This window comes from Miniopterus natalensis, chromosome 2 (genome assembly GCF_054644295.1).
Source record: "Miniopterus natalensis isolate mMinNat1 chromosome 2, mMinNat1.hap1, whole genome shotgun sequence".
NCBI lineage: Eukaryota > Metazoa > Chordata > Mammalia > Chiroptera > Miniopteridae > Miniopterus > Miniopterus natalensis.
The window spans coordinates 49,696,291-49,768,379 of record NC_142082.1 but is presented as its reverse complement, the minus strand read 5'-3'; the positions used below and the strand labels follow the sequence as shown (position 1 = coordinate 49,768,379).

The following is a 72,089-nucleotide window of genomic DNA, read 5'->3' as shown; positions in this document are numbered from 1 at the left end:
TTATTCCAGCTGATCTTGAGATACCAGGAGCCTCCATTACTCACAGCTAACAACAAATTTTACCAATTTACATGTTAGGGTCATTTGAGGATCTTTCTCAGGCCCAGTCCATTGTAGGCTCTTCATTCGGGGCTCAACCCAGCAATCAAATGGTTTCATTCAGGAAAGAAGAGACTCTGCTCAGGCTCACTTAGGGACAGTCTGTCAGTCAAAGAAACGAAGGCAGGGTCTGGGTAAAGATTTTATAGCAGGGCCACTCCATGGTATACACAGGGAATTTGTTTAAAATAAATTTCTTTGCACTTTCCCTCTTTGTGTCATCCTGTTTTAACATTTCTCTATTTTCCCACCATATTATATAGATCATGAAAAATTATCTTTGCCAAACTATGAACCAGCTTGAAAAGCACATTCTAGAGCATGTCATTGGAGGTACTCGTGGAAACATTAAACAGCACCAGGTGCAGAACTGACCCCTAGAGGACCACTACTCAATATGCCCCAAGGCTGACATTTAACCATTGATGACTTCTGAGTAGGGCCCTCTGACCAATAGCACATCAATCAATAGTGTTCTTCCAACCCTGCATTCCCAGAATCACTTCTCTTTGGAGCTGACCCCATTTATTCTCATTAGTTGTTTGACTCAGATAGTATAGCTAACATTTATAGGCAACTGCAAATGACTTATAAAGATCATAGACGCAGCTGTGTGGTAGACATCAGTTGGCTAGCAAACATAAAAATGCAATGATTTTTCAGTTTTCATTTTACCTTAACAGGTTACTAAAAGAATCTCTATCTTCCGTCTTTTGTGAATCTGCATTCCTAATTGTCTTCACTGAGCCTTAATTTGACCATATGGACTCTGTGTTTGTGTGCTTGTACCTGTGTGTATATGTGAGTGTGTGTGTGTGTGTGCTTGCAGAGTGGTTAATCTGTTCAATTAGCACTGGATTTTGCATGATATCCACTATTCAATTTTATAATTTTACTAAATAAATCCAACCAGTAACTTTTCACTTTATTCTTTATTTAATTGAAATTTATAAAAAATTTTAGGAATCATGATTTTATTAATAAACATTATTTATTAGAGCAGTTTTCGATTTACAGTAAAACTGAGCAAAAATGAGAGGGATCTCATTGCTTTAATTTGCAGTTTACAGAGAGCTGGTGTATACTCCCTTTTCCTTCCCACTCCACCAGCTTCCTCTGTTATTAACATCATGCATTGGCATGCGATATTTGTTATAACTGATGAGTCAGTGTGGATATATTATTATTAACTGAAGTCCATAGTTTACATTAGGGTTCACTCTTTGCGCTGTACAGTTAATGGGTGTTGTCAATGCATAATATTATGTATCCATCATTACAGTATTATACAGAATAATTTCTCTGCCTTAAAAATCCTCTATGTTCCACCCATACATCCCTCTCCCTTCCTCCCCACCCATTATGCCCTGGCAACCACTGACTTTTTTACTGTCTCTACAATTTTGCCTTTAGCAGATCGTCATATAGTGGAAATCATGTAGTATGTACCCTTTTCAGATTGATTTCTTTCACTTTGCAATACACATTTAAGTCTCTTTATTTTTTGCTTGATAGCTCATTTCTCTATTTTGCAATATAATATCCCATTATACAGCTGTACCACAATTTTTTTATCCATTCACCTATTGAAGAATATGTTGATTGCTTTCAATTTTTGCAATTATAAAGAAAGTTGCTACAACCATTCTTATGCAGATCTCGTGTGGATGTAAGTTTTTAACTCACTTGGGTAAATGCCTAGGAGTGCAATTGCTGGATCACAGGTAAGTATATATTTAGCTTTGTAAAATATTGCCCAGATATCTTTCAAAGTGTGTACCGTTTTCTATTCCCATCCAGAAATGAATAAGGATTCCTCATGCTCCACATACCCTACGGCATTTGGTGCTGTCAGTATTCTGGGTTTTAGCCATTCTAACAGGTGTATAGAGGTATCTCATTGCTTTAATTTGCAATTTCTTAATGACATCAGGATGTTGAGTATCTTTTTATATGCTTACTTGTTATCTCCTTACATTCTCTGGTGAGGTGTTTCTTCAGATCTTTTATACGCTTTTTAATTGGATTGTTTTCTTCTTAAGAATTCTTTGTTTACTTTAGATATGTATTTTATCAGATTTTTTTTTTTTTTACAAATGTTATTTCCCAGATGTGGCTTCTTTTCATTCCCTTCATAGCTTTAGCAGAGCAAGAGTTTTTAATTTTAGAAAGTAACTCATTACCAAACCGAGGATCAATTAGATTTTCTCCTATTCGGTTTTCTAGAAGTTTTATCATTTTGCATTTTGCATTTAGGTTAATGACCCATTTTGAATTAATATTTGTGAAAGGTGCAAGGAGAGTGTCTAAATTCCTTTTTTATTCATGTGGATACCCAGTTCTAGCATCCTTTCTCCACTGGTTTGCCTTTGCTTCTTTGTCAAAGATCAGTTAATTATTATTTTCGTGAATCTATTTCTGGGCTCTCTATATTCTGTTCCATTTACCTATATATTTTCTCTTTCACCAATACCACACTTTCTTGATTACTATAGATTTTTGGTAAATTTGAAGTAGGGTAGTGTCAGTTTTCTGATTTTGCTCTTCTACCTCAATATTGTGCTGGCTCTCTGGGTCATTTGCCTCTTCATATGAACTTTGGGGCTATTTTTTTTGCTTAGGTCCTTTACCCCCTTCACCCGGCCCCACAACCACCTTCCCCTTTGACAGCTGTCAAGCCATTCTCTATCTATGAGACTGCTTCTATTTTGCTTGTTAGTTTATTTTGCTCATTAGATTCCACATATGAGTGAAATCATGTGGTACTTGTCTTCCTCTGACTGGCTTATTTCACTTAGCATAATACTCTCCAGTCCATCCCTGCTGTGGCAAAGGAGAGATTTTGATTCTGATAACACTGAATCTATAGGTCAAGTTGGAAAGAAGTGACATCGTAACAATATTGAGTCTTCCTATCTTTGAACACTGAATATCTTTTCATCCATTTAGATCTTTGATTTTGTTCATCAGAGTTTTGTAGTTTTCCTAATATATATTATATATATTTTGTTAGGTTTACACTCAAGTATTTCATTTGATTGGTGCTAATGTGAATAGTGTTGTGTTTTTAATTTTGAAATTCAATTGTTCACTGCTGGTATATTAAAAAAATGATTTAATTTGTATACTAGCTTTGTTTCTTGCAACCAGGCTGTTTAATTGCTTATTAGTTTCCAAAGTATTTTTTTATTCTTTGGGATTTTCTACATAGGTAGTCATGTCATCTGTGAACAAAGACAATTTTATTTCCTCCTTACCAATATGTATACCTTTTATTTCCTTTTCTTGTTTTTCCAAGGAAAAATTTCCTTTTATTAATAACATTCACTAGTACCTCTAGTACAATATTGAAAATAGTGGTGAGAGGAGACATCCTTGCTTGTTTCTGATCTTAGCAAGAAAACATCTGGTTTCTCATCATTAAGTAAGGTATTGCCTGTAGGATTTTTAAAAATATCCTTTGTCAAATTGAGGAAGTCTTCCTCTATAACTTGTTGAGATTTTTTTTTAAATCATGAACAGGTTTTGGGTTTTGTCAAATTCTTTTTCCGCACCCATTGATACGATCATATGATTTTTCTTTTTTAGCCTGTTGTCATGATGGATTACATTAATTATTTTTGAATGTTGAGCCAGCCTTGCATGGCTGGAATAAATTCCAATAAATCATGGTGTATAATTTTTTCATACATTGTTGGATTTAATTTGCTAATATTTTCTTGAGGATTTTTGTGTCTATATTTATGACAAGTATTGGTCTATAGCTTTCTCTACTTGTAATGTCTTTGTGAAACAGTTTTCTATTTAAGTTCTGCCTAATATAGCATCCAAATGGATCACCAATGACCAATAGTTATTGATAGAATTATTTTTATTTCACAATTCATAAGTTATTCAAGTTGAATAGAGAAGTATTTTTCCCAGAGCATTATTAAGATTGAGAGCTTGATTTTGTTTTAGATATAGTCAACCAATTATATGGATATAACTTAACAAGTTTAAGGCCATGGTTCTTAAAAACCCCTGTAAATGCAAAATTATAATTTTAGCTCAATATCAAGATTAGAGGATTGGAGTGAATGATATTTTCACTTACTTCTTAGTTGGTATATTGAAAAATGATTCACACAGTGGAAAAGATAAGAGACCTGGTAAGTTTAAAGTTGTATCTCTATTAAGAAGAATCATGAATGCTCAATAGGACATGATTAAGGCCTAAATTATTTTATTTATATTTGATTTGTTTTGAGGGATAGAAAAAACTGTAACATTTGCAAATTACATACCAAGGCATTATCAAAACTAAACATAACTCAATCAAATAACTTAATTTTATGTTCATGATTTATTTTGTTTTTGCCCATGGTCTACCCAGTATTTCTGGAAGTCAATGTTAATATCATTTAACAGTTATATGATTAAGAGCCTGGTATAATGATCACCACCCCACAGAAATGCCCACACACAAGAACAAAAACCCCACAATCTGACTGCACTGTACCCTGGTAGCTCTTAATAATAATGGAATGCTATAGTGTGCTAGGTGCTAATGTGTTATAGGCATTAATTCATTCAATTATTACAACAACCCTATCAGGCAGGTACTAATAGTTTCCCTACTTTATACATGAGGTACCTGAGGCACAGAGCCACTGCATAATGTATACAAAGCCACCCAGCTAACAGTCAGTGCAACCAATACTTAAACCAGGGGATGCAAATCTCCCATCTACTTTGCTATACTGACTTCCCATTAAAGATGTGCAAATACTGTCAACTCCCTTTAAATAAGTTCTCTTTTTCGTCTGTTGGAATCTTGTAGACACTTTGGACAAAATACAGAGTGATTTTATTTATATCCTTTTGCTGAAACCTTTATATTTCATTATTAATTTATCTTAATTTAACCCAACTTAATTTAATTTAATGATTTACACCCTCAAAGGGTATTTACTAACTCTCCTAACTGGGAATTCAAGGAGTGCCTCTCAACTTCAGGCCCATGTGGATCCAGGAACTCAAACCCTATTCTTAGGTTGGCCTTTTTCTATATCTCTCAGGTACGTTTTATTCATGGGATGGGCCAAATGTCCTCCAGGAGTTACATCCCAGCAGCTTAACAACCCCAATGGAATAATTATGTTCCTATTTTTTTTTTTATCAGAGCTTATGATTTTGTTCAGACCTATTTAACTTGCAAGCCTTCTGGATGGCTTCTATGCTACTATAAGATGCAGAGGCTTTTAGAGTTTTGGCCTCTTTTTGATGTTTACTTTTAGCTAAGAGTTTAAATTATCTTATTAACATTACCCACACCTCACACTAATTCATTTTTTATATAGAATTAACTTAAAACATTTATATAGAGATGTCCATCCTGATTTAGCTTCCTTAATACACTGTCCCTAGTTCTGATTGGTCATATTCTGATTCTGACTCTGAGGTGGAAGATGAGTGAAAGCCTCCCCCCAAAGTGTTAAAATGGAGAACTAGATGTGTGTAAAGTCACTAGCCTGTGTAAAGGCTCAAGGGCAGATTGATAATATCCTCAGATGAGTTTCCTTCCTCATAACCCTGGCCTTCAGCACTACTTCCAATTGCTTACAATTGATAGTCATGGCCAGCTCTCCATTAATAAGATATTATTACTCTCTGAAGTTATAGGGTGCCCTATCCAGTTTCCATGAGTGTACATGGGAGCTTGGCTGTCCCCTGGGCATCCAGGTGTCCTAGGTCTTCCCTAGGGTTTTTGAGTGCTTCAGGGTAGAACAGAGAAGGTAAGAGAAATGATTGTGCAAAGATGCAAGGCATAGCCAGGCCCATGATCTTCCCTCACTACACAGTAACTTCTCACTCATGGGGATCTGGCAATGCAGCTGACCTTAGCAAGTTTTCTCCTACTGGTCCAGCACTTGTACACTGGAACAGCACTTTTTATAGTTGTCCCTTTTCTGGTCAACTTCCTGATATTTTCCTGAAACATGTGTACTGTGAGAGCTTACTCTGAGATGGTGCCTTACTTTGGCATTCTCCAACTTCAAAGGTAGGGAGAGCCTTCTTGCTTGGCCCTTTCTCCCTTCTCCCAATCTCTTTTGAGTCTCAACTCACTCCTCTGGTTCCTCTCATGTAAAAGCCCTGTAATGTTCCTTTTCTTCCACAGTGGGGCTTGGTGGCCACTAGTTCAGAGTTCTAAGCACAACTTCAGCAACATGAAAATGCATTGACTCTTTGAGAATAAAAGAAATCCTTTACCAACATAAGTATTCTTAGAAGAAAACTGGTTTTCTTTCTACTGCTGGGAGTTACTCTCATTGTAAAAGTAAGCCAAATGGCTTCAAAGTGGGTCGGAGCAAAAACTACTGCGTTTCTGTATTAAACACATGAGTTGAACTTTTTATATCTCACCTCTCTTCTGTTACATAGCTAGTCAATCTCTGTAGCTTGAGAATTTCACCAGTTCCTCATCTGCTCCCTTTTCAAGATCAAGCAGAAATGCAAATGGTGCCTTGGTTTTCCTTTCCTTCTGGAGGGTTTATTCTTGTCTTATCACCGTCCCGAAGAATTCTTTGCAATGATGGAGATGTTCCATATCTGTTATAGGCACTTCATAGGTAGGTAGTGTCACTGAGAAGCTGAATTCATAATTTTTTAAAAGTTTAAAAATAAATATAAATTCAAATAGCTACATGCAGCTAGTGGCTCTCATATTGGACAAAAAAGGTTAAGGTTTTCTGGAAAGCAACTTAATAGCATACATCGAGAACTCAAAAATGTTAAAACGTATATTTTATAGACTTTATTTAATTTTTAGAGCAGTTTTAAAGTTCACAGCAAAATTGATAGGAAGGTACAGAGATTTCTCATATATCCCCTGCCCCCATTTAATATATTTTAATTTAAGTACTATATTCCTAGGCAAAATAGTAAAAGCTCATATGTAAGAATATTTATGATAATGATTATATTCAAAATAAATTGGGAAGAGTCAAGTAAATTGTGGTACATGGCTTGGCTGTTAATATTTTGGTTTAAAAGAAAATTTAAATACATGGGTTTTTGATTATGTTATGATATTAAATAAATACACATGGATTCAAACTTTCTATATAGTGTTATTCTAAATTTAAATATACATATATAATATACATAATTGATATAATTTAAGGAGATAAACCAAAATATTAGTGGCTTTAATTTTGAATAATGAATATATGAGTGATTTTAATTTTATCTTTATATTCTACTTGTAATTTAAAACTTTTTCCAATGATTGGAGATTACTTCTTAATTAGGAAAATCCTAAGAAGACATTTAAAAATGTTTGTAAACATTACAGAAGTCATAGAAAATAATAAAGAAAAGAACATTGGATTTGACAACTAGAAGGTCAGTGATGGAATTTGAAAGAGCAGATTAAGGTAGGTGGTGTCAGAGAGGCCAAAGGGATCAGAGTGAGATGAGAGTAGAAATCCAAAGGCATCAGGTTCTGCCTCCTTTCAGAAAGTATGGCTCCGAAATGAAGGGGGAGGATATATCACAATCATATCATCTGTTGAGTGTATAACAGGTTTTTTACATTTAGCTGAAAACAAACAAACAACACACCAAATCCATTATAATTAGAAAACTGAAACGTGGAGACACTAACTTATCTTACAAAAACAAAACAATGATACTATAATCTGTTGACTTTCTACCACGCTCCACTGTCTCCTACAGAATGGTAAGGTCAGAGGAATGGTGCATTTTATTTTATTATTTTATTTTAATTTGTCTCAGCAAGTGAAGACCCTCTGAGCAAGGAGGCATGAATCACAGAGCACTGTGTTCTCCTTACTGTTTAGTTTGTTTGACAGTAGAACAGAGAAGCTAACTTATGAGTTTGGACTCAGGCCTGTCTAGATTCAAATCTCTGCTTCACCTATTACTCTCTGTACGACTCTGAGCACACACTTAGACCCTCCAGCCTCGGTTTTCTTATTTATCTAGTGGAGGTAATAGCATCAATCTCAGAGAGCTGTTATGAAGATTAGGAGGATAATACATGTCAGAGTATTTAGCACAATGTCCAGCACAAAATCACCTTCATATATGGTTGATTTGGTTGTTGATATTTTTATTATAATACGATTGAATTTTCTTTGGTTTCTTTGAGGTGGTAGAGGACAGATCTTGATCCTGTTATATATTCTATATCTTAATGTGAAAGGTGAATAAAATTTTAGCCACTGACTGGTTCCTTCCCCGAGCAAACTTCTAGTAACGCCAACCATGTGCTCAACACAGTACTAGGAAGTGAAGATGGAAGAATGGGGCAGACATCGGCTCTCTTCTAAGAAGCAAGTGGAGAGATGCTTATGGAAGGTGATTATTGTAAAGCAATTAATAACTCTGATAGAGATACGAGCTGAGTATTAGGGAAACCTGGGGAGGTAGCATGCTGCCTGGGGCAATTGCAAAAAGCATTGGCGAGGTGACTTTTTATAGTAATAATAACTAATATCTCCTTTTAGGGTCCAAAAACTATTCTAAGAGTTTTGCATATTTTATTGCATTTGCTCTTTAATACATTATCCTGCCTCCTACCTCATGACCCTCAAAGAGAAGTTGCAATATTAGCAAACTCCCTAGCATACCACCCAGAAAAAGTGAAAGTACAGGGTTTTCCAAGTGTTTTCTATGGGAAGCTACCCTCCACAGATGCTACCTGAAAAAGATTCCACAGTCAAATAAATTTGAGAAATAAGTGATGCTTTCATCTCTTGGAGTATTGCAATGTATGGTTATATTTTACAGGTTCTGAGATGTTGAGGTTTTTAAACTCAGACTTCCCCAAATAGCAAGTACTATTTACATATATAATAACTATAAATGCCTTAAGAAACTAAGTTTTGTGGAATTCTGTGGAAATGCTGATTTAGGCCCTTATTTTATCTTCTAAGCAAATGTCTATATATTTTAAGATATTTCTAAATTGGCACAGGCTTGAGTGGAATAGTAGAAGTTGCGAAATTGGGAAATGGCATAAAACTCAGAACCAGTAAATGGCAAAGCTGTGGAAGATTGTGTTGTTTAGAAGAGGGTAACTTCCAAAACATTTAGGTTAAGACCTTGTAAAATTTCAGGAAAATGATGTTATGACAAAGTATTTAGAAAGGAAATGATAATTATCATTGCACTAACATGAAACAATACACTGAGTTATTATTTTGCTTGGTTTTACTCTATCTTAAACCATTGTTAATGAAATTTTCACGTATTTTAAAAAGTCTCTCAATAGTCTAAAATTTGGTTTTGCAATATTACCTGTCAACGAATAAGCCTTCTGAAATCACTGAAAAATACTTTAAGCAGTTTACAGTATTTAATTGCATGATTGGTTTTCAGTGATCTTTCGATCATGACCTGAAATTTCTTATCAAGTGTAATGAATCTTCTCTTATGTCTGGTTAATTATGACAATTTGATGAATATTTGTTTAATGTAATAAAACTGAAGTGCATCTAACACTTGCGTTTCACATTAATATTTTTATGTAAGTGGTTCTAGGAGATAATTAAGTGATGCAAAGACATATTCCAAGGTTGTCCTGCTCTATCCTGATCCCGTCGCTTTTGCACTTAGGATTTTTAAGTTTTCTAATAGTCATCAAATCAGAATTTCCCAGAGGTAGCACATGCTCCATTCAGTTTTGATCCACACATCAAAACTTTCATCATGAGCTCAACTACACCGCCCCTCAAAGGAAAACATGAAGGGCCAGAACAGAGCGAGATGGGGTATGACCATGCAGTTGCAAAAAATTCAAATGTCTGATGTCCTTTTTGTTTGGGACAAGCATCGTGGGACACAGGGAGAGGATTCTGAGGCACTGATGAGTAATTTGTCCCTCCAGGGGCGGGGGTGGAGAAGGGTAGAAACAGCAGGGCCACAGTGTTCAGGAGGTCTGCTTTCCTTCCCTCTTCTTGGTAAACTCACAATGCACACCTCCTCTTTTCTTACACTACAGTAATGGGAAGAGAAAAAAAAAAAAGGAATTAACTAAGGTTTACTTTTTTAATTAAATGTAGCACCACTTAGGAAGATGCATGCTAATCTGCGGCCAGATCTGCCGGCCTCAGCTTCCCGGGCTGCGGGCCGGCCGAGGCTGGCGCGCTCTCGATAAGCGCGGCCGGGAGCAAGGTGCGGGGCCCGGCGATAACCTCCTGACTCCGCAGGCCGGGCTTTCGCCGGAATTGAGCCCTACATCTTCCTCGATGGCCTGCTGTCACGGATGAGTAATGAACGCGCCCTGCCGGAGTCCCCGGTGCGGAGGCCGCCGCTCCGGCCAGGGCCCGCTGGGCGGCGGGGGCCGCGGGGCAGCGGCGGGCTGCGGGCGCCGGGCGCCGAGGGGCGCGGTCCTCACAGGGCGCCCGCCGACGGGCGGCGCGGGGCGGCGGCCCTCGGAACAAAGGCGGGGCGGGACGCGTGAGGAGGCGCCTCCGCAGCTGCGAGTTTGCGGGGCAGACATGGGTGACAGTGACCGGCGCCGGCAAGCGGACGGCAGGAGGCAGGGGGCAGCGCGTTTAGGGGGGTCTCTTTTCTTTGCTCCCAGAGTTCCTCTGTGCGCCCGAATTTGTTTATCTGGATGTGTGATGTGCTTGCTGCTTCCTAAGGAGTTTATTTCAGCGGGGAGGGGACTCCTTTCTCAGGACCAGCCCTGCAGGCTTATATGGGCTCTGAATTGGTTTCTGGTTCTAATTTTAAAGATAAACGTTTGGGTAACTTCAGAGGTATGACATAGGACATCATTAACTATGCTTTAAAATTCTTGTGTGCAATGCATTTATATATAGTTCTTTAATTATCATGACATTGATTTATCAAATAGATCTACATTTTAACAAACCAACAACAACAACAAAAAACCACCACCAAAAAAACCTGACTTGACCAGTTATCTGCAGTGAATTCGGATGCTCCGCTTGGCCATGTCCTCTCTTGAAGTGTGTGTGAGAGAGAGAGAGAGAAGGGGGAATATTCACCTAGCCAAGGACAGCAAAACTTTAAGAGCCAAAATTGAAAATATGTGTCCTGACTATTTCTCTGAGCTTATAGTTCTAATGCTTTGTTTTTTTTAAGTGTTAAGTCAGAAATTCTTGGAGAAAAAGTAGAAGGGTGGAATGAATTAATAAGTACAATAAGTAGAACACTAGTTCAGGCTAGAAAAATAGGAGAGACAAAGTTTCTCTCCTTCAAACCAAGAATGCCTAAGGTGTCTGACCCGGGGGACACAGTGTGGGGGACCTTCTGACTAGTCAATCACCTGGAGTGGGAACAGTCCACTGCAATCTTTCTCCCTTGCAGTGATAAAATTATATTAGAGATACCTAGTGACCTGGGAAGACTATGTTTCCATTTTGTGATTCAGTTCCCCCTTTTAATTAAGTCACTTCTTTTCTCATTTTTAGTAGCTGTGGTATAGTAATCTCCCGCCTCTGCACCTTCAAATTCTATGCTAATCGGAGAGGCAACTTGCTAGAGACATCGAGGCAGTTGTCAGGCAACCTAGAATCTAGTTCTGCATTGTCAATTACTAATTGGCTTTGGGCAAGTGGTTTTATTTTGGGGAGTAGAGGGGTCTCCCCTTTTTCATCTGTAAAGTTTGGACTTGGCAATGGAGTTTCATTGATTCTTTGCTCATTCCCCTTAAATGCAACTAAACTACAAAATCTTCAAGTCTCTCTACTTGCCTTTGAACAAGGGATTTAGAAATGTAGATGAAAAATCTATAATGACCTAAGATATGCTACCTGTTCCAATAGTAACAGTTTTGCTAAACTCACACATATATAGGATAAAGTTTCCTAGTGCCTTAATTATGGGAAAATCTGATGTTTTTAGATAATGATGCAGAGCATTCCAGGAACTGCAATATTCACAAATCAATTACCGCAAGTTTTGTTTTTTGATTTGCAGGGCTGTCCTGTGATTTCTTCCCTTAGCCTATTTGGAGGGTTCTGGCTCACTTCTGTTAACAGTCCCTCACCTATCATTATGACATAGTGATCTGAGTACAGAGCAGGCCCACTTCCATAAGAACTGTGATGCATGCGTTAGTGTGTATTTGTGCAAATAACTACTCTGGCTTTTGTGGGGTTAGGGTAACTGCTGGCTCATCATCTGGAAAAATATATTTGGTTTTCATGGTCCTGGAACCAGACAACCCATAGTGGTTCTTATTTCAGAAAAAAACATTTGCCTATTCCATCATTTAGAGTACATCAGTGCCCTATTTTGAGCCAGGAAAGGAGATTGAATGAGTACATTATGATTTGGAAAATCAATTCTGTTAGTTAACCTTCAACCCACAGCAGTACTCCAGTAAGTTCAGGTCAAATGAGTATTAACAAATGTTTTTTGAATGTGTGATTCTAATGGATAGAGTCACCATCATATTTTTAACTTTTTATGCTAAATTCTTAAATTTTACAAATGAATGAATTAGCTTAAAAATATACAAAATGCATGCCTTCCAAAAGAGAGAGGAAAAAACACACTCATAAGTAGCAGTCACTGAGCATGACTTTGTACATAATCTTAAAAGTCTAATTCAGTTTAAGATAGTAATTGCAGATGAGAATCTGAAAATGTTATTTAGCTACTGACACATCATGCTAAAATTTGCTCAGGTGTTCCTTTCGAATCCCATAAATGTATCAAAAAACAAACTCATAATGTCCCGAAGACTGATAGAGCAGATCTAAGCATGGAAAGCAGGAGCAAGTGTTTATTCCTTGCTACATAAAGATTACATTGGTGAGAAAATATGTTTCTGAATGAAAAGAATTCCAACATTCTAAAATGGGATTCTCTTTTTAGAGTTTGCTGTGGCCTGTGCCATTCCACATTCTAATGCATCTGAATAGCTGCTAAAAAGAAACCAAGTTCTTGTGCGAATTTAAAACACGAGGATCCATTTCTGCCTAACAGTCTTGTAGCGGCGCGTTCCCTGAAGTGTATCCCATCTGCTTTGGGGAGCTCTCATTGCAATATGCGGTGATTGCAGGATAAGCACACCATTTTCCTGTCAATACTTTCCTATTAGCCTCCTGGATCCATACATCATCATCTTGCTGGCCTGCAGTTTGCTTATCTTTGTCTCCGAGGCTGCCTTTGATTTATCTAACACCCAGGCTAATGAGGCATGGAGCCCAGGGTGGCTCCAAGGATAATGCACTCCTGTATAAAAATGCTTAAGGAAGGATCAAGTGTTAATCCATTCTAGACTAAAAGGCCTAGCCCTTCAACAAATGTTGTATTTCTTAATCGCTAAACTAAGACTATAATAGCTGCCCCTTAAGCTACTACCATCAGTAAAACTGTACACACTAACTACATGCAATTTACAAAACAAAAACAAAAACAAACCCAACCCTGAAAATTGGATTTTAATTTGTGCTTCTAAAAAAAAAATGCCAAAAAATAGTTTTTTTCTTAGCAACTATTATCGCCATTATTTGACAGCATTCTTATGCAAAAATAAGTTAGCTTTAATATTTAATTTACAATAATAGTTTCATATTCCCTCCCTGGGACTTATGTCTTTCTAAAGACAAAATAACAGAAGCTACAATGTTACTGTGGCAAGGATAAATCAAGCCAGCTATTTCAATAATGGAGGTAATTATAAAGTTTACATATCTGAAGTGTACCCAGTGGTTAGGGGTTGTTTAGTTAACATAAAAATTTCAATATTATCAGCAAGTGAGTTGGTATCACAAAAGCATTGTTAAAAATGTATGTTAAAATAGTAATGATTTCACTATTTTAGTTATATACATTTTAGCCTTAAAAACATGTTTCTTACTGATACACAGTGGATTCTACATTATTACAACTATACAGCACAGCACAAAGAAGCTAGTGACTTAGTCAGTCAACATGCATAACCTAGAAACAAAGGCCCAAGATATTTCTCTTGGAAATAATGTCCAAATAGGAGATCTCCATTAATCTACATGCATAGATAATCCCCAAATATCTACTTCCACTTACTTTTTTAGTATAAATAACCTTAAATTCAGTGTACTTTTGTATTTTCTTTAAAATATTTTGTTTTTTCTATTAATCATATGCAATAAGAAATAAGATGCAGAAGGTTCCTTTCTAAATGTTTTGCCACTACTAATATCAAAACTATTCTATTTAAAAGCAAATATGGAAGGAAGAGAGAGAGAGACAGAAGGAAAGAAGAGAGAGAGACAGAGGGACAGAGAGACAGACAGAGACAGGCACACACAGAGAAGAAAAAGGCCAGTCTGCAAATATGCAACTAAATTGTGGCGAAAGTCCCAGGAGAGGAAAGGCTCACTCAGAATCATGGTTTAACAAGAAAATCCTTCACCCGTTGGTTCACTCTATGGCCCTGAGGACCTGACCCAGGTAATAAGTCCCTTTATTGGTCACTAACCAACATTATTGAGAACCAGGGTGGAATTTAATGATGTGACATTATTAGGAATTGTTATTGAGATGTAAATGATCTTCAGTTGGCTTATTTAAGTCACATAAAGAACCTAGTTTAGAATGAAAATTACTTATTGATTATTAGAGCAATTAACAGAATAAATTTTAGTGCTGGTATTAACATTTTCTTAAAGTCCAAAACTGTTGCTGCTTAAACTCAGCAGAACAGTTATTTTCTTTAGGAGATTTGTCCTTAAAGAATTAAAAAACAAAACAAAACAACAACCAAGAAACCAATTGCCAAAATTTATTCTAAAATATTTGAAGTTCTTCAATTTTGCCTTATGGGGGTGGGGGTGGGGCAGCATGCCAGGATAAGATAGAGCTGCATAAACTTAATTGCATGAGGAATGGAATGTCCCAGTTTGCTCTACTAAAAAAAAAAGAAGAAGAAGAAAGATAAAAACCCCAAACCTTTGAGGTCAATGAAAGTGTATTGTAGATTTCCTATTTTCTTTCCTTTTGCTAACATCTGTCAGTTAATCAGCATCATTCATCATTACGGGGTCAACTTCATTAGTCATAATTCTTCCTTTCTTACATTAGTTTTTATTTTAAAGATAGGATTAATTCTTAGAATATGGCCTTTTTAGCACTGACCATCATTTCTATGACTTCCAAGAAGTGAAGTGATAATGTTGTATACAGTTATATACACAAAGGTGTAAATTTAATTAGATACATAATTCAACACCCAATCTTTGAAATTAGTTTGAATTATTTTGATGCCATGTGCAAAAGTTTTTTGTTTTTAACCTATATTATTGCCATTAGCTTCAGCCCACAGTGCTGTGCTGGATTCTCTTCAAAAGGAATTTCTAATGGACCCCATCTCTTAACTGATACCACTATTATGTAGTCTTAAAAGGTATACAAACACTCAAGTGAGATCTGGGCTAAATTATTGTGTTAGTTTCTTGGTGCTGCTATAACAAAGTGGTTTAAAACAACAGAAATTTATTCTCTTACAGTTCTGGAAGCCAGAAGTCTAAAATCAAGGTGTCAACAAGGCCATTCTCCTTCTGAAGTTTCTAGGAAAGAATTTTTCTTCACCTCTACCTAGCTTCTATGGGCTTCTGGAAATCCTTGGCCTTCTTGGTTTATTGCTGCATCATTTCAATCTTTGCCTCTGGTCTTCTGTCTGTCTCTGTGTCTTTCTCTGTGTCCTTTCTTTTTCTTAGGAGAACACCAACCACTGGATTTAAGGCCTGTCCTATTTCAGTACAACCTCATCTTAACTTGATTACATCTACAATGGTTCTATTTCCAAATAAGTTAATATTCACAGGTGTTGGGAATTAGACCTTGATCGTGTCTTTGTGGGGGCACAATTCAATCCAGTAATAAAGTAATAATCCTCATCTTCCACCTGTTTCTTTAATAACAGCCTCTGTTTAGTGAGTGCCTAGCATGTGCCAGACACTTCGTAAGACACAAAGTTTGCATGTGCCAAACTTTTGCAAGAAGGAACTATAATTCCACCTTGCACACAAAAACTTGAGTTTTAGATACCTTACCCAAGATCACAAAACTGGTAAGTGGTGGAGCCACTATTTAAATGAGCCTTTCCTATTCCAAAGTTAGTACCCTTTTCCCCATGCATCCTTCATGAATTAAAAAGAACATGAAGTGCTTACTCTTTTCTTTGTAGTAGATTCAGTCTTTACATTAAAATGCATTAAATATATATGTAAATATCCAGATTTAAGAGAAACCACAAATGAACACCATACCTCTGGCCCCGATCTTGGGGTACTCTAAAGACAACATGAAGGTTTCACCCAATGTCCACTTTTGTTGTTCCAAAGACACCACACATTTTAGGAGACATACCTGTTAAAACCTGTAAAGCAAACCAATGAAATTTTTTAAGAGATTGAAATAGATGAAGAGGTATCATTTTGGAAATGTGTTATGGGAATGATTTTAGATGTGACTACTCCGTTTAGATTAATATATGTGTTTTATTTTCAAATTGCTTTAGTTGAAAGTTTGTAATTCAATATTATGCTTGCAGAAGCTTACAGTACCTTATAAAAACAGAGCTTAAGTGAAAAGGGGAGAATAAGTTTTAGAAATTATTTATTGTACAATTGATAGAGACAATAAAATATTATTCTAATTAGGCTTTGCACTTATTTGGTTATCAGTGAAGATAATCATTTAAAAATTATACTTCTTGGCCATTTATAATGATTTTTTTTGCCTGTTTTTGTCCGTAATTCTTTGTGTGATATGTGTTTGGGAATTGGAGGTTTTTTCTCCCACTGGTTTGCAAGAACTCATTTCATGCTGAGGATAGTAACCATGTCTGCCATACCTGTTGCTCAGTATTTTCACTGCTTACCTATTTCTACTTTGCTTGTAGTGCTTTACTTTTAACTCCCTCTTCCCCTTTAAATTCTTATGTAATTAAAGTTATTGCTTTGTTCCCTTATGGTTCTCTTTTTAAGACCATGCTTAAAAAGTTATTCTATACCTCAAGATTATCTAAGTATTCTCTTAATATTTTTGTGATTTTTTAAATCCTCATATTTATCCTTATAATTATTTTTTTTAGATTTTAACATTTAATCTATGTGATGATTTTTGGCCCAAGTTTCAAGTCTCCACTCTCATTAAATTCCAGGAAGAAATGCTGTTCTCCTTAAGTAAAGCAGCAACTATGATATGCCAGACTAGAGAAAGATGCTCCTTGCCAAGGGACTTGCTCCAGAGTCTCACTAAATCTCAGATTCTTTAGCCCATGTTGAGTAATATGAGCTAAAACCCATATGCTGTCAAATTGCCTGACTCATCCCTGTCTCAGTTTCTCTGTTATTGAACTGTGGGGTATTACACTTGCCTCTAATTCTTCAGAAGTCCTTGCCCACCACAAAGCTGTTCTTTGACTGGACCATTCATTAGTTAAGAGACCAGACCATGTTTGACACAGATGAAGGGAATTCAGTGAGCACCATAGTCTCTCTGAGCCTGCTAATCTATAAAGATATAACAATAATACTTACTCATAGGGTGGATATGAGACAATAACTAAAATACTTCATGTAAAGCAAGTAAGTGCTATTAGAATTACTGTTAGTGTTATTAGTGTTTTATAACAACATTCTTTGCATTAGTATGTTGCAAAGGATATGTTATCATGCAGATGGCATTATAATTTCTACCTTATTCATTTTTATTTTTTAAGAATTGAATTGCAAGATTGAACCAGACAGCTTAATCAGCTTCTTAAAGATTAATAACAAACTAGACAAACCAGGTAGAGAATATAAACTACTTTTCACTGGAACATATACAAATTTGTAATTTTAATGGAAATTTCATTTGAGTCAGCAAAAACACACACGGGGCTTTGTTCTCTGAACCAATTTAGCACATTAGGTCAATAGCAAACAATTGAGCAACTGTCACTCTCCTGTAACTATATCTATCAGAAGAAAAGGGTGTAATTACTAACTTCCATAGCACTTATTTAGCGTTCTAAAACTACAGTTATTATAAAAGGGCATTGCTAGAGCTGGGCAGAGTTATTTACTTATCTTAGTCACTAATAGGCTTCATTGTCTTTCAAAATATGTCAGAATAAAATTGTCTTAGGTCATGGTGGAATATTTCAAACTTTATTCACTACAACAGAAGCAACCTTAATTTTGTGACCGTGTGTGTGTGTGTGTGTGTGTGTGTTTGCGCACACTCATTGAAGATGTGCTTGTTTCTTGTATACTGTAAACACAGCATGTTTTGAGATGCTTTTTGAGATGGGTTTTTTCAGTCTACATAATGCCCTATATTAGATAAAAATGGCTCCATGTTAATCATAGGCATTATTAATTAAAAACCACATGCTTAGTAATTAGCCCGTAGGGTTTGTCCTCCTGCCAGGAGAGGGAAGACTCCCTGGATAGAAGATGTCGCACTGACTAAACGGATGCTGTGCTTGCTCTGAGCCAAAAGGCCAAGGAGGAAGGCAGCCAGTTGGCTGGAATTTAGCAGCCAGGCAAATGGTGTTGCCCCGCTGGATGTCAAGTAGTGGACTGAGTGCCATGGGGGCGCTCTGATGAAGCAGAAGACAAGGAGTCCAAAACCTAATGAGGAGAAAGGACCATTGAAAATGGACGTAAATGATAATATAGCTAACAGAGATGAAGAAGAAAAGATTATTTTTAGTGATTATTGCAAATTAGGTAATGGGTGAGTATTAAAAACCCAACAAAATTCATGTTATGAAAAATTTTCTCTGGACTAGTTTTTGCTTTAGAACTAAAAGCTAGCTTATTTTTGGCCATCATTTTTAAAAAAATGTATCTTTATTTTTGACAGTATTACAGATATCCCCATTTCCCCCCCATTGATCCCCTCCACCCCACTCCTATACCCACCCACCCCAGGCCTTCACCACAGTATTGTCTGTGTCCATGGGTTATTCATATATGCACATAAGTTCTTTGGTTAATCTCTTCCATCTCCCCACCCCACTTCCCTCTAAGATTCGTTGGTCTGTTCCATGCTTCCATGTCTATGGATCTATTTTGTTCATCAGTTTATTTTGTTCATTAGATTCCACATATAAGTGAGATCATGTGATACTTTTCTTTCTCTGACTGGCTTATTTTGCTTAGCATAATACTCTTCAGGTCCCTCCATACTGTCTCAAAGAGTAAGAGACCCTTTTTTACAGCTGCATAGTATTCCATGGTGTAAATGTACCACCCCCTTTTTATCCACTCATCTACTGATGGCCACTTGGGCTGTTTTCAGATCTTAGCTATTGTGAATTGTGTTGCTATGAACTTAGGGGTGCATATATTCTTTATGATTGGTGTTTTAGGATTCTTAGAATGTATTTCTAGAAGTGGGATCACTGGGACAAATGGCAGATCCATTTTTAATTTTTTGAGGAAACTCCAGGCTGTTTTCCATAGTGGCTGCACCAGTCTGCATTCCCACCAGCAGTGTACTAGGGTTCCCATTTTTCCACTTCCTCCCCAGCACTTGTAGTTTGTTGATTTGTTGATGGTAAACATTCTGGCAGGTGTGAGGTGATACCTCATTGTGGTTTTAATTTGCATCTCTCTAATGACTAGTGATTTTAAACATTTTTTTCATATGTCTTTTGGCCATCCGTATGTCAACTTTGGAGAAGTGTCTATTTAGGTTATTTTTGGCCATCTTTGACGGATAGTACTGATTGCCTGCCCAGGCACTGCTCCTCTTTTTTTCATTCCAAATAGGATTTTATGTTTGGGTATCTACCCTCTCCACAGCCCACATGATTCAGAGGAAGCTGGACCCATGATTGAGGGGTGCCCTGAGAAGCCAATAGGCACTTGGCATTCACCTAGTAACTGTTGTTGGTGGGCTGTGGTGGGCATGTGACCAAGCTGAACCAATCAGATGAAGGAAAAGATGTTTTATTCTAAGTTGGGAGAAAGTCGGTTTCTCTCTTTCAGCTGGACATGCACAGGGAAGCCTGTATCCATTCCAGTTCTTGCTGGCTGCCATTCTGTGACCAAGAGGGATGCCAATCTGAGGACAAAGTGAATATACACAGAGGGTGTAGGGCTGAGAGGAATGTCAAAAAGTGGAGTGACAGCTCTAACTGTGTAATGCCTTGAGGTTGCCCTACCTAGGGCTTCTTGTTATATGAGATAACACATGTCTAGCTTTTTTTTTTTAATATCTATTTTTTTGATTTCAGAGAGAGGAAGGGGGAAGGAGAGAGAGACAGAAGCATCAATGATGAGAGAGAGTCATTGATTGGCTACCTCCCGCACCCCTCCTCCCCCACTGGGAACTGAGCCCAAAACTCAGGCATGTGCCCTGACTGGGAATCGAATCATGACCTCCTGGTTCATAAGTCAATGCTCAACCACTGAGCCACGACAACTGAGCACATTTCTAGCCTTTTTTTTTTTTTAAATATATTTTTATTGATTTCAGAGAGAGGAAGGGAGAGGGAGAGAGACAGACAGAAAGATCAACGATGAGAGAGTCATTGATTGAGCCCACAACCCGGGCATGTGCCCTGACCGGAAATCGAACCCTGATCGCCTGGATCCCAGGTCGACGCTCAACCGCTGAGCCAGGCCCGGCTGGGCACATTTCTAGCTTTTAAAGGCCAGTTGGAGTTGGAATTTCTGAAAGGACCCAACTTCTACATATGTTATAATGAAGAGATTGCTATTGAAGGTAATATGTACTACATTTTATAGAGCCTTTTAATTTATTGTATGTATGATTCTTGTATCATATCATGTCTTTGAAAGCCGCATGTCTTACCAAGCACATTAAAGAAAGATAAGCACCTGGATTTTGTAATATTTGAATTCATTCCCCCAAACAGTTTCATTTTACAGTTATTTCATTTATCTCACATTTCATTTTTCTTAGCATAAAAGGAGTTAATGATAATTCCTTCACAAAGATGCACAGCTAAGTAATAGGCCATCTTTATAAAATATTTCAGTTTTTAAAAATCAAAATTACAATCTAATATGTCATGTAATTATACATTATTTTACCTGCTGGGAAGCCATATTCTTCCAAAATTCAACATTTAATAAGACTATGTCTTTTATATCATGAACTTAAACAGAGTACTGGACTTCAGCTTATGGCTGATAGGATCCTGAAAATCTAAAAAGAAAATTCTTCAACCAGTCTCTTTTCCTTTTCAATCAGAGTCTAACACAGATCATGTTGATTCAGGAAAAAAAAAAAAAATGAGACCCATAGCTATGCACCAGGCTAGACAAATTGCTTTAGCCCAAAGATTGAAAAGGCATCGTCTGGCTGATAGGCACACCAGAAAGAAACATGCCTGGCTAAGAGCCCATTTGCATGAACCTTGCTCCCCGGGTGGCAATTCTAGCCACCAGCAGAGTGAGCTCCTTTTCTCCACAGGTTCTGTGACTTCCTCCCAGCCTGACCTTTTCTTATTGCAAATCCAGTATCTATATTCCATAATCTGTGCAGCACAGTAAACTGCAGGCTATTCCGTTGTGCAAGGTCATGGCATAAACTGGCCCCCCAAACACTTCCTAGCACTCTTTTTCTTTGCCTTCAGACTCATCAGACACCAACTGTCCGTGTCTGAAGCTGTGGGTCCATGACTTTCTTGTAAAAGGAATGTTTCTCTGAAATAGGCAAAATGTAAGAGAAATTAAATTTAGAGCATGCCTTTCCCAAAGAAAATGGACTATTTTCTATATCAATTTTGAGGGTGCTTCTGGCAATATGGGTGCATTTCTTTGAGCAACTCAGGGGAATGTGAATATATTATTGGTCCACATCTTTAGAAATAAGACTTTAGATTATTTTTATTCATTAATTCTACCTTTAAAGATTGACTGAGCATCACTTCATGTCATGTGTTGTACCAGGGGCTGGAAGCATGTAAAACAGTGATCAAGATCCCTGTTCTCACAGTGCTTATGGTCGGGTAGGAGAAGTAGACAAAAATCAGACGATCATACAGGCAAAGGTCATATTTGCTCTGTGTAAATTCTATGACAGACAGTTATAATATGCTTGGAATCAGAGACAGGATTAGAGAAAACTGAACTAAATTAAGGAAGGGGAAGCAAGGACAAAGGAAAGGGAAGACTATACAGGAAATGGAACATCTGTGCAAAGGCCCAGTGGCAGGAAAGAGGAATCCCCTCTGAAGAATTGAAAGAAAGCAGTGTGTTTGGGTGGGTGAGAGGTTCAAGGTGAACCTGCAGAAGGGAGCTACCAGCCAGGCCATGCAGGACTTCTCAAGCCAGATTAAGAATGTCCTATCCTGCCCGGCCGGGTGTGGCTCAGCGGTTGAGCGTCGACCTGGGATCCAGGCAATCGGGGTTAAATTCCTAGTCAGGGCACATGCCCAGGTTGTGGGCTCGACCAATGACTCTCTCATCATTGATGTTTCTCTCTCTCTCTCCCTCTCCTTTCCTCTCTCTGAAATCAATAAAGATATATTAAAAAAAAAAAAAAAAAAAAAAAGAATGTCCTATTCTAAGATCACTAGTTATTGAGATGTTTCAGGTAGGACTGGGGGTATGGGAAACTCAATTTTATTTAGAAAATATCACTCAAAATGAAGAATGCAAATTGAAGTGGATGAGAACACAAGTGTTCTAAACATTTAAAAAAATCTTTAGTTATCACAGCAGCCTCCTTGGCAGCTGGTTCTCTCCCTTCTCCTGATCTCCAAACATGAAAATGCCCCAAGGTGATTCTATAGTCACTTTTTAAGTGATCTCATCCAATTTCTCGGCCTCAAGCACTATTTATATAAACCATATTTATATCTCCAGTGTTGACCTTTCCCCTGCACTGCCAAATACCTTGTGACCTCCTTGACATCGTCTCTCAACGTCTAATAGACATCTCACACAGAACAGGTCCAGAAACAGAGCTTCAGATCATCCCCAAACTTGCTTCTCCTACCATTTGTTAATAATGTAAGTTATTGGCAACTTCAGATTTCTAGGCTGAAAAACTTAAAGTCATCATTAATTCTTTTTTCCCCTCATACCTCATGTCCAATCACAAAATCATATCAGAATCAGATTTCTCACTTTGACTGCCATTATCCTGGTTCAAATTACCAGCATCCCTCTTTTAAGTTTTTCTAGTAGCTCTCACAGGTTCTTTAGGTTCCTCACAACACAGCAGCCAGAATTCCCAAATTAAAAAAAAATGTAAATCTGATCACACCCTCCCATGCTTGAAATCCCAGTGTCACTGGAAATAAAACACAAGGTCCTTGTAATGTCCTCCACAAGCTCCCTGCCACTTATCAGTTAGTATATCTTTTATTATTCCCCACTCCTGCTTCCACCTCCTCTCAATTCTTTAAACACTCTAGACATGCTTCTACTCTGAGCCTCTGCTCTTGCTGTTCCCTCAGTCTGGCATGCTTCTCCCCATAGTGCCCATGTGACTCCTCCCTGACCTCCTTCAGGGTTTTATCTAAGGGTCGTCATCTCAGTGAACCCTTCCCTGGCCACCTACAACTGCAACTGTCCACCCCTGACATGCTCACCCCCCTCCCCGGCTTTATTTTTCTCCACGGCTCTTATCAGCTAAATTCTACATGTTTCATTTTGTTAAAGCCTTTCTTCTTGCACCCCCAACATACACTCTGGAATGAGAACCCCAAAAGAGCATGGATCTTTGTTAAAGTGTTCACTGTTGTATCTTCGGTGCCTAGAAAAGTACTTGGCACGTAGTAGGCATCTTTTAATATCTGTGGTTGGATAAATTCACCCTTGCATTATTTGCACTTAGTTGGCTGTTTGGTATGTAGTAAACACTCAGTAAGTGTTTCATAAATGAAAGAGTAGAGTAACCTCGCATACCTTTTATTGTCAGTGCATTGCCCACTGAAGCAGAGCCCTCAACAGTTTCTCAATAATTCATTCCCATGATAGTCATTCAATATGTCTTTGTTGAATGACAACAGTTTTTGAAGGTTTTCTAGGCTTCCCAGCCCACAAAGCTTTATAATTTATTTGAATTTTTCTACAGCAATGTTACTGTTTGTGCTGCTCATTTGTTATCAAAGAATCTTACACGGCATAGGTCCATCTCTACTTGAGACTCTGGCTGGTTGAACCTGAAACCCAAGACAGTGTTAGTTGAATTTGAATACATGGCCAAATGAATCAGTGCACGAATAAAGGCAAATAAATTGAAGAGGTTGTGCTGAGAAGGTTCCACCAAGTTTGTCTCCTTCTCCAGTTAATCCATGGAGATGAGGTTTCCTCATCGGTACTTTCTGAATTCAGGTTAAATCCTGCTTCTGGTCAGTTCAGAAAGAAAAGATAATGGCAGATAGAGGAAACCCCTTCTCAAGTGTAATTCCCAGAGGAAGTGCCTCAGAATCACTGAAGTGGGGAGGGTGCTTGGAGAGGGACTTGGTAATGGGGGGGGTCTGGTTCTGGCCCCAATCCCTCATTTCAGAATTTGGGGTGAGGGTGAGAGAAGCCACAGCAAAGTGAATCTGTACTCTCAGTAAGCTTCCTTAGTGATTCTTACACTAAAGCCTCAAACCCTGTACATTCTCTGGCTAACAGGTGAAATTTGACCTTCCCTTTAAAAAGTTCATCAAGCCCAGGGAATTGTCAGTGGTGCCAGAGATGGCTCTGTAGACCACATGCAGAAAAATCCAGAAATTACCATTGTGGACCTGTTCGTTGGGAGGTTGCTGCTTCTGAACTAAATTGTAAACACCCTGGTTCTTAATATTTAGGAAATCAGAAGCAGGATTTCTGGATGAAACACGCTTGATGGGGTAGGAACATTACCACTCTGAATCTGGAGTGGTTTGTGGCAAGTCCAAATTTTAGGATGAGAAAAATAGGGCTGTAAGATGAATAGAACTAGAACATTTGCAGTGAAAGAGAAGAGAGGGCCTAGCTGTGGTGTGACAGTAAGATTTTAATAAGAGTTGATAAAACTGTGACCGTAGCTGCCATTCTCTCTCTGTGGGATCAGAAGAAGCTGACCCAAAACTGCAGCAACATGGATTTGAATTCAGTACAATGTATAGTTTCCAAATCATGAAATTGTTAAATGCTGAAGTCAGATTCCCAGAGAGAAAAGTTTGGAATCTCTTTCAATAAATATCTTTAAAATGGGATGACAGAAACTTGTCTGGGGTGTTTGAGGAGAGATATTGCTGCAAAGCAGGGAGATAGGCTCAATAATAGTCCTCTTTGGTCATCCCTAACTTTTTAATTTGAAGTATTTCCAGAGTAATATTTTATAGGTAATATGACAAACAAGGTCTACATGGACAAAAGAGTAAAAATTCAATGACCAGAGTAAAATTTCTGTAGGAGCCATTTGGGGATTTGCATTCCCTAAGTCACAGGGAAACAAGATGAATTTTAGGTTTTGTATGGTTCTGCTTCACGGAAAAAAAACGAGATTTTTGATTTCCACTTGCAAAGTGGCATGCGAGATAGCAGTTAATTATCTATGCCTCCTTTTATTATCAGATTAACTCAGCAGGTATATGCAATAAGTAAATGGATTTGACTTTTTTCCCCCATAAATTTGCTTCTGACTGTCTGGTAGCAGAATCATTTTATGGATTTCTTCCTATTTTCTAGGATTTTTATATGAGACAGTATTTTAAAAAGAGCATCATACTACAAATCTAAAGTGTTAGTGAATAGAGAATTTATCTTCAAAAATAGAAGCAACAACAGCAGACATGTTGATTTAAACATTTTTCATCTTAGAAAAATATTTAATTTTTCAGTTCAGTACTAAGCTACTCTAGTTATTATGAGATTTGCATTTTTACTTTAATAGTTATGATTTAATGTGTTCAGTTCTAAATTTGAGGAGTCATTTAAACATAACATCTGTTATTTAACTTTCAAAACTATATATTTGCAGCAATTTGAGAGGGGTGTATACCTCTCAATCAAATATTATTTCTAGAAATAATCCACATGCCTCATTTGGAAACCCTTCAGATATATACCCAGGTGGTCATCTGACTTTGTATGTACATCAAGGTTCTAATTCCAACTTGTGGCAGAAGCACACTCTCAGCTTTAAGGCCAGTGAGTGATCCTTGTGGAATGAGGGACTGTGGTTGAGGGGCTTGTACCAGTCATTCAAAGGGGAGAATTCCAGGGCCTTCCAACTGAACTCTGAAGGCATGTGGTTCTTGTGCCTCCACCAGCATCTTCATAACTTGGTTTCCAGCTGGGCTGCTGTGCTGGATAAAGATCCTGGTGCAGCATCTCTTCTCTCAAGTTTCTGGCAGGTGTGTGCTAGATCCTGACTACTAAATGCTTTGTAATTAGAATGCCTTGGGCAAGCAGAGTCATCTTACATCTGTAGGGGAGTGAGGGCAGTGTTAGCACGACTTTGCTCATTTCTTTAACATCCATGCTCATAGACCCAAGCACAGCTGCCCGAAGGGCCTGTGTTTGATGCATGAACTATAGGAAGACCTCAGAAATGAGTCTAATTATATGAGCATCTGAATGCTTTGTGGAAGCCAGATGCATTATTCATAACCAATGTAGAACCATTAATAAGGAAAAATAGTCCAACATATGTACTACCACTTTTTAAGTAGCACTTGTCAATTTGTGTGTTTACTATGGTTATGATCTGCCTTCCAGACCCTGGAATGTAAGTTGCCAGAAGGCAAGAAAGTTTTTCTGTTATCGTTAGTAAGACAGCCATAACTCTTTGAACAATGCCTGGCATAAAGTTAGGGATCAAATGAATAAATGAGTGAACATTAGCTTTTTAAAATTTTTATTCTCACCTGAAGATATGATTTTCATTGATTCTAGAGAGAGACAAAGGGAGAGGGAGAGAGAAACATTGATTGGTTACCTCCTGTATGTGCCTGACTGGGGATCAAACCTGCAACCTGGGTATTTACCCTGATCGGGAATCAAATGCAACCCTTCAGTGCATGGGACGAAGCTCCAACCAACTGAGCCACACCAGCTAGGGCAGCTTTTTAATATTAACCATGAAATTAGGATAGTATAGATAAACAATGTGTGTTTATTTTGTCCAATGTAATCAACTGAGAGGAGTATGTTATTCCTAAACTGTGTACTGAATATATTAATACTAGTAGGTAATCAAATGTGGGGGAAAAAGTGGAGTGAGAAAGGCAATATACTGTCTACTGAAACTGTTGATCTAAATTACTATAAATTCCTGAAAGGGAATTGAATTTTAAGAGACCCAGCTTGGAATATGTGTAGATTTTTAGTGATTATTGTGTTGAAAGAATAATTAATGATGAAATAAAATTATATCAATGTGATGTCACTTTATTATAATTTCATTGCTAACATTAGCCTATGATTATTTTCAGTTAATACTGACATGTCACACCTGTAACATTAATGGCTTTTAGCAATAGTTGGAAGGAAGCCTTAAAGTAACTACAATTAAAACACTTTTTGGAAATTGTTCAATTAGTCTGCCATTCTTTACAAACATACATCAAATAAAACCTTGATTTATAATTGTTTTATCTCTATTTAGAGAGAAAACCTTTTCTTATTGCAATTAAGAATAAGAACCTAAAATGTCCTAAAATTTCTAAAAGAATGGCCCTTGTATTGTAAAAATTTTAACCTAATTTTGGGTTAAATCTATTGTTATCAGTGTTTCATACTACTTGTGTATGCAAATACTAGTCAGTTTTCTGAACAAAATTGATATAAAAGTAAATATATCTCTCTTCTTTGAATCCCATAACCATAAAACACATATATTTGTTCATTGTTTGACTTCAGATTTCTCTTTTGTGGTCAAAGAATGAACAAATATATATAGTTCATCATTTTATCCCTCAGTTTATACTTCATTTCCTTCAGTCTCTACCTCATCCACCTACACACTTAGAGTGTAATAAAAAGCACACACAGTCTTAGAGGCTCAGAGAAGAGAACAGGAATTATTTGAAACACTGGAGAGACCTTCAAGTTCACCAGGCTAGCTATTTTAATTTAAAAATCTGAAGACCAGAGAGATGGTGGGCCAAAGGTTACTCAATGGCTTCCTGGCAGGGATGGCACTGAAATTTCCCTATTCCTAGACAAAGGCTAACTTCTTTTTTGTTTTTCCTTTGGTGACCTGCCTGGGCATTTAGCTGAAGACATGAGGGGAGCTCAATTAACACTGGCTGATTTGCTGTATAGAGTCAGCATAAATTCCTTTACATTTTATATGGAATTAAAAATAGTCATCCTGTTTTTTGTTAACAGTCTGAAAAGCATCCTTAGAGAACATGCATGGATGCTGTATTAAGTATAAATAGAGCATGATTAAGTAACATGGATATTTATTGCTAGGTAACTGCTGGAGGATAGATATTAATGTATTTTCCCAGTTTATTAGTGATGGTCAGGTGCAGTGATAGGAGGCAGAGGGTGGAGATCAGAGAGGGCTATGGGATAAATAAATTATCAGAATCACAAATAGTCACCCTAAAACTCCCAAGCAAGCCAGCACAAGTTAACAAAAGAAGTGACTGATAATATGCAGGAAGTTGGCAGGAACCATTTTAGCATTTATTCCCACCTTTTATATCAGTGAGTTGACATGTTTGCTTGATAAAAATATATTCCCTTAGACTTTCTTCTGGTCTATTCCAGCAATGCTTTAGTTTTACAAATTTATTTCTTTGGACTTTTAAGCTACAACTCTACATTTCAAACTCTTTTGAAATCGAGTGATTTTTACATTAAGTATTGATATATATTATAGGTAAGTTTTAAAAGCAATGAGGGATTTGAAGGTTTATTGGGTGATGTTTATCACTCATTCTTTTTAAGGCAGGTGACAAAACCTTTATTTCTTTTGGTATTACATGCAGGCAAATGCAAATTCAGGAATGCTTTGTCTAAGGAGGTTTTTTCTAACTTCAGTTGCATCTGTCTGATTGACTGAGGGAAAGAAAATAGCTCCCCAGCTCATTCAAATCCTGAGAGACAGCTCGGCTTGCATCTGGGAGGTCAGAAACTGAACTTGATGGTCTGATTATGACTTGGCACAGGAGGCTGATAAAGAGAGAGCAAGGTGATCCATTGTGGGTCTGGGACACAGCTCAGGACATTTCTCCTAACTTATAAAAAACAGGAAAATGTCACTTTATTTGCTTTAAATCTGACTGCATTTAACACCATGCCAAGACATGAAGGTGAAATTTGACAGACATTTTTTCATGTCTAATTATTATTCTGGAATGTAAAGCTCTTTTTAATGGAAGTATAGCTGGCATCCAATATTATATTAGGTCCAGGTGTATAACATTGCATGATTTCACATTTATACACCTTACATAGTGATCACCACTAAAAGTCCACTATCCATCTGTCACCATACAGTTGTGATATTATTGACTGTGTTCCCAGTGCTGTATACTTTATGTCCCCCTGACAGATGTTTTAATGTGTAAACAATTGTTCTGAATTATTTTGTAGTATGTTTCTAATTTGAATGGAAGTTCTAACAGTTTATTTGATAGCAGTTACTTTGAAATATAATTTAATTGTTTGGGAAGTAGAGGATTTGATAGAATTTATTTAACAAATTTTTTTTGCATCTATTTACTGTATAAAGAAATAGTGAAATGCAGGCAAGAGATAGAGTTCCTGCAAAGATTTCACTGCAGTGCCTGCCGTATGCAGTGTTTTAAAGCACAATTGGTACTGAAAAGGAATGGCACTGAAAATATTGATGTTAACATGTCATTGGTGACAATGAGATAAATTTTCATGTAGCATTTGAAACTAAACCATGAAAGAGAACACAGCGCTTGGAATATTGCTCTCATTCATTTCTCCCTTTCATTCTTTCCTTCCCTTGCCTTTCTTCCTCGCTTGCTTGTAGTTCCAGCTTTTAAATCATCTTTAATTCCTTCTACTTTGTGCTCTTGGGAGGCCCTGCACTTTGAAAATACTTGACATTCAGGAAAATACACTTTATATGTTAAAAATCAATGGTGACACAATATTTACAGCCCAAAGGCCAAACATTTGGAGTTTCTTTATAGAGAGTAAGTGCTCAGAGACCAGCTTTGTGCTACTAAGCTGTAGACATCAAAGAATAATAATACAGCAGTTTTCAACTCGATGGCCCGAACGGGCTTCAGCCCCGTGAAGTGAAGTATCGAGCCGTTGCACAGATCTGTAACAGAGAGCCGGGGTGGGAATCCTTATTTTATCTTAATTACTAAGGAGCCCTTTGTGTCTCAGAAATCCCCATGTTTTGTTTCAAAACTTCTATCTAGAGAATGAGTTTATAGACTTGTGTCTACAAAAGGATGACAATACTTTGAATTAGGTTTTAAGAAGATTCAAAGTGCAGCCAGAAGGGGGAATTCTTTAGCTAGTTCCTGCTATATTGCAGGGTTTCAAAGAAAGCGGGTGGTAGGTCTGTGATTTAGTAGAAAGAAAGAAAAGAAAAATGTTGTAGTCAGGGATGAGCAAGTTTAACATTCTTGGGTTAAACACACACACACACACATAGAGCATTTATTAGCTCATTAGAAACTGCATTGTGTCTGGCCGAGGAGTATCATTTGGTTTATACATTCGACCCCTCATTGTTATTAGTTGCTCTTTACTAAATCAGCAGAAAGAGAGAGAATGGCAATAACTATTACTAAGCTAATAATAATTATCAGGCCCAAACATGGTTATTGATGGCTCTGGCATCCTTTCATATGTGTGTGCTCCCAGTAATACCAATGGGCGACTTCTGTTATTGGGCATGAACTTTCTGTGACCTATCATTTATCATCAGCTGAAGTTCTGCCTAGCCTAATAGTTACATTACGTAACAGAGCTTTCTGGCGGTGAAAGGAATCCGCTTAAACCACTGATGTGCTAGGGTTTCACGTGGGGTATAGAGTGTTCATTCTCTTTACTTGTAAAAGAGACTCAGAGGGGGCTATATGAGCACTTACTATAAAGTATTCACCTTGGAGAAAACTGTTGATGAAGCCAGACAGGACTGATAAAGGATCACTCTGGGAATGGCTCCAACCCAGCGAAACAGGCAGGACTTAGGAAAGAGGAACCCCTTAAATTAACAGAAATATAATTATCTGAGAAGGGATCTAGAGATTTTCTAGTACGCACTCCCTTCTCCCTTCAGTTTCTGGATGGTGAAGTTGATAGTCTCAAGGTCATATATCCTATTATGCCTTTTCCCATCTACAATGCCTACAATGCCTTTCAATCCTACAATGCCTTTCAGGGACAAAAGACAGGAAGGACATGACTTCTGATCAATGTCTTCAGGGCATCTTAGTGGTAATTGCTACTAAGATCACTGTCAAGCAAAAAGCATATCTTTTAGGCCTTTCTTTGAAATCATAGTAGAAATGTACTAGCAAGGAGGAGGCTGGGGTAGGGTGGAGTAAATGACAAAGCTTCCTAGGAATTCAGAGCATATAGCAACAGCATATGAGGATCCTAGACTGCACCACCAGAGAATCCATTAGCCAGTGTGTCCTGCTTCGTGTGGGACAAGGGCACAGGTGGCTCACCTATTATTGTGCTGGTGTGTTTGGAAAGAGTGCAATGTCACCAGAAGACCTATTGAAAGTATGAAAGTGGCACGTATATAAAGATAGCTCTTTAATTGGTGGCTGTAGCCATTGTGGGCAAGGCCTTACATTGTGTCCCTGAACTCTCAGTAGGTTTTGAATTTCATAGGTCCTAAAGACAGCAAGCAGAAGCATTTGCCACTGGGTAATTTTGCCTGCTGGATATCCACAAGCAAGAAAGTAGCAGAGCATTCACAGGCTGCTGTGCAGAAGGCAAGGCATCTTCATCCCTGAGGTTCATCTTAAGAAATCTCCAGAAGGCACTCCTGAGGAATTTGAAGGGTTAGAAGAGAGGTACTGAAGTATCTACCAACTGAGAGTCAGGCTCCCTAACTATGAGACTATATTCATTTTCTAGGGCTGCCATAACAAACTGGGGTGTTTACAACAGAAATTATTGTCTCACAGTTCTGGAGGCTGGACATCCAAAATCAAGGTGTAGGCAGGGTTGGTTCCTTCTGAGGGGTTTAAGGGAAGGATCTGTTCTAGGCTTCTCTTCTTTGCATGGGATGGCCAGCTCCTCCCCGTGTCTCTTTACATCATCCTCCCTCTATGAACATCTATCTCTGCCCAAATTTACCTTTTTTATAAGGACAATAGTCATTGGAGATTAGTGTCTACCTTAATGACTTAATTTTAACTTGATTATCTCTGTGAAGCCAACTCCAAATAAAGTCACATTCTAAGGTACTGGGGGTTAAGATTCCAAAGTGTGCTTTTTCAGGGCACAATTCAGACCATAGAAGGACAGTGTGCCAGTCTCTTTGGGATACATTTCCATGGCTAATCGTGGCCAGGAGCTGTGTTTCAGATGTCAGTTCTTGAGTTTACATGTGTGTGCACATGCACTAGGTGACATCTTCCTTAGCAGTCCACATTTTTCCACAGTGTTTTATTTTCATCTCTACCTTTCCTATAAGTGGATCTCTTTAAAAAAACTGACTTTAAAGAATCACAAAATTGGCGACTAAGGATTTCCACACTCTAAGTCACATATTTTTTTAATTTTCTTAAAATAAGCATGTACTACTTTGGAAATCACACACACAAATGATTAAGACTAACTCCAACACCAACTCATTCCTACTCATCCTGAACCACAACAGACTGTAGAAAAACAAGCCCAATCCATCAATGTTGAAATCAAATGGACATCCAAGGTCTATGGCATTGTTGCTGGTCTGACCAACACACCCAGGGGCTGACCACAGAGCCTCATCTCCAGGACCTCTGAGTCTCATGAGAAAGGCCTATACAGGCTCCCTGGCCAACTCTAGAGGGTTTGGCCCTCTGACCAATGGCTGACAATGCCCTCTAGGAGCAACGTTTGTTTTCTTTACAAATGAGAACTGAAATAAGAACCGCATCCTTAAATGCCAGCAGGAAGTCAGGCTAAAGGCAAGCCTGGATTTAATGAAAAGACAAATGACAGGGCACACTTTCATTCTGAGACTTGCTGCTAATGACGTTTAGTGACTCTTACTATAAAGATACAAGGAATTGGGCAAGGAGGCAAGAAGTTGACAGTAGAGAAATGTCTCAAAATTCTTTTTTTTAATTGTTCAAAATATTACAGATGTCTCTTTTTCTCCCCAGTGATCCATTCCACCCTGCCTCACCCTCTCCCCAATCCCTCACCATACCATTGTCCGTGTCCTTGGGTTGTGCATATATGCATGTAAATTCTTTGGTTAATCTCTCCCCCTCCACCCACCCGCCTCCCTCCATCATCAGTCTGATCTATGCTTCCATGTCATTGAATCATTTCTGTTCATCAGTTTGTTAAGTTCTTTAGATTCCACATATAAGTGAGATCATGTAATGTTTGACTTTCTCTGCCTGGCTTATTTCACTTAGCACAATATTTTCCAGGTCCCTCCATACTGTCCCAAAGGGTATGAGATCCTTCTTCTTTACAGCTGCATAGTATTCCATGGTGTAAATGTCCTACAGCTTTTTTATCCACTCACCGACTGATGGGCACTTGGGCTGTTTCCAAATCTTAGCTATTGTGAATTGCACTGCTATGAACACAGAGGAGCAAAAGTTCTTTCTGATTAGTGTTTCAGGATTCTTAGGATAGGTAAAAGACCTGTACTTGGAAAACTACAGGTCACTGAAAAAGAAACAGAGGAAGATATAAACAAATGGGAGAATATACCATGCTCATAGATTAGAAGAACTAATATCATTAAAATGTCCATCCTACCCAAAGCAACTTATATATTCAGTGCAATTCCTATTAAAATACCAACAGCATATTTCACAGAGCTAGAACAAATATTCCAAAAATTTATATGGAACCAAAAAAGATCCCGAATAGCAGCAGCCATCTTGAGAAAGAAGAACAGAGTGGGAGGGATATCAAACTGTGCTACGAAGCCATTGTAATCAAAATTCTTTGTAAGACCAAGATAAAAAAACATGTACAACAAACTAAATTTGAATTAAATAAGAGACAACTAAGAAAGTTAAGTTGCCTCTTTGCTCAAAGCCTAAAATTTATATAATGACAGAACTGGCATTGATGATTGGCCGTGGAACATTTATAGTCCAGGCACTGTTCCCTCACTTTGGAACTGAGTAACTTGAGATGTATGAGAAGAGGTAATACCTAACTTCTGGAAGGACTCAAGATTTAATTTCTAAAGTAACATTTCAACTCTTGAAAAGGCAAATGGATGGAGGGAGGAAAGCTTCCTAGCTCTCGAGGACACACCATGGAATGGAAATGACAATGACCAGCAGACAATTCAAGTTTCTTAGCTCTTCTGGAGGCACAGGCATGAGGATGTGGTAAAGCCTCTTCTCCAGGTCAATCCCTCTACATTTTCCAAACCCCAAACAATCACAGATTGGAAACTGGGCAAGCAGGACAAACCTATTTGCAAATCCTCTGATATCATCCAGGATCTTGCCAAGACCAACTCAGCTGGCATTCATAGCATACAGTACATGGGTAGGAGCGACATTGGCACAAACACCCTGGAGGGCAACTGCATTGAAAGGGACCTGATAGGATGTGAGACCTTGTAAGGGATGAAGCCATTTCAGCACCGGGGGTTGCAGCTACCAAGTTAACCTAACACTGCCAAATCACAAAGAACTCTTATATGCGACTCACTAGTTTTTGGAGTTTTTCTAAATGCAGAGTTCGACTGGACACACATCAGCTTATATCCAGTAAGAACAACCAGGCTCTCCTTTCCTTCATCAGCAAATTTCAAATTCTCTACAAATTCTGCCAGGTAGAAACCTTCGTTTCTGACTTTGGACTTGCTTTTTGTGTCAGGGGTGAGGTTTGGCATGGATTTACTGCGGCCAGAGCTGAACTGAATGACAAGTCTGGGAGAAAGCAACCAGATCAGATCAAGAAGAAACGAAAGCCCTTGGTCTGTCGCCCAGCCCACTGTGTTGACAGCAGGGGACTCTCTCTTGTAGGAATGAACCATACTTTAGTATCTCAATGTAATTCTCACAGTGGTTTTTACAAGCATATTTCCCAAAATACACCATTTTCTGTGGTGTCCTCTGGGGCGGTGAAAGGTGGTCCTAGAACTGGTTCTGTAAGAGTATTAAATAAAGAAATGCAACCCGGAGGAGTCAGTTCTGTCTGTCCAAGATCACATCCCAAATAGTCAAGGCAGGAAATGCTACTTAAGAACTGGTTAATCAGGTCTCTACTAAATGCTGACTTTCCAGCGTCCTGAGGCCCAGGAACCAAGTGACAGCAGCCGTCTACTTCCTCGCAGGAGGCAGGGGCTGACTCGCGGGGCTGCAAGGCGCTCTCGGCGGGACGGGGGCCGCTGCTCCCTCCTCGTTTCTAATGCCGACGCCGCTCAAGGCCACACGCTCAGCGTTAATCTGCAAGGCGGGACCCCCGCACGAAAATGTAGGATAAACCTGGACGGCTGATCGTGAAGTTTACAGCGGCGGGTTTCAGATTTTCTAGCATCACAGTGGAGCAGAGGCGAGAAACTGCGTCCACCAACCTCTGTGGGCCCGGTAAAGGCGAGCGAGGCTGGGGTGCCCTTGCCCCCTGCCCTTTGGCTTTTCTTACTGCGAGGACGGTGCGAGGGGCGCGGGGGCAGGCAGAGGGGGGGCCGGGAAGGCCGCCTTGGCCAGAGCCCTGCACCCGGCCCTTTAAAAGGCAGGCCCCGGGCCGGCTCCGCTGGAGGTGAAACCTGCCCCACGGCAGCAGCAGCCACGCGCGGCCGGCCGGCGGGCGCAGGGGCGGGATGGGGAGCCTGGCGGGGAGGGGGGGCTCGGAGAGGAGTCCTCGCGGGACCTCGGGCTGGGGGCGGGGCTGGGGGCCTCGGGCAGGCGCTCGGGACCCCAGCGACACCAGGCAGCCGCCCTCCCTGGGGCCGAGCCCCCCGGGCTGGCAGCCCCCGCCCCTGCGCCTTGGGCGGCGCCCGCGAGCGTCCGGAGCCGGCGGCCGCGGCCGGGAGGAGCTGGGCCGGGCCTCGGGGCTCGTGCCCGCGGGGAGCCCAGGGGCCCCGCTGCGGCAGCTGCAGCGGGTCTGCGGCGGGTCCGCGCCTTTTTGGGGTGGAGAGTGCCTTTCTTTACGCGCGCCCTCGGGGCCCTCCGACGGCCGCTCGCCCTCCGCCCCTCTCCTGCGGGGCGCGCATCTGTCCGCGCGGCGTCCCGGCTCCGGGCTGTCTCTCCTGCGCCTTCTCCCTGGGTCACCGTAACTCTTTTTTTTTTTTGCTATTTTGTTTCCGCACTTCCTGCCGTGACAGTCTTTGGGGCTCCATACTTGCCCCTCGTTTGGCTTCCTGTAAGCGTGGGTCAGGGGGCCTTGGGAAGGCTGGGCAAAGGCCTGAGAAGCGTTGAATTGCGTTCGGCGTCGGATTGTGAAATTTTTATTATTCTTTCCAGCGGACTGTTGTTTGTCCCACGTTTTAACTATCCAGAGAGTAGCCTCGAGCCCCTCTAGGTTTATCCTTAATAAATACGTTTTGCTGTTAATGCTTTCAAGACTTCTTCGGTGATTTTGCAAAGGAGCTGGGGAGTCGGGGAAGGTGTTTTGTCCTGAGACCGACCTCACTTGAGTTCACTGGAGTTAAAAACGTAGAGACAAAAGGGCCTTTCTGGCTTCCAGAGAAAGATCACCGCCAGGCGACGGTATCATTAGAAGAAAGCAGAACTAATTGCTGGACTTTTTCGGCCATTAATTTCTCTCCCGTCTCCCCTTTTTAGCTCGTAAAGCTGGTGTTCCCCGATACATTGCTGGTAAATATTTAATTGCCATTCTCGAAAAGGTGTTTTGCATCTACACATTACCCTTCTCCTCGTGGCGATGAAAGACAAGATGGGTAGCGGGTGTGTCTGTGAGTATATACTCTGAGTATTTTCTTTAAATAAAAGATAATATATACGTCAGATCTCCTGTAATGGAGGCCTTGGTCTTTTGCTTCTTAATGAGAGGTGCTGATGTGAAATGTTCCCCGCTTCCCTAAACACACAGCAATCTAATTTGAACCTGTCCGCCAATTACAGGCCTCTGTGGAGCAGTTTATGGTGAAAACAATCACGTCACAATAGGATTAGAACACTAGGCCTCAGGACCACAAGGGAAGCCAGCCCCCGCATAACTGCAGGTTTATTCCTCTAAATTGTATGTAAACAGCGTTGATAGCCACCTTAGTGCCACCTTGGTATTGTTTCTATGAATCTTCCATAGAAACAATCTAAAATGAATAGACAATGAGTCAGTAATGGCCTGTTAGTTCCCCAGATCTGCTGCATGAATACCACTGGCAGGGGCTGGTCCTGGAGAAACACTCACAAACTGCTCAGGAGAAGCACTTTCCAGCAATAATCAGGTCTGATATTCTGAGAAACCTCTGTGAATTGTGCCTCCTCCCTGACCTTTTCTTACAAAAAGTAGCCTCATAAAGCTGGGCAGTTTTAGTCCTCTCGGTAAAATTTTGCAGTCACATACTTTCCATACTCCCTTCAATTTCAGTAAGATTATATTGCAGTTTCCTAACAATGCTACTTGCCTCTGACTAATGTGAAGAAAGCTAAAATTGCCACGTTTTGATGACTAGGGCAGGTCTAAAGAGGAAGGTGGTGTGAGCAGAAGTCAAGCCACTGGAATGGAATTAACCACTGGGTCACGCCATAGGTTTGAAGTAATTATGTGATGCAGAGTAGTTGATTGTCACATAGCATTATTACAGGGTCAGTCATATCCTCCTACAAATTAAAACCAAACAGAGTAAAACTGTGCCATTAAACTCTAAAGAAGTGCCAGTTTGCTTCCTAAAATTGTATAAAATTATTTATATCATACCTCGCTTCTCTTTTCATACACAGAAATAAAAGTAGAATATCCTCATTCGCTCTGCTGAATCATTTAATGTTTTTCTTCATTTGGGTTATTTATACACACTCAAATTGTGTGTATGGGGGGGGGGGTGTCTGTGTGTATGAATGGGCCAAAGTAGTTGTGTAAGTAAAGCGACTATTTCTTATTTGTTAGCTACATAAAACAAGTTTTATGTTGTTTATTTAGTGTGGTTGGTTGAGAACAGAAAGTGTTTTAATGAGAAAAGAACCTAAGGATGAATGTAGTATGTTGGAAAAAAACACCACCTGCCATACTCCCTAGGCTGGTATCAGTTGAGTCTCTGAGGAAGGTGAGAGATGTTTAAGAAGACCTCTGCTCAGATTAAGATTAGCAGTGTCCTAACACCCAGGCAGGGAAATGAGCAATATTCAGTCATTCAGAGAAAAAAATGTTTGAGTGCCTTCTATGTGCCAGTCACCTGGTGGAAAAAATGCAGACTCTGCCCCAAGGATCTTACAAGCTGTTCACCAGTGAAGAGGTCAGAGCATTTAGTTTACTCTCATTAAAGACAAAAATGTACATGAGAAAACACACTTGCTACTCAAGAGAAAAAGTAGAGTTTGGGCTGGTGTGATAATTCAGCTTGGAGGTTGTTAAGCTCCTTACTGCTCTATTTAGAAACATGTGTCTAAATCATGTCCTGCTGTCATAACAAAATACCACAGACTTGTGTGGCTTAAAAAATAAAAATTAATTTTCTCACAGCTTTGGAGGTTGGAAATCTGAGATCAGGGTGTCAGTATGGTCAGGTTCTAGTGAGAGCCGGCTTCCTGGCTTGCAGATTGCCACTTTCTCACTGGGTCCTCACATGGCTTTTCCTCAGTGCATGTGCAAGCAGAGAGAGAGGGAGGGAGAAGGAGATGGTCTTCTTTACAAGGCCATCAATCCTATTGCATTAGGACTCTACTCTTATGACCTCATTTAACATTAATGATCTCCTAAAAGACCTATTTCCAAATACAGTCACAATTGGGGATGGGGCGTCAACATATGGATTTTGGGTGACACAATTCAGTCCATATAAACGTATTACTTATTTCAAAGTGCAAAAGAAATTTATTTAAATAGCAGATTTTCCAACTGTAGCCAATCATTCATGTGTTTCAGAATAAGGAGTATTGTATTCTGGAAACAGCACTCAGTTGGAGGTAGAAGATCTGAATCTGAGCACTGGTCGAGCTGCTTGTTGGCTGTGTGAAGTTGGACATTCTGCATCCAGCACAGTTAAAATAGATGCCACAGTCCTCTCACACATGTATGCTTCTCCTTCATGGAAACACTTCTCCCCAGCTGCTGAAATAGAAAAATCTCAGTTACCGGTCATTTCTCTTCCTGCTGTGAGCCTAAAATTGACCAGTTGCCTTGTCCGGTGGAGTCTACATGTGACAGGTCTCCCCCATCTACCACTCTTGCTTACCATTCCTATTTCTACTTTATAACAGACCAGTATGATCTTTGGCCAGGTGTTACAGACTGACTGGGTCCTCTCAAAACTCATATGTTGACTTCCTAGCCCCCTGTGTGATGATATTAGGAGCTGGGCCTTTGGGAAATGATTAGGTCATGAGGGCAGAGCCCTTATGGATGGGCCTAACTTCCTTATAGAAGAGACTCCAGAGGACTCTCTTGCCCCTTCTGTCATGTGAGGACACAGCAAGAAGAATGCTGTCTATAAAGCAGGAAGGGGGTCCCCACCAGACACCAAATCTGCCAGCACTTTTACCTTGGATGTTCCAGCCTCCAAGACTGTGTGAAATGAAAATATGTTGTCTGAGCTTTTCAGTTTAGAGTATTTTGTTAGAGCATTTCAAAGAGACTAAGACGACAGTGGATAATGGCTTTCTCACATTCTTTAGCCACCAAAGCTCTTCCACAGCTATGGTGCTGTTCTTCCCAGTTCAAATACACTCCCCAGTTTCCCATTTACATAGAGGGTCAAGTCCAAACCCAACATTCCAGGCCTGTTCCCAACCAATATTCCTCAGTTGGTCTCTCCGCACTCCTCTTCATACTGCTATTGCCCAGTGAATCGAACTGATCACCCTTGTACTCTGCCCTTGCCCCTCCCTAAAGTATGTGATTTACCATTGTTGGACTTTTTTCATTCTAGTCATTCAGCATTGAACAAATATGTGTCAAAGCTAAGTTCCAGTCATTGTCTTGGGGGCTGAGGTTATATGACAGGGATTAGACATGGTTCTGGCTTTCAGAGTTCATTGCCTAGTAAAATAAGGATTGTCATGTAAACCAATAGCTAAAATTTAATATGATAGATAAGAGCTCAAAACTGTAATGCTTGTCGGACCCATTTCTACATATCTGTCTTCCTTATCCAATTCTGGCTCACATGACATCCAATCTTTTATTCCCTTCTCTTATTTCCACAGCACAGGCGCTTTATCTGGGCCTTCCTTGTAGACTTTATCGCTTTCTCTCATATTTTAAATGTGTGTGTTTTCATGTCTTGTTTTTCTCAATTAGAGTTTAAGCTTCTTGCAAGTAATATCCATTCCATATTAAGCTTTGTGTTCCCCATAGTGCTTAATATAGCCTTTTCTCTGGCATGCATGAGAATGCTGACAAAATAATTCCTAAATTTGTGGAACCACAGGCTAAGTTAGTGGACCTTTTAAATAAAACCACTTCTCTTGAATAATTTTGAAACCTTTGTAATTTTATATGTTTTAGTTTATTACTTTAGTTAAATAAAAGCGTGATTACAGGTTTAGGAACACGCATTTCAAAATTAATTCCAGAGGTTGAATATTACATACAAAAATATACAAGAAACACTAATTATTACTAATATGTTCTAAGCATTTAAAAATTGATTTGCTTATGGTACTTTCTTAAGTGCTCTGGAGAGTATATAAAAAATCAGAGACTCTGGAGGCAAAGTCATATTCATTAAATATAAAAAACCAGGAAATATAACTTTTAACAAATATTTCCAACATTAAAGAAATATAAGCCCCAGGAGTTTTCATGGTTTTTACTTGCAAATGTTATTCATTTTGTGTTTTAAATTAGAGTTTCCTTTTATAAAATCCTTTGCAACAGGGAAAAAGCTTAATCTATACTCTAGAAAAAATTATAAAATTGTTGTTTAAAACTAGTTTCACTGATATAATAATTGTAAATACAAACACAATGAATTTCACTATTATTTGCAGAGACTTAGCATTTATTCAGATGTTTTCATTTCATTCAGGTTTCTGACATAACTTTTCATCACAACTCAACCAAGCAATAACCTATGTAATTGCCATAGCTTTCATAAATCTTCCTTTAATCTCTTTAGCAGCCCAAAGAAAAAGGGACATATATAGTTAATCTTGCAGCTCACAAAGTATTATAAAACTATGACATGCTAAATTAAAAATTTTGCAAATTATAGAAAATATTTAAACATATGGAAAACATCACCCATAATCCCACAGTATAAAAGGATATAAAATATTGGCACAATTCCTTCCAATCTTATTTTCATTTTAAAAAATGATATACCTTTTTCTTTTTCCTTCTTGTTTTTTCTTCAGTATTTATTGGTAGCTTATTGTATAGAATAGTAAAAGACATGGATGCCTGGGACATGGAATAAGGAAAGCACACAGTGTGCTTCATTGGTCTTTCTCTCCACCACCTCACACTTGTTGGTGTTCTCCAGGCTTCTATGTTTGACAGACATTCATTCCAAGTAATATATAACCTAGACTCTGTACTGATCTCTAGATCTGAAACAATTTAAACAACATCTCTGCATTCAAAAATTGTGAAGAACTGTCAAAAATCAAATGCTATGGTGGGCACTTGATTAAAGGTTGGAATATGGTAGAGCAGGAACAGAGGAAGAAATGGTCAGATATTTTTATTCCAGATTATAATGCAGAGGAGTACACCAACTATAGTGGCCACTCAGGGCCAGGGAGGTTCACTCTAGATCTGGACAGTCCAAAGAAGACCATGGAGCCAAAGGGGGATGAGACATTTACTTTATTTGGCTCAGGCAGGCCAAATGTACAAGATAGACAAACCCACACTCTCTCCCGTGGCGGCCAGCCGGGCGCACACGGAGGACACACTGCACCCCAGGGGAACAATCTGCCCAGGGGGAACAATCCTGCAAACCTGCACCTCTGAAAGTCCTGGGCCAGTCTTATGGAAGCCAGGACAATAGTGGCTCTCAGCCAACATGGGTCAGACATTAGTGAGCGAACAGGGCATCTGTTGTGACTCTGCTAGATCATGTTTACATAACTGCGGCCTTTTGCCTTGAGAAGGTGATGAGAGAGCCTAAGTGTTTTCACTTTCCCTACACAGATCATCTTTTTGTCTCACGTGATCTGAAAAATCTCATCTCTTTTTCTAACTTCAAGCTGTTTTATCAACATTTACTTCCCACTTGAGCCAACATTAATGTCCCTAAGTGGGGAACAAATTACAGACAATAATCTCAGTTAAAATATGCTAAGCCTAGAATTTTAGACCAGTTTGTATTCTTTTTATCTTTATCACGTGGCATTGTTTTACTGCAGCACTATTGTTCTTATTCTAATATTTATGAGACAAAGTCAAGAAACAGAGCAATCTAACTTATTAGCTGGCAGTTATCATCAAATAAAATATATTCAAAAAGAGCCAAAAGATGCTGGGCCTATTTCTGAAGGTGACATGATCATAAGACATAACCCCCTGCTCTCTCAGCTCAAGCACATGCTGAGTGCAATGAACCCAGGCCCCATACTCAGTTGCTGGAAAGATGTAGATGCTTATTGATGAAATATACTGCTTAGAAATTACACATGATTCTTTCCTTGGCAGTGTGTTTGTCCCGCGCTGTATCATTCATTTTTCTTCTGCCATTCTTATGAAAAGCTGTACCGCAATTTGAATGCCGATACACTGCCTTGTTCATCATGTGCTCCTTGCATACCTCCTACCCCACACTAAGGGTCCCAAATCCAATACCTTTTGTTGACCTGAGTTGAACTGACCTATATTGTTTTATCTAAATTTGTTTAATGTGATCCATGCTGAATTTTGGCAATGTAAGTCTAAGCATGAAACTGAAACCATTTCATTTTGAATCATTGCAATGTGACTTTTTCAGTCACTTGAAGATGGAGGCTGGGCGCTCCTCATCTTTGCATTTCCAGTGACTCAGATATTTCCAGATGAACAGTGGGCACTTACTTAATGCTCATTGATCTGAATCAAACAAAATTGCATTTCCTCTGCTGGCCTGCAAAATAATCATTACTGTCCGTGTAGGCTTTTGCATCGTGTAAACTATCTGAAGCTCCACACTGTTTAAGCTCCTATTTTTAGAAAAAGGCAAACCATGTCACCATAAAGTCATTTCTTCAGTTTCTCCCACCTAAACTATTGGACAACTTCTTCGTGTGGCCCGTTCTCACCACCAGCACAAGTCCTTCCTTGTCTTGCTATCGCTCTTGGAGTTGGGGTTTTAAATTATTTATTTTAAAGGGGGATGAAATATTTACCTTGATAGGATTCTTTTTGGAAATGAAGGAGACCCTCACATACAGAAGAGAGAGTTAACCACCCAAATGCAAACATAAACATTTCTCAAACTGAACTTAGCTGAAAGCCTCGTGGATGAGCTTTAAGGGAATTTGAAACTTGGCATAATGAAATCACACCCCTGAGTTTTGCAGGAACGATTGCTACACTGTAATATGTATTGTACTCAGATACTTAGATTAAAGATCTATTTTTATTTTTATTTTGTTATCAATTATGCATCTAGAAGAGAAATTCTATTACTAATGGAACCATTGAAATAGATACCTAGAGGAGTGGATGGATCACTTTATTTCTTGTCAGGTTCTATATTAGGCTTTCCAAACCCCATTTGAGTATTTATCTACTATGGTTATTGTTGTAGAGTAGTGTACCTGGGGGAAATCTGTAAGGGGAATGAATTGGCCTGAATTCTATATCTGATTCTGTCTTTTCTTGCTGTATATTTTTAGACAAGTAGCTTTATACCAGTAACTAGTCAGTTACACAACAGGGAAATGCCTTTCTTTGATTTTTATATAGATATCATTAACTTTTTTTGTATTTAGGTAAAATTGACATATATTAGTTTCAGGTATATAACATAATGATTTAATATCTGTATATATTGTTACAATATATACAGATATCAAAAATTATCACTACAATAAGTCTAACTAACATCTATCTCCATACATAGTTAGTTTTATTCTTGTGATATCTAATCTCTTAGCAACTTTCAAAGTTGCAATACAGTATTATCAACTATAATTACCATGCTATACATTAAATCCCAATGACATATTTTATAACTAGTTTGTATCTTTTGAGCCCCTTATCATTAACTTTTAAAGTAAAAACTATCAGGTTCTTTTTAATATGGGTATAATTTTATTTTTGTGTAAGTTATTGGGCTGGACTTTTCACCCCCTTTTACAGACAAGAAAGTTGAGGTGCCTATTTGCTCAAAGCCTAAAAGCTATATAATGATAGAACTGGCATTGATGTTTGGCTGTTGAGCACTTGTAGTCAAGGTACTGTTCCCTCACTTTGGAACTGAGCAACTTCAGAGGTATAAGAAGAGGTAATACCTAACTTCTGGAAGGACTCAAGATTTAATTTCTAAAGTAGCATTTCAACTCTAGCAAAAGCATATGAATGGAGGGAGGAGAGCTGGAAAGGGAAAGAGAGATACTAGGACAGCGCTGTTCAAAGTGTGGTCCTCAGACCAACAGAATCACTGTCACCTGGCAATTTGGTTAGAAATGCCAATTTTGTGTCCTCACTCAAGACCTACTAAGTCAGAAACTCAGGGTGAGGGGTCCAGTAAACTGCAATTTAATAAGCCTTCTGGGTAATTCTGATGTATGCCCATATTTAAGAAGTACTGCTAGACCTAGGGAAACGTCTTAAACCCCGTGAAAGTCTTTTAGAATTTCTTGTTCCCAGACCTATATCAACCAGGGTAGAGGTCAACTATGATGGAAAGTACCACTGACAGGCCCAGACCTCAGCCAAAAGCAAACTGGGGCTCTGGGCACCAGCAGCCACCTTGGTGCTCTAGGACCAGCACAGAGCAGCCAGCCTTTCTGAGGAATCTGGGGACACCTGAGCTGTTCGGGTTACACACCTGGCTCTCCCAGCTTGGATATGGAGGCAATACTACACCACATGGAGTCAGGTTTGGATTAGAAACTATCTGGGATACTATCTTTCTCACCTGTGCATCCTAAGGCCTAGAAAATGACCTGCTTCACCTGGGGTTCTTAGTGGTACACATTCACTCAACACATTCCAGTCCAAGCTCAGCCAGTGGCCTTGGGAAACTTTGCTGCACCTCGTTGAGCTGTGATTTCTCTGACTGTAAAGTGGGTATAATTGATGAAACATGCTTTCTTGTTAACTTCAATTTTAATATCAGGAAATTCCTGTGAAGCCACTTTCTGAGGCATAAAGAATTTTACAGTGTAAGCTATGAGTGAGTAGATGTGCCATGAGTTGCTATGTCTCAAATAGGCCCATATGGTAATGCTTTTGTGGCTTTTAAAGCAGTGCCATTTGTGACTTAACATTCTTCTATTTAATAAAGTAATACTCTTAATTATGATATTTAGAATGTTTCCATGGGACTCAGTAAAGTTATTTTCACTTTGAATTAAACAAAAAGTACAGCTTGCAAATATTTTTATATTTCTTAAATTGGCATCATACAAGAGGGCTTATTCAGCACTTCTTTAGACCATTTGCATTGGAAATGAAGAATCCTGTTACCTCTGTGTGAGAGTATTTAAGACAGAGTGGTTAACATTTTACTCATTGTCACCATGGGAAGCTGACAGTTAGGTAAGAGGGACAATCCTTCTGGAGAACTTGTGCCCGGAGGAAAGGAGTGGCCAGGAAGAGATGTCTGACAAAGATGAACATCAAGGAAACTCGTGAAGGGAGAATTCTGTTTGCATTCCTGAGATGGGCAGCCCTTGAGTCCACTGCTAAGAATAGGGTGTTAAAGTGATAACCTTCTTTCTGTTCTATCTTAATGAAACCAAGATATCTCAGGTAGAAAAAAAAAAGTAAGAAACCAGTAAAGAGGCCAAAAAGTTGATGAGTCTGAAGGGCAGGTTAAAATCAATAATGCTAGATGACAAATATGAGAAAGAGAAAGGCTGATTGAATTAATAGTTCTTAAAGAAACAGTCTATTATTAAATAAGTTTGGGAAACACTGGTTGAAACAAGCTTTAACAGGACCATTTCCTACAGGATTCCTTTTAGTCTTTATAATTCTAATAAATTTTGTGTCTTGGAGACAAAGCTCTAGAACATAGTGCTTTCTAAACTTACTTGACCACGAGCCTTCCCTTTTTTAATGGAGCACTTTGACAGAATACACTGTGTATATGCTACATAATGCCAGTGGAGAAGGCGTAAGACCACAGGCTTTGTCCAGTGGTGGGTGGTTCTAAAGCTTCTGGAATTGACTTCTAAGGTCTTTTTCAATTCTTAAGTTCTACAAATCTAAACAGGCTCCCCTCATCTCAGTCCAGGAAGTTGGCAAGGAATGAATGAAATACTGTAAAACCCTTGCTTACAATAATGTGGAAATTCATGGTGTATTTAAAAAATTATTATTTGCTCAAGATTTTAAAATATATTCTATGGGGTGGGCGGGAGTAGAAAGGGTCAATGGGGGAAAAAGGGGAGGCATCTGTAATACCTTCAACAATAAAGATAAATTAAAATATATATATTCTAAACAGCCGGACAGTGTTTGCTTACAAAGGACTTTCTTATTAAAAGGAGGGTATACATATAAATACAAGCCATGAATACAAATTGTCTGTAGGAAAAAACTGCAATCCTTAGGATGTCTAAGGAACCTCAGGATTTGTTCACAATCATCTTTTGCACCTTTATCTGCTCCTATTCCCACTCACACACAGCGGACAGCACCATCATGACTCTGTATTTCAACAAATGCCTCTACTTGGAACACACTTCACCTTCTCACAGCTGCTGAGTACTTTCCAAAACCCAGCTCTCAAGTCATCTTCCCTGTAAAACATGCACTTTTACCCAGTCCTGGAGCTAGCCCACTCTTCCCAATGACGACATGGTATCACAGACATATTTCTGTTAAAGCACTTGTCACCTTTTATTGTGAGTATTTCCTAATATCTTTCAACCCCATACTCAAGCTTTTGCTCATCTCTGTTATTTTTCAGTGTCTGGGAGATAGTAGGTATAGATAAATAAGTACAGTAGAATTACCCTTCATAAAAATTTTGAGAGAGAATCTTTAAACCTCTGGATGCTTAGCATCATAGTAATAAAACCTATAGATTTGGAACTGGATTTTAAACATGTGTGAGTATATATACATACACTCACCTCAGTTGACTAGTTGAGTTAGTTTCTTCACCTATGAAATGGAATGATGATTATGGGCTCATGCCCTTTTCACAGAAATATTAAGATTAATGAATTAAGATCTATGAAATGCATTGAAGTCCTCAAATAAAAAAACTTGGGTCATTACAATGCAAATTATTATTAACAATAGTAATTATTATTATAAATTATGGCATACTTACAATAACAGGCAATAGTGATTTATGGGGTTATAATAATTCTTACAAGATATTCTGATGAGTCATAAAAACTGCGAGTAAAGCCTGAATGGTTGTGATCACAAATACCAATAAAGTTATTACCTCATAATTCAAAATCCGTATGCCTTTTATTTTCTCTACTTATAAACCACCCAAGGGGTTAAGTTGTCTCTTCAGGTCCTAACCAATCTAATTTAACTAAGAGACTCTAAGTCTGTGTGACTGACCTTATTATTGCTTCAAATAATCATAGAATCAGAATTTTAGGGTTGAGGGCGACTGTAGAGATCTTCTAATCCAATGGTTCTCAAGTCTGGTTGTGTGTTAGAATCACCAGGGCAGCTTTAGAAATTACCACTGTGTAAGGTAAGATGAGAGAGCCTGAAAAAAGACTCAATAGTTGGGGCTCAGGCATCAGCATTTTTTAATGGCTACACTGAATTCTAATGTGAGGATGCTTGATATCGTCCAACTCACTGTGTTCCAGATGACACAACACCAGATCTAGGCAGGTGGTAAGAGTGGGCCAGATTCAAATGGTTAGCTATCAGAATCAGGTTTGGACCTAATTCTTGTCATACCTGTGCTCTTCTCATTATACTAGAGATAGTAAAGAGTGTCCAGCTCATGTGCCCACTCTGATTGGCTTCTTGGAATACTCTGAATGATAAGGTTCCTGCATCTGCATTTGGCTTGGAGGAAAGAATGTGTTGACTGGGAGCAGTGTCTGCTGTGGAGCAAGGATCCGAGAATGGTGTCAAGGGTTGGTCACCACTGTACACTGTGCTGCAAATTTTCAATACTTCCATCTACTTACTTACTTATTGTAACCTACTCTTCATTCTTAGGGCTTTCTGTTTAATGTAGCAGAGGACAGAATGCTTGTCTTTAGCATATCATATTTCAATATTAAATTAAATATTGAGAAGAGAGGGCATTTTGAAAGGAGAGGTAGACATCCCAACTTTTTTGGACAGGTACATGACCATCTTGCGTACCCATGCCAGATCCTTGGTCAGCCTATATGATTTCTTTCAGCCTGTGGGCTTTGGCTATTGCTATGGTTGACCAAAATATCTGTAGTAGTGACAGAAATAGATCTTGTTATAAAAACCTTGATTTAACTCCAGGATATTGAAGGCTTTTGTTGGCCTCATAAAGAATTTTTAATCTCCCTATGATAAAGGACCACTTTTAAAATTTTTCCAACACTTGTGGATTGAAACTTTAGTAAAATGTGATAAAAATGATTACTAGAAAAATTAAATAAAAATCCCAAAGATATACAAAAGGCAAACTTTAATTTTTAATAATTATATTCAATAAACATAATTAGTTTTTCAATTACTATACATTACTAGTTTCTAAATACTTTTTTTTTTTTTAGTTTTAATACTTACCCTATCATAAACATGTTAGAAATAGTTCATATACCAGCAAAGATCCATGGACCACACTTTGAATAGAACTTTCTAGAGCTTTCTTTGCTTCTACTGGAGCCATAGACACAGTGATTTGATTGTCTTACTGTCCTCATGCCCTAAGTCCTGGGCTGTTTCAGGCATCTAGAACACAGTGTTGATATGCATCAATTACTGCTATTCTAAGACACATACAGTCTATCCAAATCCCAAACTTTTAAGAACATTTATTGAAATATACACTTAAAAATAAAATTCAATATATGCATATCTATGTAATATGCTTTTGTTTTCAGTTTATTTTAAGTATTCTCTGTCTGAGTAACTTTATATAATTAGAAATTATTGATAATTATTATCTTACTCTTGTATGGAGGTGTACACACAACATTTGGAACAGACTAGAGAAGACAGCTCATTTAAGAGACAACCTGGAGTGTCGAACAACTGTCTTCTCTAGTCTGCAGTTCTTTCAGATGACTTTGGGAGGGTCAACTGTCCTCTGGAAAGTGCAATGGTTCATCACAGGGGTCAATAAACTTTTCTTTAAAGGGACAGATAGCAAATATTTTAGGACTTGCTATCCAAATACAGTCTCTGTTACACATTCTTTGTTTTCTTTTCTTTTTTATAACCATTTAAAAGTGTGAAAACAATTCTTAGCTTGGGGCTGTATAGAAAGAGATGTCAATAATATCTTTTTTTAAAAAATATATATCTTTATTGATTTCAGAGAGAGGAAGGGAGAGGGAGAGATAGAAACATCAATGATGAGAGAGTCATTGATCAGCTGCCTTGCCTCCTGCACAACCCCTGCTGGGGACTGAGCCTAAAACCCAGGCATGTGCCCTGACCAGGAATCAATCCTCGATCTCCTGGATCCTACGTCAATGTGCAACCACTGAGCCGCCCCCAGCCGGGCAGTAATATCTTAATTAAAAAAAGTGAGGAAGACTTGGCTCACAAGGCATCATTTACCAAACCATTGTTTATCTCTTGCTGAAACCATAAATCTAGCTCTTTTGATTCAACTGTATTGGTATGAATTATATATTGCTGTGTAACAAATTCTCCTTAAACTCAGCAGCTTAAAGCATTTATTATCTCACAATTTCGTGAGCCAAAAGTCCACGTACAGTTAGCTGAGTTCCTCTGATTCTAGCCTCTCATGAGGTTCACTCAGCTGATAGCTGGGGCTGCTGTCCCATTGGAAGGCTTGACTTCCAAGCTCACTTATATAGTTTTTGGCAGGCCTTGGTCTCTCAACATGTGGACCTTCCATGAAGCTGCCTCTTGACATGGCAGCTGGCATCCCCCTGTGAGTGATCTGAGAGAGTGACAGAAATTGAGCAAGACAGGAGCCATAGTTTTTATCACTGAATCTCTGAAGCGAGGTCACATCACTTCTATTGTAGAAGCCAACTCACACTCAAAGGGAAGAAATTACAAAGGCTTGAACACCAGAAGGCATTTAACATTCTGGGTCACCTTAGAGCCTGCCTACCCCAGTAGCCAAGTCTCTTTTTATCAGTTCCAACGGGATACACATCTCTCAATTGCAATTTTAAAATACTCTCTGGTTTCTTCCATAAACATATTGTGCAGTTATTAAAATTAACACCATGATATAATGTAAAGATAAATTTGAAAAGCACACTATAGGACCTTTATTTGGGGATAGCCAATTATTGAAAAAAGTGATTTCTGTATTAAAAAATTTGAAAAATTATTTTGCTATCCAGTAGGCTTAAGAGACACTCATGACAGTGATAACAAAACCAACTGATAAATGAGACTTTGGAGTGGTTTTAAAATAATCATTTAGCACTAGGTGTCTGGAATGGTTTTATATGCTTTCCTTATAAAATCTAATTTAACCCTCACAGCAACCACCTGATCTAGTTCAACTTGATCCCCTTTTTATAGATGGAGAAATTGAGGCAGGCAGAGGTTAAGTAACTTAGCTTAAATTTTACAGCTAATAGGTGAGGGGCCAGGATTCAGAACTGAGTGTTCTGACCCCAGAGCCCTGACTCCCACTGACATACAAACACTGTCACACAATCTTAATATTACTTGAAGATTGGGAATAGTCCTTATAATGTCAGTGCACTCACCAGTTAGAATACCACAATGGGGCTTTTTCTGAAAGTATTTTAAGGTAGGCCTTGACCCCAGTGACAGAGGAAAAAAATACAGAATATTATTATTATTTAATATTATTGGTTTTCTACCAAATATCATGGAAGGAGGAAAAAAAGTCAATACAACGTTATGTCTCCTTCTTCAAATGTGCTTTCCCAGGAAGGTGCCCACTTTGTCTGATTCTAAATCCATAACCCTTCTACAGATCCAAACCATTGATTGTTATAGCCCAAGAGAATTATTTCTGTATAAAACAAGAAGAATTCCAGTGGCTAATGTGCTCTGAAAATGCACAATCTTATTTCCAATGTTGATAAACAGTTTATGGGACCATAGTATTTTATGGGTTCTGAATCAATATTACTGGATGTATTACTGATGATGAAACTGACAACGGAAAGCAGTCATTCTAGGACAAGCACAGATTTTAAACTATTAAAAAAGACTCTGAAAATACATTCTTAATTTTTACCATAATTTCTAAGGATATTTTTGGCTATAAAATTCTTATCCTTTTGATCAAACTGATTTTTGTTTAAGAAAATAAGCTGTGTGAACTTCTGTTTGCCTGAATAACAAGACCTCTTTTAGTTCTAATGTTGTTGTGAGAGGGTTAGCAGGGTTATTATTTATTTTTTTACTCATAGGTAAAATATTCACAGATCATCCATGGCAGACCCACACACAGTTCTGCCCTTCCATGGGAGAGGCACTGCTGCTCACCCATTAGCCTCCTGGGCCCCACTGTGCATGGGGGAGGCAATTGCTGCTGCAGCATCTTTGTATATAAATGATACAGAGATATCACATATTGACATCTGGCATACAAGTTAATATTTCATCAATTTTTTAATGAATGATTAAATGAATAAATAACAAGGCAAAAACAAAGATGGAGAGCGACTGCAGGAATAGTATGTTTTGAGCCATGACTTTAAAGATAAATCCCAAGCTACATACCAACATGGTCTTTTGGGCTTTTTGGCTCCATGATACAAAAACAGATGATTTTATACAGATTCAGGAGATCTAGATTTGAATCCCATGTCTAGGAAAAGTTACTTAAGCATTTTCTTTTCCTTTTTTTCAATCCTCACCCAAGAATATTTTTTCCATTGCTTTTCAGAGAGAGTAGAAAGGAGAGAGAGACAAACACAGATGCGAGAGAGACACATCGATTGGTTGCCTCCCACACGTGCCTCAACCGAGGCTGGGGATCGAGCCTGCAACCGAGGTACGTGCCCGTGACTGGAATCGAACCCGAGACCCTTCAGTCCACTGGCCGATGCTCTAACCACTGAGCCAAACTGGCTAGGGCTTAAGCATTTCAAAACCAACTTTCTCATCTCTAACCTAAAGATGATATCTGTAATCCAAGTTAATGAGAGAATTAAATGAGAGAGTAGATGGCACACAGTAGTCACTTAAGTTATTTTGATTTCTCTGAATTCCATTCTAGCAAAGAGCTGTAGATTTTTTAGATTTTTTAGATTTTTTCTCCCTATAAATCATGAAGAGCCTCTGTTATCTCATCTCAGCTTTGTCTTTCATAGAACCACCAGAGGACTTTCTTCTGCTTTAGACATTGCTCAAGGATTTAGCCAAAGAATGGGCTAAAATTCCTGAACTCCAAGGAATGAGTAAATTAAGACAACACTGAGGACCTTAATAGTCACAGCACTTGGGAGAAAAGGCCTCCACCCAGCAGTGAGTTGGGTTAACCCATGGATTGATGCACAAATGTGGAGCAAATACAGATGCCACAAGGGGAAGAAGGAAACAGGAGGCTCAAGCTGCCAGCATAGCATTCAGTTTTGCAGAAACCTTCCCTGCCTAATGGAATCAAGTGGATGTTTAGCAATTCTGACTCAGTCTTTTTGTCCTGCTGGCCCAGAATCAAAGCCATAGAAAGGACATTAACCCACACTCTAGACTCTCTGAGTCACAGTTAAAGCAGCTGAGGCCCAGGAAAATGCTCAGAATCATAGTCAAGACAAGAACCCAGACCTCCCACTTCCCCCAAATTGCCTCTTCCTCAGATTTTAGTGTCTGATTTCCTGTCCCAATTAAATTAATTGTATGATAACTTCAGCAATTTGCTTTCAATGCCATATAAACATAGTTTCACAAGTATCAGTTTTTCAGGTGCCAAAAGAGGTGTGCAGTAACCATGAAGGTCCCTGTAAGAAAATGCAAATGAAATAGTCCGGTGTAGGCAGGACAATTATAGGCACACCCTCACTGCTAAATGAAAACTGTCTACCCAGGTCCTCTCTGTGCATCCAGTTCTTGCCACAGACCTTTCATTTCTTTCTTAATGGCTTTTGCACAGTAAGAACTACACTCATCAATAATGCACATTTTTCAGGCATAGTAAAAATGTTTGTGAAAGGCTATTAATGCAAAAGCAAAATGCCCACATTGCAAACACTAATCCCCCATTTATTTTAACATTTTTTTCTTGAAAATACTTAAAACTAAGTCTGCATTTTTAGAAATCCAATAGAAAAAAGGTCAGTTGAAGGACTAGCAAAAGTGCACCCATTTGGAAGCCTTAGAAATTCAGGCGTTTGTCCAGTAAATAATGTTGGATGTTTTATTTTTTTGACTTTAAAAATCACACAGCTAATCTTTTTTGGAATTGATATGGAAGGCGATAAAAATATTAATGAGCTAAGGTTCAATCTAAAAAGTTTTCAAAGAAAAGTACATTTTTACTGTGAAGTTATAAAGCCCCAGAAAAGTAGGGTGTCTAATGGGAAAAGTGACAGACCCTTAACACTATAGTGGGGATGGTACCAGAATAATGAAAGAAACTATTGCTTGGAACCAGAACAGCTATATTCTTCTCTCAGCTTCCACAGTCCCCACACCCCTGGAGTACCATTCGAGACAGTGATGAACTGTGGTCTCAATTCCCTTATTAGCTGTAAGACCTAAAAATTATATGTGCAATTAAAAGGCAAAATGCTGATATTACTCATAGGAAGCCCTTTGTACATTAGCAAGGTACAAAAGTCTGCTGACACTCTGCAACAGAGATAGTCAGCAGGGCAGAAGATTAATAGAGCCTCATAAATTTGCAGGGTGAATACAGTAGATGGGGCAGAATAAGCATGTTGTGTTAGAAATAAATAAAGGGCATGGTCAGCTTGACAAAACATTTAACAAGGAACACAACTAGTCCTTTTACGCAATTTGCTTGGCTGGCATTAGTCTGTTTTATATAACTACACATTATTAGCCCACAGCGGTTGCTGCTCATGTCACAAAGGCCTTCAGCATGACCAAGAGAAGGAGCGTTGGGAAGGCCACCAAATCTGGTGGGTTCTGCGCTGTGTCATGCTGTCTTGCCCGGTTACTTTCTCAATCAAAGGCCAACTTGACAGCAGCAAAGGTGTCGTCATGTTCCAGGGCGGTATTCTCTTGGGGCTCATGGGTTACAATTTCATTTCGTTGTGTTTGAATCACTTGAATGAAAACGAGGGAGAATTTTGCTAAAATTCTAAAGCAAAACGGTACAGGAAATACTCTGTAAAGCTACTCATCATGATGATTTCTATGATTTCTGTGCAAAGGAACTGGTTTTATTTAAAGAAAATAGGCACATCTAATGAATTAATTAACCTCTATCCACCCTTTCCTTGCAATTGCCGGCTTATGAAATGCAATTTGTTTTTGTATCATATGTTGATTAGATATAAGCGAACCTCAAAGGATTTCAAATTTACTGTCTCTTTGAAATGATTCCCAAGGGAAGAAGCTTATTTTAATGCCTATATTTGAAAAGTGATATAAAAATATTCCTCTTGAGAGTGACCTGTCTTGCAGGGAATTTGTTTTCCTGGTTTCACTAGAGCTTGTCTCTTAAATTGCAGATTGTGAATTCTTTGAACAAATGCCTGAACCCTGTCTACATTCCATGCTCATAAAACAGATAGCAAGGTCCACTACTATGTGGAACATGAAGTAGCCACAAAGGAAAATTCAGTTTCTAAGTAGCTAGTTGGGTCCAAGAACAATAATCACATGGTCTTACAACTGTTAAAAACAGACTAAGATTTTCCTGTATTAGAAGGTGGCACCTAGGACTAGGAGATCACCAGGGCTCTGTGCAGAGGTCAGTCAGAATAGTATCGAAAGCAGAATGCTATTTAAGTTTTAGGGAAATTGTTTTAGGGAACTTGGTCTCCTACTCAACCTCTCATTCATTTGTGTTCAGTCCCTATTTGGAAGAGGAATCTGGTTGAAAACTGGCCACTGTGGTAGTGCTTTCCAAACTTTTCCTGTGTAAGAACTATCCAAGGAACTTATTAATTGTGCAGATATGTTTTTGGCTCTCACACCCAGAGATTCTGATTCAGCATGATTGAGGTAAGCAAAGAAATCTGCATTTTTACCAAAACCCGCGATGATACTCATACAGGCAGTCACTGGGTGTCCTTTTAGCAATTCTGCTCTAGGTTGCTAGGAGGGCTTGCAGGCATTGGGGGAACCAGGGGTATTCTAGCTTCTCTTTCCTCTGACAGAACTGGTGGACTTAAATATATGGTGGTCCTTCCTGGGGCCAGTTTGTCTGCCATTTGGATTTAATAAGTCCCAACTTACTGTAAGTTTCATGTATGATAAATAACAGATTCTTTTTCCTCACTCTGAAGGATGTTATGGGACTTAACCCTTGGCAGGAGAGCACTGTCCGTTAAAAAATTTAAAAAAAAAACTTCTGCACATGCATAAAAGCAGTCATTTGTATGAATTAGTCCTCTGTCTAAATTTAGGAGCTGTATTGAGCATTGGAGAGTTTGGTCACTTAAGAATAAAAGTGAAGGGCCTAAAAGGCCAAGAAAGAAATGGAGTATGACCTGAAAAAGTATTGACTTTTAAAAGCTGATTGCTGAGATATTGTTTATTGTGTAGTCCCTCAACAAAAAAGCTTTTTTTTTTTTTTTTTTTTAAGGAGACACTAGGTATGGAAATCCAATGTAACATTTGTTTAACCTCGAGTGCATCTTTTATGGTCCAGCAGACACACCTTCAAGAACCTTCTTTCATAGCGACAGAGGATTATAGACACAAAAGGCTCCCTGCTTATAGGTTACTCCTCACATACACACTCATAAGCATCCTCACCACCTACCTGGGAGTTGTTTTTCATAACAGGATTTTCCTCAACTGCAATGGTCTAATAAAGTAGCAGACACTTTGGCTCCTACCTAATATTCTTGTTTTCTCTTTTCTCTTGGGTGTGTTGGTGCTGAGGGTAACTGTTTAAATGAATGGTCTTTGGACTCTGACTTCTGGATGAGCAGATCTGGTTCTGGGAAATGCTGCAACAAACTATCAGCGAGAGCCCGTTAAGGTATCTTGGGTTTGAAATAAATGTTGGTGCCCTACTTAACAAGAACTATACTCTGATAAAACTCCCATCTCAAACTTTCATGGTCTGTTATTAGTAACAAGACTACAGTATTTGAAAGGCTTTTTTTTCTCAAGCTGTCTTTTAAATTTATAGACTATATAATGAACTATAAAATGGTAATATTAAGGAACCTCAGCCATTCACATGTTTAAATACGATCACTAATCAGACTGAACATTGTTCACTGTGTCCTGGATCCTCTTGGCAAAAGCCTCATCTAAAAATGTTTGTGTATTTGAAAGTTGCTAAGAGAGTAGATCTTAAAAGTTCTCATCACCAGAGTAAAGCATTTATAACTATGTGGGGTGAAGGATGTTAACTAGAATTATTGTGGTAGTCATTTCACAAGATATACATATACCCAGTCATTATGTTATCTACATCAAACTCATACAATGTTATATGTCAATTATATCTCAATAAACTGGTGTGTGTTGGGGGATGGAGCGAAAAACATGACATTCCATTCATAAGAGACTGGGCATTTGCCACTTTAAGATGAATGGCACTTCAAGAATCAAGTCCCTTGTTAACCCTTGTCATCTGCTACAAATATAACCTTTTCAACCAAGTATTTGGAAAGAATAAATATAAATCTCTCCTGACATTTAACTCCATAGAGATTAGGAATGTTCTCTCTCTCTCTGTTTCTCCCTTGTGCATGTACATATACAAGGTGTCCCAAAAAATGTGTATTTCCTTTAACAGCTGATAGCTCAGTTTTGAGAATGAAATGTACTTTAATAAACACTGCCTTCATCATTATTCAATGTGTGTGTATACATTTTTTGGGACACCCTATATATACATAATGTGAAGAGAGCTAAAACAAAATTTAATCAAAAAAGGGTTAAAGATGAAAGAAAAAAGTGAATACAATTGGAGAAATTTAATGACTAAAAGGAAATTGTATATATTTTTAATTTTAAAAAAATATGATTTTATTGATTTCAGAGAGAGGAAGGGAGAAAGAGAGTGAGAGAGTCATTGATCACCTGCCTCCTGCATGCCCCCAACTGGGGATGGAGCCCGCAACCTGAGCATGTGCCCTGACCAGGAATCGAACGGTGACCTCCTGGTTCGTAGGTCGACACTCAACCACTGAGCCACGCCAGCAGGGCAGGAAATTGTATATTCTGTACTGTATAACATGAGGCCTGTGAAATGTAGGCTTTAAAGAGTAAAATGATTATAGCAAAGTTGTTTTCTGTTATCAAGATCTGAAAAAGCTGTTTTGTCATCAACTATTAGAAATAAATAATAAAATATTAGAATTTCATGTTTGGAATCAACCTTAAGTGAGGTTATTTATCTTTCCATCCAGTATGGATACACTTTCTACAACATCCTTATTTTTGAAATATGTGTTTCCTTTAATATGATTTCTTAATGGTAAGAATTATAAGTTGTTCACTACAGCACCTGACATACTCATGCATTCGTTTAACAATGCATTATTGAGCACGCCACTATACTTTGAAGTCATAAAGCAAAATAGATCTTCCCCTCAAGGAATTTATTGTCTAAGGGTAGAAACAATTGGGTAAATTGATTATTATAGTGCAATGTAGTAAAGGATATGATAACATGATCTACAGTACTAGGTGGGGATGCAGATAGATGCTAATATAAATGTAAATCTAAATTAAATTCTAGGATGAGGGGAGAGATTGAAGATGGACAAGACTAGATCACCTTTGATCACAGCATCGTTTTAATATGGTCTATTTATTAATGTCTTGCAGGGAATATTTATAAACATGCTCTAAGGAGATGGACTAAAAAAGCAGACAGAGTTTTGAAAATTAGGTGTTTTTATGCTTCAAATTTAACCCTAATATGTCAGGTGCTATTAAATGATTTCATGCAGGGAAATAACAAAATCACTTTTGTACTTTAAGAAACAATGTTCTGAGAGAGACACTCTTACTATCTAGGAGAGAAGTGAGGAAGCCTTGAATTAAGGTGCCAACAGTGGGAATGGCTATGAGGGAAAAGGTATGAGAAATACTTAGGTGGAAGCCATAGACCTGGAGTATCCAACACTGAATGTGTCAGGATGACTGAGGAGAGGGAGACACTGCCAGTGTTCTCAGCTGAGGAGCTGGGAGGATACCCAGATAGGGTGAGCCGAAGGAAAGACGTTTGCAGGAGGTGAGCTGGCAAATGCATGCTTGGGCTCTTGAGTCTAAGGTACCTGAGTGATACCTGGGAAGGGAAACAGGGCAAGCAGATGAATAGATGTGCTCAGCAGAATGGTTAAGATATGGAAATGGGTTTGAAGTTGAAGCCACAAGTTTGGATGAAGTCACCTAGAGCAAATAGTTCAGGGAGGAAAAAGAGCATAAGGCTGACAACGAAGCCTAGGGAATTAAAGGTTAAACAGCAAGTGGAGAAAGAATTGTTTAATGACCAGCAGCAGAGAGGTGGGGGAAAAGTGGAAAATAATAATGCCATAGAAGTTTAAATGGAAGAGCAAACTTAGAAATTCTGCCTATCCGTAGCTCCTTTCAAAGTGATTGTGTTCATCATCCATAACATACTTTTTTCTCCCTGTTTCTAATTCTTTCCTCCTTTCTAATCAGAACAGCTACTATATTGATTCAAGAAATGTCCAGCTTAATTTTCGCCTTCACTTTTTTTGCTTTTACCTGGAATATCTAATATTTTCTTCTACAACCTATGTTAATTTAACCTACTTTTATAACCGTATGCTCAGAAACTCATTCTTGTGTGAGATCTGTTCTGATTATATGTTCTTTCTGCTCTCCTGTTTTCTGAGAATTTCCTTTTTTTATTTTTCTTTTGAAAAACACCAAAACGAAGCACTTCACTGTGGAAAGTCCTACATAATTTGACATTTCATTTGTGTGCTTATATTTTAGTACTTGCCTCTCCCCTTCCCACCCGCCCCATAGCACACTAAACCTTTAGCCAAAACTGCCTGATAGGCTGGTTTACATTTATACAAGTTCAGGAACTCATGATAGGCAAGGATTGCCATTGGGAAGTAGATCAATTCTGTATTACTTAACTCCGTGTCACAATCTCACCATGAGATTAGATTTTCTAAACTAGAAGGCAGTTTTAAGGAAAGAAAACTACAAATCAAATTATTGCTGTCCTACCATTTGTAAGACTTTATTCTGGTTGGGTATGTAATTGTGCTTGTGATTTTTTTTTAGGCGATTGAGCCCTGAAAACTACATTTCCCAGGATTCTTTGCCCTGGCTTCTTGCCAGGTTTGCCAGTGGGAGGCACTGGTGGTAGACTGGAAGGTGGGAGGAAAGGACATTGCTCCTTTCCCCCCAATTAATGTTTGGGTAGCATCTCTGCCAGAGATTCTCATTTTATGGCTTCATTTCCTGTCAACGAGTGCCTCCCTCCACGGTTCCTTTAGAGCCTCCCATCTCGTTTGAAATTCCCACCACGGTGGCCTGCTTCTGAGAACCGGTCACATCTCATCACCGTATCTCTTCAGCCTTTGGTGTTGTGGCTGCTTTTTGCTGTTGTTAATCTCCGAGTTGTCTCACAGTCCCCTGTTTGGCTTTTTGGCACTTCCAACACCTCTATCTCTAATTCCACATAGTATATCCCCTTTATTGAATTACACAGCACAGGCAGTTTTCCTGACTGAACTGCGACTGAAACAGTATCAGAGCCTCGCCTCTCCCTCCCTCCCCAAGAAGGCATGTGATCTGCAGCACTTCAGCGTTTCTGTGAGGGATACGCCAAAAATGCTTACAAAGGAAAGAAACTGAAGATTTTGTACTGGATGGAACAGAAAAGTTATACAGTCTTAATGTTCATATGCTGAATTTAGTCTGTGGCCAGTATTTCCACCTGAATTTCTATTTTTGTTAGCGTCATTAATCTAAGGCTCTCTCAACTCCGAAACAGAGGTGGCTTTCACACTTTGGTTTTAAATGTTTTTCTGCATCTTTCACAATGATGCAACAATTACCTTAACCGACTTGAAATAAAAACCAAGTTTCCACCACCATCTAAAAAATAATCATCTTTTTCTGTTCTTCCTTGGCTCCAAAGAGGGATAACTGTAAATAATAAATTTACTCAGGGAAACACAGGAACACTTGGCTAAAGGCTCTATGGACAGAAAGGGAAAGAGATTTAGGAAAGGACTGAGTCCAGAGACGGGGCCCGAACAAGACATGAAAATGAGACGTTATCTCTCCTCAGCATCCCCTCCTTGGCTTCGTCTGGAAACTCTATATTTTCTTAGTCACACTTTGGCTTGTGGGCTTTCAGCAGTTGGCAGCTCTCCAGTTTAGCACTTCATTTCACACAACAGCTCTAATTTTCAAATATTGACTTGAGGACTTAGTCTCCCTGGTGCCAGCTCAATTCCTAAACATTATTGCATTTAAAGCTCCGATTATTATGATGTACTACTGGGCGTTCCATTTATCAGACTAGATTCATCTTTATGGAATTTCAGCAAAGGTACCACACCTGTATGTAGTCTTATGTAAAGGATATCAAATCCATTTTCAAAGGTGCATTATGCAAAGATTTATATTTAAACTGTATTTGAATTATACACATTACATATCAAGAATGATGAATGTTATGTAACTGGACACAGTGTAAATAAAATTGTGTGCTGCTTATTTTGGATATGCAAAATAGTCTGCTTTTAGTATTTTAGAGGCTGAGGTATTTTCACTAGCCTGACATCAGAAGGCATGCTCTGCATTTGATCAGAGCGCTTGAAGATATAGAACATGGCAAAAGGAAAATAAGATTAATATTTATGAGTTGGTAATTGTTTTTTATAAGAAAGAATACTATAGCACTACATTTCTTAAGTGTGAAAAAAATCTGATAATTACCATGGAGAACATGACATTTTAATAAAATGTTCAGAACACAATGGTAAAAATAGATACGAGACTTTATACCCAAGAATTAAGAAAATCAAAGAGAGCTTATTGAGAAATAAATAGTTTGTGTAGAATACAATGCAACTAAGTAATCGTAGTTTCTTTTTTCTTTCCCATTTTGGTTTGGTAGTCTTGAGAATAAATAATTGAGGAGATAAAACAGACTGATTATACAATGGGTTTTTAATAATGACCATATACTTGATTAAAAAATAAGTTGAACAAAATGAACAAGGCTTAAAGAAGGTTGTTTGAAGCAGTTGAAACATTATATACAAAGTTTTAAAAATGTGGAACAGCATGTCCACTTCAGAAATTACAGTAGATCCCTTACCCCTGGAGGGAAGACTTCCAGGGGAAGGACAGCAGAGAATAAGGCAAAGTGAGAGGCTGGGCCCATGAGCCAAGGATCTCCAGCTCTGTGTTCAGAAGCTGGGCCTTTATCCATGGGCAGATAGGGGCCATCAGCATTTTTTTCTGAAGGGCTCACTGGGCCAACACGCAGCACTGGGAAGGATGGGTTGTAAAGATAGATAATGTGGACAAAACACTTCAGAAGCTGCTACAATAACCCAGGAGAGAACTGATGAGGGCTGAATTAAGAGACAGTGGAGATAGAAGGTGTGAATGGGGGTGTGAGGGTGAAATTTAAGAAATATTTAAGAATGAAACTGATTAAGATGTTTATGTTCCTCTTAATAACCCTCCAAATATAACTAGTTTTAATGCATATTAGCAGAAGCAAAACATGGATAAAGTTGTGTAGGCAACAGCTGAACACCTTTCAATCAGTTATTTGGGTTTAATCAGAAAACATTTAATTAACATGTTTAACACAATTAAAGGATCTTATCATCAGAAAAGAATTCACAGTATCGCACTCCCATCTCTTCTATCTCTGCATGTTTCATCCGTAAATCCAACAGAGTCATTCAGTCTTGGTTTGAATCTTCAAGTGACTATACCTCTCTCTAGAGGCAGCCCTTCCACTATGTGCAGCCCACTATGTCATCTCTCCCTTCAATTGATCAGAAATGTATCTTCCGGAAACTCCTACCCATTGATTCTTGTTCTTCTGTGATACTAGAAAAGAGTCTAAATTCCAGTTCTTCTGGCTGAACTTCAGGCAGTTAAGGATGGTTATAATTTTCCCGTTAATTTTTTTTTAGTTCATCATCCACATTTCCTTTATTTTTGCATCTTCAGACTCTTTCACAAAGGGGATCCTTCCTTGATATCAATACCCCTGTTATGATATGGTGCTCAGAATTCCACAGTATTTCAGATGTGGTGAGATCAGCAAAGGGTGGTGACCCCCAGTCAGTTGAACAGAATTAATGCCCCAAAGCCTTACCTACTTGTTCTCTAAGTTAGTTACTGGTACAATATTTCTTTTACACCACCTTCTCTGTATTTCTATCAAACAGACTCTAACCCCTCCAAGATTTCATAGGATTCTTATTAAGAATTGGAGAACAGGCATTCTTATTAGGAATATTTTATTTTTATTAGTTTTAAAATGATGTCGTCTTTGCAAAATAGAAATGTATTCTCACAAAATCTGGGGTAATGCCTTGACTCCTACCAACTGCAGTAAGTGACTCCTCATGGAGCAATGAAATTAGAATTGGGGCCAGGGAATTCAATTAGAGAGAGGGTAAAAGAAAGCTCAGTTAATCCCAAAATATATGGCTCCAGAGGTGGTAACTGTCTTACTCAAGGGCCTATCAACAACTAAGCAATTTGTTGTTTGATACACACACCTTTTATTTATCATAGGCCTTTCCTTCTTTCATTCTTGTTTAGCCAGCACATAACTGATTCCCTCTTCTCTCTAACCATTCACTCATTTTTATTGTTCCATTCTGAACTCCCTCCAAGTTGTCATCATATTTCTCTTATCCAAGTGCCCCCAAACTGTTATAAAAATAATCAGAAAGGAATATCTGATAATTTTTTGATGAAAATACCGTTAATATTAAATACTCCCAGAGCTACATTATATTTAACTCTGCATATGACCTTCAGAAACTTTAGTTTCTACTCTAAAGGAGTTTCCATTCCAGTAGGCAAAGTATAAAAAGACGTGTGCTGATAGTGATCACATCCCCTTGCCTTTTCTAAGCCACACTAAAATAATTTTCCAAGCTGGCGATATTGATTTGTTTGGTCTTGAATAGCTCTCTTAAACTGATGAGTGTAATGGGGTGAGCAGTAAATTAACCATGGCATGTAGGTTGGTCCACTTGAACTGGGCACAGAAAAATCTAACAGTGTTGTCCAGAGTTATTGCTGTCTGGAAGGTGTTTGGTGATCTGATTTAGAAAATAAGATGGCATTACCCAATGCAAGGTGGGTTTTAAGTTCAGACACTATTTGGGGGAAAATATTCTCTTCAAGTGACATTGCAGCTACCCACCACCCATCAGAGTACCTAATGGCATAGATTGTGCAAGTAGAAACCGGCCACCAGGAAGAACCCAGCATGATATATTCAGGTTAGAGAGAGCACTGCAGCATTTTGCAGAACATACTAGAAGAAAGCCAAGTCTGTCATAGGAATCAGTGATAAAGACTTTATTTTCAAAGCTGACACTTTGAGCAACACTTTGAGCAACTGCTTAAGAGAAACCAAGTTCAGTAATATGCTTCCAGAAGCAAGACATAGACCTCATAGAACCCATTGCAACACTATTAAGAAAACATGGGGCATCCTGAATCTGAATCCTTCTCTTTCTCCTTAATGACTTAAATGTCTCCAGTAAAACCGCTATTATCACAATTCCCCATCCTTCCTAGAGTACTACAATTAGGTGTCTAGAACAGGGTCTTTCCACCTGGGCATTATTGACAATTTGGGACTAATTCTTCAAGTGGGGCCTGTCTGACCCACTGAAGAATGTTGACCAGCATTCCTGGCCTCTACCCACTAGGTCCAGTAGTAACACTCTTACAACTTTGGGTAAGTTATTTACTTTCACTCAGGCTCAGTTTTCTCATCTGTAAGATGGGGAGAATAATAAGACTTACCTTGTAGGGCTGCTGTGAGGATTAAAGATGCTATATGAAAATAAATTAGCAGAATACCTAACATGTAGCAAGCCCAGACTATATCTTGGCTATTTTTCAGTTGGTTTATATGTAGATCACAGTATGGGATGAGGGCTCAATACTTTTCCACATCTTTTTGGTCAGTTTCTCCAATCAGAGACCACTTTTAAATAGTTAAAATTAAAACATGAATCCTATGGAATCTATGTGTTTTTTCTACTCAGTATTTTTGGCCCAAGAAAAGACAAATAAGGAAAGATGACCCAGGTAAGACAAATTGCTGTCATATGAGGCTTGTTCCATTTCAGTACACATTATTTAACTCACGACTGAAAGAAAAAGGGATAGGTCTGGATGAAGAACCAGGAAGAGTGATGCTCGTCCTAAAAGGTTTCTTTATTGGGTATTCTGGACTACAAATCCTAGAGGACAAAGATAAGGGCCTGTGAGGAATTCTGTGTCCACTGTGACTAGCTTTTTGATGATAATGAAGAATACCAGAATGTGTGGGTTTGGGTTGAAAAAAACACCCTATGATTTTATTTGTTTTCTTTAAAATTCATTCCAGAAACTTTTGTTGAACTTGGACAACCTGTTAAATTTGTTTCTATAACAAATTTCAGCCAAATAGTAAGCTCATGGGGGTCTGTGTTTTTGAGTTTTTAAATTTATCATCAGATTATACTTCTTCTTCGCCATTCCCCATTCCCACGAGAAAAAACCTGGAGTTTCCAAGGCTGCCAGTGCTTCCTTCCCTCTGAAGCTCTCAGCACACAAAGGGAAGACACCTAATTACAGTAAATAATTTAAGAGAGTATATTAGGCAGAAAATTAATTCAAAATAGCTGGGAAATGAAAAGTGACAGTGGTTTGGAGTGTGATTGGAGCCCTGCTCAGAAAAAAACACACACAAAGAACAGAGAAGAACCTATGGTCATAATAAATAGTTTATCCATTTAGGAGTCACACAGGGACATGCTATAAATATCAGTACTAGGTCACATCTAGGGTCTTAACTAGGGATATTAGCAGTATCATAAACAGGGCAGCAATTAAATTATGAGGGGTATTAATGGGGTAGATAATACGAAAACAAGAGAAGCTAAAGAAATGGGGCAAAAGACTGTGAAAAATAGGAATATCAAGAAATAAAGGTCAAAATGGGAAGATGAAGTCTAATATATTTGGAGGCAAGTTCATTTTAAAACCCCTATATTTTATTCCACTCCATTCATAATGCAGCACATCTGGGAAGAAACATTTGGAAGGGAGTAGTACTTAAAGAGATTTAAATGTGATCGTGATTAGGCCTAAAAGTAGATATGATTCTGCAGTGTCAATGTGAAGATATTGCCCATGACCCTCGGGATCATTGTCATATAGATAAGGTATGAACTATTCTTTGTTTTAAAGTGACAGTTCCCTTGATGAAAACTTTGGTAAAAACTAAAATGAACTACAACAGAGTCCAAACAAACTACATGATAGATACAGAACAAACATAGTAAATATAAAATAAAACATGATTACTAATGAATAAGGTGACCATTGAAAACTTACCAGCTCAGTTTAAGTTATTGTGCTGGGCATTGCAGTTATAAAGACCAGCTATAGTGAAGTAAGTAATTAAGTTGCAGTTCTTCCTCTTAAGAGATCACTCTCTAATGAGTGAAAGAGGTATTTGCACAAACCAGTATGTGTACGTGGGTGGGAGTAGGGTTAATGTTCCCTGCAGGTACAAAGCAGAAAAGGCATTCAATAATCCAGGGAAATGTTAGGAAAAGCAACAAACAGAGGCCTTTCAATAGGACACTGACAGGTAAGTTGCATTTGAAAAGGTGTAGGAGGATTGGAGGCAGATCAAAAAAGAGGAGCAGGTAGGCAAGGGCAAGGGGCAGGCCAGACAAAAGAGGACAGGATGAAGCAGGGGTAGAGAGCATACGAGGCTGGGGACAGAGTAGATGAAGGGCTGAGGGCGGGCCAGACCAAGGAAACAGGGCGACAATGGGCAGACACCTGTCTGAGGGAAAAGTGACTGAAAATGGGTTCTCATGGGAAATATATAAACAGCTCTCTAAACATCACATTGTTGTTCTCTTAGACAAAAAGTGATTTCAACTTAGAGGTTAAGTGCGTTTAGTGACCTTAGTGTTCTATATAATTTCAAATTGTGTAACTCAGGTAACTGCAGATGATAAAGCCTCTTAACTGAAAGGCACAGTAGATGTAGTAAAGAAAGGGCCCAGGTTTGGAGGAGACACGGATGAATCCTGGCTCTAACTTTCTGCCTTTGACCATGGGGAAGTTAATTAGACTTACTGAGCTTACGTTTTGTTTCTTGTAAAAAATACAGAAAATAATTCCTACTTCTTAGGTCATGTTGCAGTTAGGTATCTGGGGATGTTTGTAAAGCTTTTGTCACAGTGCTATTTACATGATAAGTGCTCAGTCAATAGTAGCTTTATTATTATTACTATTATGATTATTTTCTAACTACATGATACTGGGTCTCAACAAATGTTAGCTATGAAAAGTTAAGAATCTTACCTACATTTTATAATAAAGCATGGATTTCCTTATTTTTAAAATTTACTCCCGTGCCGTAAATCAAAAACCAAAGTTAAGAAACATTTACCTTTTGAAGCTGGTATTGGTGGGGTGCACTCCTTGTCCCCACCGGTTGCTGAAGGGAGTGGGTGTCTTGTGACATCACGAGGAAAAGAATTCTCTGAGACTCCCATGGGAGAATGAGTGATTTTTATTTACGTGGAATTAAATCTCTGAGTTTCCAAGGTCCCATTTCCCTTCCTCCCATCATGGAAGTGTGGCTGTGTTTCAGCAGAGCTAGAATTAAGCCATTGCCCAGTTTCCATTCCATGTCTGCACAGCTGGATCCAGCATCAGGTTGGCTTAGTTTGGGTTCTTCAGCTGCAGTCCCTCAGTCTATTGCATGTGGGGTCTGAAGGGGACATGGCTGTGGAGGGAACACTGGTGAACGCAAGAAGTGGAAGCAAAACCAAAGGAACCAGAGAGCCAAGAGAGCCAAGAGCCAAGAACTAAGAGAATTCCTTTGTCTGAGGACTATGTATCCCCAATTTTTCGTGGGCTTGCAGTGGCTCCACCCCTTTGGTCGATGACCTCTGTTCCCAGGTTTGAATGACAGCAAGCACTTTTCCTGTGTCATCCCAACTTCACTGCACATGCCCCCATCTTTCCTATTGTGCAGTCCCTTCCCCCAGTGTTTTGCAGGAAATGGACTAGTGGTTCACTGGGGAGTGTAAAGTTACAGCTTCCTGGTGAAGCTGCCCAAATGACACGCCTATAATGTCTGGCTTCCCCCTTTGCTCCTTTCCTATTATTAATAACTAGCTAATTACAACATTATCAAAGGTACTATGACTGTAATCACATCAGGAATATAATTGCAGCAGCTCCTTAGAAATACAGAAACATTTGCCTCCTTCCTGATCCCACTTAGGGCCATCAGGTGACTTAGACTCTATAAATAACACACATATTATAGTTTAATATCACATAGATTATTGTGAATTAGTTTCTTTTTCCAAATACTAGGTTTTAATTCTATTATAGAGAAAATCATTACTTATTGACATTCATTGACAGCATTAAATTAGATACCAAGGTACACTTAAAATACTCGAAACTATCAAAAATATCTTGAAAATTAATATTTTTAATCCAGTAGAGAATTTTACAGAACAAAGGAACTTATTTCCCATGTTTAATTTCTCTTTACTACCTGCCATTGTGGGGATGGGGGGAGGAGGAAAGTTTCTTTCTATTCTTTTCATCCCCTAACTTCTGTTCCCTATACCCTTTAAGTGCATTATCATCATCAGCAACCCCATAATCTCCGCTCATCACTTTACACATAAGGTCTTCAACAATACCTTGACTCTCCTTCGTTATCTAATCACTCCCTTCTTCAATCCATCTTGTGACGTGCAAGATGCCCCCTCTTTATCACAAATATTATTCAATGAATTGTCATTGCCTCTAGGAAATAGTTCACCTCCTTACCCTTCAATTAAAGCCACATATAATCCAACCTGTCCAATTCTATCTTCCTCACTCAACTCTAATTAGGGTGGTCTTTCAATGACTGTCAAATATTCTATAATTGTGTCTATTCCAAGTCTGGTTTATACATAATTTCCTTCCAAACCAAAAGATCCTTCCATATGAACTAAATCCCACCTATCCTTTATGCCCAGATAACCCCTACAACCAGCATGAATATAGTGTACATAGCAGAGGCCCTGGAGAGCTCCAAATCTGAGTTTGAGGTCTGGCTCCATTATTAATTGAATATTAACTTAGAGAAATTACTTAACTTCTTGAAATCCCAGTTACTATCATTTATTAAGTAACTAAAATAATGTCACCTCCCTCATAGCACTGCTTTGAGGATTAAGTGAGATAATGCAATAAAAGGATTTACACAGTTTCTAGTAAGTAATGTTTGCTACTATAGATATATTTCTTTGATCATACTAGTCTCTTCTCTAAATACATACTTTACCAAAATTGGACATTCAATATTATCACAATCAGGTAAAAAAAAAAAAAAAAAAAGCTATTTAAAAAATTACAAAGATATGCCCTGAAAAAAAATGAATTATTTTTCATTTTATCTAATTCTATATATTTTTAAAACTTATGCAATTAAAATGTCTTATCTTAATTATTGAAATACTATTCCTTTAAAAAAGTGTTTAAATTAAAAAGACAGACCATGGGTGTGGAAGAATTAGAACTCTCATGCATTGTTGGTGGGAATGTATAATATTGAAAAATAGTTGGGCAGTTTTTCAAAATGTTGAATCTGGAGTTATCCCATGATCCAGCAGTTCCACTCTTAGGTATCTATTCAGGTGAAGTGAAAATATATGTCCCCATAGGAATTGTACACAAATATTCATAGCAGCATTATTCATGAAAGCCAAAAAGTGGAAACAACACAAATGTTCATCAACTGATAAATAAATAAACAGTAGCATATCCATATAGTAAGTTAATTATACTTCAATACAGCTGTTTAGAAAAGATTTTGATTTGATTTTATAAACAATGGGAAGCCACTTAAGATTTGTAAATGAAGAACAACTATTGAAAAAAATTGCCAGTAGTTAAGAATTATTCAGATTAAAATATTAAAACTACATTAAACCTTCACATTATCACTTTGAAGCCATATCTCTTATTTTTGAACTATAATTTTTGAGTATTAACTGTGGGCCAGTGTCCACAGCAGCTACATTAGCCCTAATTATGCCAACAACACAGTGAGATAAATAGAGGGAATAAAGAGCTTGGCCAACAAAGTCACAGAGCTTGCAAGTGGCCAAGTAAGGAAGGAAACGCTGGTCTGTCTGGTTGTAAAGCCCACATTCTTCCCAAGTGTTTTAACCACCTTGGCGGTGTAACCTTAGTCCCTCTGGGTCTCCTCTTGCCTCCTTCATTTTTCTAACGGGATAACCAGGCCAACGCTTGATCCTGCCACAGTCACACCCTAAATTAGGTTAGAAGCTTCCGCAGGCCCCTTATCATTTTCCCTGGTTGTCACAGAGTATTTTATTTCTGTGTCTTTGTCTTCTAGACCTTCTAAGATGTAAGGACTGTGTCTTTTTGCCACTGAAATTTCAGCACTTAGTACTGTACTTAGTATATAATAGGTACTTGGCAAATATTGTTAAATGAATTAATGAAGAAATGAATGAAGAAATAAACACTGTTGATTAATTTATTGTGGCCAGGAATAGATGCTGTCAATGAACATGTCACCATAGTTATCACTTATCAAATATATGTTGAGCACTTAGAATGTCCAAATCTTTAGCCAAGTGCTAGGGATACAAAGATGAACATGACCCAGCTCCTCTTCTTAGAACTCACAATAAAGTCCTTTAAGTCAGCATGAATTTGAATAACACAGTATAGTATTTTAAGTTCCTTGTTTTTCACAGTAACAACCAAGGGCTGGGTGACTGCAGTAAAGAGAATGGAAAATGAAATGTGTAAGATGTTTTGTTTTCCTGAAAGAAAGCTATAGGACATTTAATTTTCATATGTTCCTGGACTGTCTCAAACCTTTTATTTTGAACTTCATCAAAAGTTTATATATGCTTCGGGTTCTTACAAAGAATTAAGGACTTCCTGATGGCACCAGTGCTTCTTAGGATGCTATCAGAAACATCCCTACTAAAATTTAAACTGTTTGAAAAAATAATGATTCCCTTGTTTCCATAAATATTTGAAGTATCATCAAAATATCCTGAAGCAGGCAAGCTTTAATACTCAAGTATAATCATTCATTTCTTTTCTGTCACTCTGATTTTCCTCACTTGAGATAAATGTGGTCTGGCATATTGATTATCCATTCTTGGCCATGGGGGGAACTTTTACTCATATATTGATCTAACTGTTTGGTTTAGGTGAGTTGTTTTTTTTGTGGTTTTTTTTTTTTTCTTCCTTTTTTAACATAGATGCCATATGATACTTTAGAGATATGGTGGTTCAAAAATTATGTAACCCCATTAAACTAAGCACTATTGGACTGGGGCAGCTGCACATTCAATAGGAAGAGGCCTGGAAGGGTGCCACGTTCCTGGTCTGTCTATTGTGGGCTGCAGGAGCTGGAAGGCAGGTGTCAGTTGTCTCCAAATGAGATACCTCTCCTCAACCTTAGTTGTTGAATTCTTTAATTAACTTCATTGAATTGCATAATTTACCCATCATAAATTCACTTGTTTTAAGTTTACAATTCAAAGACCTTTTTTTTTTTTTGGTGTAATACATGAGTTTAATCTATTCTTGTCAATTGGTATAATATATTTTTTAAAATTTCTTTATCTTTATTGTTGAAAATATTACAGATGTCCCCTTTTTACTTCCATTGATCCCCTCCACCCCGCATCCACCCCACCCCCAGGCCTTCCCCAGACCAATGTCTGGGTCCATGGGCTATGCTTATAAACATATAAGTTCTTTGATTAATCTCTCCCCATCCACTCCCCCACCCCGCCTTCCCTCTGAGATCCCTCAGTCTGTTCCATGCTTCTATGTCTCTGCATCCATTTTGTTCATCAGTTTATTTTGTTTATTACATTCCACATATAAATGAGATCATGTGGTACTTGTCTTTCTCTGTCTGTCTTATTTCACTTAGCATAATACTACTAAGCTACTGAACTGTGTAACAATCATCATAATCAATTTTAGGAACATTTTATCACCCCATTAAGTACTACTGTACCCATTTATGGTTCATCCTGATTCTCACTCCCAGCCCTGGGCAACCACTAATTTACTTTCTGTCTCCATAGATTTGCTTTTTCTGTACATTTCATAAAAATGGAAACATACAGCCCTACCCAGTTTGGCTCAGTTGTTAGAGCATCGGCCCGCAGACTGAGGGTCCCAGCTTAG

The 72,089-nt window shown here is 38.5% G+C and overlaps 1 pseudogene; it reads right to left on the bottom strand.

The window, feature by feature from the left end:
- Positions 1 to 34,411: 34,411 nt before the first annotated feature.
- LOC107545878 (polynucleotide 5'-hydroxyl-kinase NOL9 pseudogene) lies at positions 34,412 to 48,509 on the bottom strand (annotated as a pseudogene).
- Between the last annotated feature and the right edge of the window lie 23,580 nt (positions 48,510 to 72,089).